The sequence below is a fragment of the Crassostrea angulata genome, chromosome 10 (assembly GCF_025612915.1).
Source record: "Crassostrea angulata isolate pt1a10 chromosome 10, ASM2561291v2, whole genome shotgun sequence".
NCBI classification, from domain to species: domain Eukaryota; kingdom Metazoa; phylum Mollusca; class Bivalvia; order Ostreida; family Ostreidae; genus Magallana; species Magallana angulata.
In genome coordinates, this window is record NC_069120.1 from 33,262,912 (window position 1) to 33,335,000 (window position 72,089).

At 35.6% G+C, this 72,089-nt stretch overlaps 6 protein-coding genes across 15 annotated transcripts in view; 3 read left to right on the forward strand and 3 right to left on the reverse strand.

Annotated features, from left to right (window-relative positions):
- LOC128167982 (protein PERCC1-like) overlaps positions 1 to 294 on the forward strand; it is an 11,252-nt gene extending 10,958 nt beyond the window's left edge. For all 3 annotated transcript variants that reach the window (XM_052834017.1, XM_052834016.1, XM_052834015.1), the window contains exon 2: positions 1 to 294. This exon is cut by the window's left edge and continues 857 nt beyond it. In XM_052834017.1, the coding sequence (XP_052689977.1) occupies positions 1 to 107 (107 nt within the window). In that variant the 3' untranslated portion in view covers positions 108 to 294.
- Positions 295 to 6,478: 6,184 nt separating this feature from the next.
- Positions 6,479 to 16,403, reverse strand: LOC128164516 (nuclear pore complex protein Nup85-like). Its single transcript, XM_052828419.1, has 22 exons — positions 16,285 to 16,403; positions 15,993 to 16,092; positions 15,157 to 15,258; positions 14,908 to 14,968; positions 14,732 to 14,802; positions 14,526 to 14,639; positions 13,982 to 14,103; positions 12,692 to 12,817; positions 12,310 to 12,435; positions 11,905 to 12,036; positions 11,687 to 11,790; positions 10,065 to 10,148; positions 9,040 to 9,108; positions 8,699 to 8,749; positions 8,493 to 8,593; positions 8,252 to 8,337; positions 8,133 to 8,164; positions 7,799 to 7,899; positions 7,467 to 7,566; positions 7,182 to 7,233; positions 6,894 to 6,986; positions 6,479 to 6,804 (listed from the first exon to the last, which is right to left on the reverse strand). Exons 1-22 carry the CDS (start codon positions 16,315 to 16,317, stop codon positions 6,700 to 6,702), a joined length of 1,965 nt encoding a protein of 654 aa, XP_052684379.1. The 5' UTR covers positions 16,318 to 16,403; the 3' UTR covers positions 6,479 to 6,699.
- LOC128164517 (ketimine reductase mu-crystallin-like) lies at positions 16,358 to 20,871 on the forward strand. The gene is made up of 8 exons (XM_052828421.1): positions 16,358 to 16,555; positions 17,547 to 17,691; positions 18,168 to 18,230; positions 18,762 to 18,863; positions 19,243 to 19,420; positions 20,003 to 20,124; positions 20,234 to 20,318; positions 20,407 to 20,871. Exons 1-8 carry the CDS (start codon positions 16,404 to 16,406, stop codon positions 20,466 to 20,468), a joined length of 909 nt encoding a protein of 302 aa, XP_052684381.1. The 5' UTR covers positions 16,358 to 16,403; the 3' UTR covers positions 20,469 to 20,871.
- Positions 20,872 to 21,005: 134 nt separating this feature from the next.
- On the reverse strand, positions 21,006 to 51,943 carry LOC128164515 (uncharacterized). Of its 8 annotated transcripts, none has more exons than XM_052828415.1 (15): positions 51,721 to 51,943; positions 48,203 to 48,292; positions 35,990 to 37,926; positions 32,728 to 32,811; positions 32,200 to 32,301; positions 31,155 to 31,980; positions 30,428 to 30,561; positions 29,555 to 29,703; positions 29,137 to 29,239; positions 28,138 to 28,208; positions 26,952 to 27,158; positions 26,076 to 26,196; positions 23,507 to 25,574; positions 23,182 to 23,264; positions 21,006 to 22,080 (listed from the first exon to the last, which is right to left on the reverse strand). In XM_052828415.1, exons 3-14 carry the CDS (start codon positions 37,893 to 37,895, stop codon positions 23,216 to 23,218), a joined length of 5,820 nt encoding a protein of 1,939 aa, XP_052684375.1. In that variant the 5' UTR covers positions 37,896 to 37,926; positions 48,203 to 48,292; positions 51,721 to 51,943; the 3' UTR covers positions 21,006 to 22,080; positions 23,182 to 23,215. The 8 variants fall into 8 exon arrangements, with proteins under 8 accessions (XP_052684375.1, XP_052684378.1, XP_052684371.1 ...); XM_052828418.1 differs by having other exon boundaries at positions 23,182 to 23,219; positions 28,132 to 28,208; positions 51,721 to 51,942; XM_052828411.1 differs by having other exon boundaries at positions 28,132 to 28,208; positions 51,721 to 51,942.
- Positions 51,944 to 59,625: 7,682 nt separating this feature from the next.
- Positions 59,626 to 62,748, reverse strand: LOC128164947 (tubulin alpha-1A chain-like). The gene is made up of 3 exons (XM_052829063.1): positions 62,590 to 62,748; positions 62,064 to 62,286; positions 59,626 to 60,949 (listed from the first exon to the last, which is right to left on the reverse strand). The coding sequence occupies exons 1-3, from the start codon at positions 62,590 to 62,592 to the stop codon at positions 59,820 to 59,822; spliced, it is 1,356 nt and encodes a 451-aa protein (XP_052685023.1). The 5' UTR covers positions 62,593 to 62,748; the 3' UTR covers positions 59,626 to 59,819.
- Positions 62,749 to 63,113: 365 nt separating this feature from the next.
- On the forward strand, positions 63,114 to 66,135 carry LOC128164948 (tubulin alpha-3 chain-like). The gene is made up of 3 exons (XM_052829064.1): positions 63,114 to 63,273; positions 63,631 to 63,853; positions 64,908 to 66,135. Exons 1-3 carry the CDS (start codon positions 63,271 to 63,273, stop codon positions 66,035 to 66,037), a joined length of 1,356 nt encoding a protein of 451 aa, XP_052685024.1. The 5' UTR covers positions 63,114 to 63,270; the 3' UTR covers positions 66,038 to 66,135.
- The last annotated feature ends 5,954 nt before the right edge of the window (positions 66,136 to 72,089 follow it).

A 72,089-nucleotide genomic window follows, 5' to 3' on the forward strand; every position in this document is an offset into this window, starting at 1 on the left:
ATAGCTGGACGCGGTGTGGGGAGGAGGAGGAATATAGCGGAGGAGACGTGTCCTCAAGTGAAATCAGCGTGGCTTCCACGGAGTCCACCACCATGGAACAGCTGTAGTCACGTGACGTGACGTCATCGGAAACAATGTGCAAATCTAGTCACTTTTTTCGATTTAAAAATATCATTTTCACCGAACTTGCCGGAAAACAGGGTAAAAGATGTGTGCAATTACATTCCACCATCTTATGTATGTCTCATCTGGACAATGTGTTCTTGACTGTCAAAATAAAGCATTGACTTAAAACGATTTCTCGTTACAATGATTTAGTTTGTAAGCAATGAGATGTGTTTTTAATTCTTCTTTTCATCACGTTTTCGAAACCTCTTCTTTCAGCCGAATAACACCGATGTTAAGATGAGATAGGGTACGCATTAAATTAATCAGTGTCGGGAATAGGATAAAATGGCCATTTGGAGTCAATTTAGCAAGAGCTGTGACTTACGTGGCAGTACGTGACAAATTCAGACCTCATATGGTTAACTGTCCAGTCATTGGCTTATAGAGGGAACACATTGTGTCCGACTTTATTTGAGGATGTATATTTTTGTTGAAACAGCGTCAATTTTACACAACAGCAGATGTTGGCAAAAAAAACCTTTCCTATTTTGAAAGTCTATGAATAGTAATAAGCGTCTTCTAGCGATATTTGAGAGCTTTTTTTCTGATGAGCAAACTATATTGTAGAATCCCACCTAAAGTCTTGTTAAAACGGCTGTAATCTTTTTTTTCTATTTCACATCTATTTATTTTAATTATATATTAAAAATATGTAACCATTCATTAGATAATAAGATTTTAAAGTCGTGCAACGGCGTCCTATATTTATAGATATATATTCATTAACCATATGCATGTAAATCATGATGTTAACGTTTTCTAATTATATAAAAGTTATAATGACATACAAAAACTCCCCACCTATCTACGAAAATTATAAACCCCAGACCATAAATGGGATGTCAGGTATAAAAGTAACGATTTAACATTATCTATATTTCGTTTCTTATGACAAAAATATTTGCAGCAAATATTTACCTCATATCCAAGAAAAATCGAACTTAGTATCATAATCCGCGTTTCAAATTCAGCATATCCTTACATATCACACGAGTCCATTGATTAAATCTGTTTTGAGATAAAAATGGACACATTTTATTCATCTGAAATTATCTTATTTTACATGAAAACAATTTTTTTTTTCCTGTAGAAAAAAACGAAACACAAATATATATTCAGCCTGTCAAATATCATAAAAAATCTACTTTGAGAGGAGAGGCATTTATTTAAAACAATTACTTTTCAACGAATGCGTTCTTTGTTGCTTTATTTATATTATGAATTCCCTTCAATAATTCTAACATATATTACAAATATGAAAAGATGTTGCGCGTAGAATTTTTTTTTTTAAATTTGCCTCTATTAATTATTAATTTATCAGTATAATAAGTGTTTCTACAATAAGAGAAATAGAATTTGAGTCGTTATATTCTGTAAATTACTCCTTGCTTCGAACATTTCCGTCTCCCCACATCCAGTGAAGAAAATCGGGGGGGGGGCTATAATTTTCAATAAAACCACCCATCCTTTTCAAGTGAATATTATAATTTTCAAATCGTGTATAAAAGTTGTTGATTGAAAAATAGAAAAAAACTGCATGTTTTTTTTTGAGCGTAAACATAATGTAAAATATAATGATTATATGATGATTCTGGGATAATATGATCATAGTAATATTGGTAAAAATTCAATAAACCCAAAAGGTCTAATCCCGAGTAGATGATTTTAATTTGTTTTTACTGGTCATTAGAGATGCGTGTGTTTGGTACCTCTGCTATATTTTCTTAGCACTGCAGTATATTAATTTAAAACGCAGTACTTGTATCCAGCACTCAACCAAACTGATTTCTAAATACTAAACCCTCGAAAATCTCCGTTGCATATAATTAAATCGGTTATTAAAAAAAACAACAACAGCGGAAACAAAAGTATGTCTAAATGTACGAATGCAACATCAATATGCACACTAGGAAACATGGCAAGAAATAAACCAAAAATGCGTTTTCTAATGTATTCGAATTACAGATAATTTTAAACTTGATTTTCTGATAAAAAAATTTACACTGTAAAGATCAAAATTACAATTATATCATTAATATTACTTTTCTATAATAAATGTAAGATCATAATATTCACGACGTTAACGAACATTATAGTGTGACGGTTGAAATGTAAGTTGGTGCATTTCGAAATTGCATCTGTACGTGCACAATAGCAACGATGTAAAAAAAAAACCACTCCCGGAATATCATTAAATCTATTAAAAAAAAAACAAAAAAAAACAAACAAACACACAAAAACCGCCATTAGGTACAAAATGGAATAGGTTAGCTTCGAAGTTTCCGTATTCTTTGGAATGTCTTTTATCAGAATAATCATTCCGATCTTGTCGACTTATTTTTTCACTTTGAACATAAGACTCGGACTACATCTAAGTCGAATTCTCACGGGACATAGCACATCAGTTGACAATTTATCAAGCTCCTCTTTGCGTTCTGACAACGGCGAGCTGGAGATTGTCATTAATCTCTGGGCTGAGTTGTTTTATGTAACTCTAAAATCAACACGACATATCTCTGTGTTTGTACATCTAATGGAACGACGCACAAACAATGGTATTTCGGAGGACGAGTTTATCTGCTGAGGATTTTCACGGCGCACTCGATTCTTCGAGAGCCGTTGACGCGGCGCTTTTAGAGATGTCGGCAATTTGGAAAGATACATCGAACGCACCTGTGACAATTTTTTTTATCAGTTTTACTCTATATATATTTAAAATATCATCATAAGATAGTTAAAAGTTTAAAGCAAAGAAAATGATATTCCAGAGAATTAATTACAGTTTTTTGATTGTTGAGATATTGAATCTTTGAGTTATTACGTGGTGCCACGTCAAAAGTTCAAAACAAATATCCAGAGGACAATTCACATCAGAGAACCGACTAATTACCGTGTAGCCTATTTGTTTGCCATGAAAGTTATTTATCCTAATGCAATTGCTCCTTGACAATGGCAAAATGTATAACAGATCGGGCCATTTCATCGGTGTCGGCAATACAGGGACTCTGTTCCACGAACATGGCAGACTGTACGCAGAAAAATCTACGATGCATGGGGTCTGTCAGATGTGTGCAGATGTAGCTCAGCAAGCCATCACTCCTCTCTACTTGAAAAGTTAATTTATCATATTACAGCATCTATATTTTGACAAGAACAGACTCTGACGGTCACTCGGTACTGAAAACTTGTCACCAAATGCCCCCTGCGTTGTAAGCAACCAAGATACTAGTATTTTGCTTTTTCAGACTGATTAAATTTTCATCTTTGCATTAAAAATTACGAAGTTGATTGAACTCATACTTGTAAATTGCTTTATATTTGTACAATACAAACATTGAAAGAATAATGAACAAGCTAACATTTCAATATTTCTTGTAAATGTTACATATATTTAAACAATAAAATGCTTTCTTTGGTGATTCATTCGGGATATGAAGGTAGCGACATTGCAGAAAAAATACATAACCCGCGTTAGCGGGTTATGTAAATTTTTTCTGCAATGATCGCTACCTTCATTACCCGAATGAATCATCAAAGAAAGCATTTTGTTGTTTATATTAACATCTTTATTTTAGCCAGTTGATAAATTAATTATGAAAAGTAAGTAAAATTCACTAAATTACTGTTTATGTACGTAGGTACGTTACTTAAAAGAAACAGCCAAATCGTCTCCTGTGAGACTTTGAGTCTGACGTCGTCATGATTATTTCATGCAGTCCGTGATTTTTCTTAGGTAGTTGTAGGTCTCGACCAATCGATAAACTGGGCGTGTCAAGTTTGGTCCTGTCACTTTCTTGTCAGTTTCAGCCGCTGTAGATTTCGACCAATCAATAAACGAGGCGTGTAGATTTCAATCTGGCTGTTTCTATAGAGCTATGAATTAACTATAAGTTTCCGTAAGAAATAGAGGGAATAATACTTGGTAAATGTAAATATATATATATATATAAATAGTTATAACGAAATTGAAAAGAAGGGACATAACCCCAGATAAAAATTATGAATTAAAATCTCCTGCAAGTATTCACATCTATACATTATGACTTTCTTGGATTTCATAAAATTATGTTCAGATCGGGGGTTGCACTGACAAACTGTTACAGTAGTAATCAATCTTGGCCAAAATTCTGGAATAAAAAGGGTTCAAGTTCCACCAAATATAACGGGAAAAAGTTCTTTCAAATAAATACGTCTATTCAGTGTCATTAAATCACAACAAAGTTTTTTGAATTTGTTCTCTAAGAAGAGATGTACTGACACCACCTCGTCCAAAAAAATATATATATCGTTTGGTGCCAGGTTATGATAAAATGCTTTCTTTATTGGCTCATATGAATGAGTAGAATAAGGCGGGCGTAAATTGAAAAAAAAAATATTGAGTGTAAAAACTATTTTCAGCAATAAAAATATACCGCAACATTAAATCATTGATATAAAGTGGGTAAAAAGTACTTGAAAACAATGTATTTACGATTTGAAAGTTTATATAGATGGAAGGACCAAATGAGCTGACTTCAGACCGATCTTCACGCTGTATTCGATGTTGCTGAAACTTAATTCATTCTTTGAAAGTATAAGGCTTAAGAAAATATCAACATTATTGTTTTGGAAAGAAAAAAAACAATGAACAAAAATCAGAACCTATATTTTTACAAAGTTTTAACAGAAGGGGATGATTTTTTGCCCGTTGGTGATGCGGTCTGTGTGTCGTGGGCGCGCAATTGCCATTGATCAAACTGGTTTGATCTGGTTTAGTATATAGACTAGCAACTGCTCAGGTGAGCTAAAATCTTATCATAATTCTTTTTCTGCAGGCAACTGGGTTTTCTCGGTTGTTAATGCTGATTTTGACATGTTTAAATTTTTTGTATATATATATATATCACGAATATTCTGTGACTTTTTATTTACGATGCAGGATACCTGTACGTTACCTGTATCCAACGATCTAGCCCATATATCTTAAAGGAATTTTCTATTTTCATTTTTGTGTTAAAATTTGCCCTCTTACAAATCGATACATTAACTTCATAGATCATAGTCCTTAATTATTATTGTTTGTCCTTTCTCCCTGTTACTTTTAAAGTATTTTCCAGAAGATATTTTTTCTATTGTATATTTTGTGTTTTTACTGAACCTTCACCCAATTGCAAATTCTATTTAGACCCTAGGGAGTACAAACTGACCCAATGTGAAATATATGATATATTTGATATTACCAACCATCACATCATCCAATTACATATCAGTATCACAAAGAACTTTATATATGATTTTAGTCAAATTTGGCCCCCATAATTTGCTAATTTTAAAGTGATTCAGGTACATTGATTTGTTGTGTAATTTTCTAAAAGAGTTGACATAAAATATGTTTTTCACCTATTTATTTGATTAAATACACACTCACTGGCAGTATATGACGTCAGAAGTGATGCTATTTTTATAATTCAATCAAAAACAGTCAAAAATGGACATTTTTCTGATCTTTTTTCGAATCGGAAATATAGAGCGACTCTTTGAACAAGAACGAACTTTTTGTCACTCATAAGTACTGGAGAGATACATCTTTGGTGAAAATATTTTGTTTGTTCAAGCAGTCGCTCAATGTTTCCGTAAAGAAAAACTGCTTCAAAACAAGCCGTTTTATGCTAAAAATGCGAAAATGGCGGGGAAAAAGTAAACTGGGCACTAAAATCAAAATGAAAATTGTGAAAAAACTTCAAATGTATATTTGTTCAAATAAAACAAAGAATTTAAGTAAAATGACAATGTTCATTTAAGGTGGGCATTTTAGGCTCAAACCATATATGGTCCTTTATAACACCATTCCCACCCCATGATGCATGTTTGAAAATTTTGTTTGATTCACATAATACTTTGTTTCCACATTACTTTGCACAAAACTTAAGTTTACCAATGGACACCAAACTAAACCTTATTGAGCATTCAGCTCGAATGAGCCGATAAAAATTTGGGATTATTCTGGTATATGGTTTACAGGCAATAGATTTTACATGATTATCACTGTGTTCATATACATATAATTATAAATACCACAAACGTACATATTGAAGAATCTTCACCCTATCATTGAAATAATTAAAAGTTGTAATAATTTATCTTACTTAAGTCATTTTCAGTTTATGGTCTTTGGGGCAATTATGGCGGCCACAAAGGATCCCAAACTTGTCTGATAGGTGACCTGCATAGGGTCACTGGAAAATTTCATCATTAAATTGATTTTCCCAAGCAATACTTGTCACAAAATACAAAAAAACAAAAACGGTGACTTATTTTATCGTTGTATTTGTTTATACATTTCATTTTTTCTTGAATGAAAACAACAACCAAATTGCACCCTCATTGTCAAAACACAAATGTTTATGTTGAACACATGTGGATGTTGTCTTGGTTCAATGAATAAGTCTTAACACATGTGAATCATAACTCCTGGCTGGCCGATTTTTATCAGCCTCCAATTCAAGCCTCTCCTGACACATACACCAAGGGAAGTATTACAGCCATACAAGTTTAAAGCAGATTTACTGTTCCCTCTTGTAAAATTGCTTTTGGCAAGTTTCTAGACAATGCCAATTTTAAAACATCCAGTTGGTCTTTTCTAGCCTCTGTGAACCCCTGAAAATTATAAAATATGAGATTTTTAATTATTTTTCTGAAATAGAAAGGTGTGGCAAGGTGCTGCAAGATAAAAGACCGTCACATACCAAGCCATCTCGTTTCTTCCCTAGCTTGTATTCAGTGGTGAGTTCCTCAAGGCACTTCATCAGTTCACGAGTCTGTTGACTGCTGAAGATCAGCTGTAAAAATTACATGAATATCCCATGACATCAAAGTCTCTCAAATCAAAATTAACAAACTATTAATATCTTTAATATTTGGACAGATTTTTTCTCTTAATTATTTTCTTTTCTGATTATCATCTTGATAAGTATTCAAAAAGATGTTACTAGAACTAATTCTAAGAATAATAGTGAACAGACTGCAGGATCTACCTCTGTTTTTTCAAGTAAAGGGAGGGCATCAATTAACAGCGTGATCCAAAACCTTCAAGTAAAGATAAAATAAATATATACACTTAATCTGATACATATAAAATATTGGTAAAAATATTCATGTTACTTAAAATTATCTGATTGTTGTATTACTTATACATTAATTTACTAGTATCATTGGAGAGGGTTAACCATAGGCCTTGCCTGTTACCGAAATCCATTTGAATTTTCAATAATTAAAATTTATTGATATTGTGACATGCTGCTAAAAGGGAGAGAACTGACTGTTTTGGAGCGAGGCGAGCCTGTAGTAGGGCCAGCAGTAGGTCCCCGGCCGCGTGGTACTCGCCCTCCGAGTACAGCTTGTGGAACTCGCGGTATTTCCCTGCATCAGATATACATGTCATGTTTAACAGTCAAGACCTTTTTTCTTTTTTAAATTCCTAAGATTACGTACATGTAGTATACTGAGAATGTTTTTAAAAACTTATCTTAAACATACATATAAATATAAGCTGTCATTTAAATTTCTTTCAGCATTACATGCTGCTTTTTCTCTATGTCCTCTTTAACATTCAACAACCAGTGGACTGCAGACAGAGACTCATTCTACTGACCTAGAAACGTTAGTCTGTTACTTAGCAACATGGACGGCCCCAAGTAATCAATCAGGTCCAGGTTTGTGAATTCTCCACTCTCACTGTACTCCAGAAGATACCTATAATGTGTTCATCACCAACTATTAAAATCTAACAAATACAGGAATGAACTACCGAGAGTTTGCTTGCCTAAGATGGTTTTTCATTTGGTCAAAATGATTTTGTGATGTTTTACAGCATTTCAGGTTCATTTTCAATTCTACAAATGATATTCCAAATGTTGAAAGTTTATGAGAGGTTATCCTTTTAACGAGATGCTGAATATGGATATAAATGATATTGGAATTCATACTTTTCAGCAAGAACTGTAGCGAATCCCACATCCTACAAAGACAAAATAACCATAATCAAAGACAGACCAACAGACAAACAATGTATCAACATTGGCAATGTCAAATGTTTATAACTGACCTTTGACCTCAAAAACCAGGTCAAGGCTGCTCCTAGTCTTTTGTTTCTGATACATCTCATTCCCATGACCTTACAAATACTTTTGGCTGAAAAATAGAAAGTAAATTCAATAAATACTGGTACTTACATCAGATACACTAGTCAGTATTAAAGCAAAGGTGGTATTATAAGGTAATACATATATGATAAAAAAAGATGGATTATGAGGTGTGTAATACATTTATTTAATACATATATTTACCTTGTTCTGTCATATTTCTGTCCTCACATATCTTTAATATTTTGTTTGCTTTTTTCTCAGAGTCCAAAGGAATGTGGTCCAAGTACAATTCAAGGTATTTCCTAATAAGGTGAAAAAAAAATACAGAGAGTTAGACGAACGCAGAATACCAGGAACTATAATGTCTATTCCATAATAACTACATCGGATCTTATATTCAAACAAACCTTCCAAATTCTGCACAATGGTCCAGATAGCTAACTCCTACAATCCATAAACTGAAAGAAAAACTCTTGTTTTTATTAAAAAATACATTTTCAATCAATCAAAAGTACTGTACATTTACTCAGTCAAACATATTTCATAAAAAATTTTTAACATCAATTTAAACCAGCAAGATATGAAAAGAAATGCACTGGATCTGATCAAAAGTTTATAATTATCAGTTATGAGTTGTAAACCTCATGTTGAATACCACAATAAACTTTACAATGATATTGTACAGAAGTACATAAAATGCTGTACAGCAGTACACAATGATATTGTATAGTGCTTTTTTTATCGTTACCTGTGGTGAGACATAAGAGAGCCAGCATACTCCAGAAGTAGGAACTCTCGCTGCAGATCAGAACCAAACCTGGAAAGACGGGATACAGGAATAATTCAAACAAGTAATTTCTAACATGTTAAATGGTTACTCGGTCAGAATGATGGTAACCAGTTATAAAATCAGGAAATGGTTGGTCATAAGTTGGTATCTTTTGCTATTGATATATAATCAAATTAAATTAGAGACAGTTAAGACCCAGCAGTTGTGACCCGGCTGGGAAATTAATCAGTGGGTGTTAAATATAATGAACATAAAACAAAATGTCATTGCTCTGTCTGTTCAGCCTTATTTAAAATCAGTGTTGAGTGCCGTTACAACTCTTGTATTTTACCTTCTTTCAACGTGTTGATTTTACATTTTTTAAATGCTTTTGTCTATATTAGACACATACATGTTACTACATTGATAGAGAATATTTTTATTTAAAACTGAAGATCTAGAACTTGTACATGTATTGGCAAACTTTAATCAAACTTTTTGATCACCTCTCACTTGAAAAAAATTAACTAAATATTTTTTGTTACAGATTCAAGCACAAAAAATGTTTGATAAATATGAATAAAAAAGCTTTTCCTTTAACTTAAAAAATGTAATAATTCTGTTCAAAAGGTTGTAGCATTGTTATAACAGTCAATCTCTAAGAAACTGTAATCAATTTGTACTATGCTGTAATAACTAATATACTTTAATCAATTTGTATCATGCTGTAATCACCACATAATATACTGTAATAAATCCTTACCATGCTGTAATCACCACATAATATACTGTAATAAATCCTTACCATGCTGTAATCACCACATAATATAATGTAATCAATTTTTACCTCGCTGTAATCACTACATAATATACTGTAATCAATTTATAACACAGTGTTATTATTCTTTAACAGACTATATGTGTCTTGCTGTAATATGTGGAGACTATGAGGTTTAGAGAACCTGTGACTTTGAGTTGTTGACTGTTTATTCAGTAGGACTTACTGTAGCCGGTGGGAGTCCAACTGTCCACAGTGGTGCAGTAAATCTGTCAGGTGAGCCACAAACCAACCATTGCTGAATACAGTCCTGTAACATACACACAAAACTAGGCAGGGATATCTGGCTTCGTCATTTGACACTTTGAAATAAATATGTTAAGTATTTGTTTGACAGGTACAACACCTGTATACCGTAATGTCTCGTGTATAATACGCACTCGTGTATAATACGCACCCCCAAAGTTGACCAAAAAATGGCGAAAAAACAGCAGGTCCTATGTATAACACGCACCCAAAAAATGGTAAAATCAACGGCCGCCATTTTCCCCCAAACTATCGATGTTTCATGTTAATTTTATAATCCATGCGCAATTTCTTTTAATTTTGAGATTGGAACATAGCACAGACGATGAAAATTGACGGCCGCCATTTTCCCAAATAACTATCCATGTTTAATGATGATTTTTTAATCCAAGCGTAATTACTGTAATTTCGTGATCGGAACATGGCCTAAGCGATATTAGAGTCAAAGTTCTTACACTTTTAATTAAAAAGGACGGTACGATTTACATGGGCGGTATCAAATATTATTTGACACTTCGTAAAGAGTTTCTTACAACCACGGAGAAGTAGAAGATCATCATACGTAGAGAAGAACGGCAACCGAGCTTAGTGCTTAAAAGTAATAATGTTTGCAGACATAAACCAGAAATTATTTAATTGATTAATTATAGTCAAACCCTATGATTGTTGTTTAAATAAACATTGTGAAGAAACGTTCGTATGTCGTATATCGTCATTATCAAGTCGTACAAATGATAGATGTAATTTTAGCAGTGTCTATGTAAAGCAATAACGTTTAACTGCATAAGGGACACAAAGTAATTAAGTTTAATAAAATCAGAATAATTGCTTATCTCCATGCACTTGAAAACACCCTGTGAAGTCCGACACCAGAGAGGTGCATGCTTCTGACACCGGATATTGTTAAACAAACATTGACCACGCGCCGAGTCAACAGGTGGCTGCTTACGCAATGGCGAATACACTGGCGATATTTAAACTTGTTTGATGCAAGAAATAGTGTTAAGAGAGGATAAATATTTCAATACATGGGGGAAAAAATTAAGAATAAGGTATTTCTGATGCAGTAAATTTAGTATACACTCATTCAATTTGCATAACACGTTATATCGGCAGTCACTACTCCCGTGGTATCAAGAATCACGGCTTGAAAAAATGGGGTACAATTTTGGTCCTATGTATAACACGCACCCCCCACTTTTGATCAAATTTTGGCTGAAAAAAAGTGCGTGTTATACACGCGACATTACGGTAATAACATTAGTTATCCAGGTTCAATCATGGGTGCATGGATTTTACTCCATAGACCCTTGATTGGACCTGGATAACGAATTAATTTCCTATGTAAATCAAATAAATCTGTTTCCCATGTCCAATCAAGGGTGTTTTACATTTTCAGGATATACAATTTATGCATTAAATGCACTGTGACGTCACGTTATTTACCTTCAGCTCAAGTCAGGTGTACAGAAATTTACACCCAGCATGTTAGCCAATCAAATCTTGTGTTACAAACTACACAGGAAATAATTGATGGGATACCTGCTGTCTTTGATGACTTGATACACGTCCGATTCTAAGGCTGACAGAAGAATGCTATCCAGCTCTCCGAGCCTAGTGGTACTCCTGTAGGCATCTTGACAACCCTAGAAATTGAATGGAAACTAATCAAATCAAAATATTTATTAATGAACAAAGCATAACTGTTTATTATTCAGCTATTGTGAAGAAAAGAAATTGAGGCGCTCCTCGTCGATCACCTGGATATAGTAATGGAGGTCGCAGGCTTTGACAGTAGGGTCCTGATAAAGGGCTTTAGAAATCAGCATGTGATACCAAGGGTCACAGCAATCCTTCACTTCACTGAACACTGCATCTTCACCACACAGAATCTAAAATAATTCAGTCAACATCTCATTAAATACATAATATAATTAAAATACTGCATAAAGTGAATCCTAATGTTTGTGCCTTAATAAACCAAATAGCAAATTGTATTTTTGTTCAAATGAAAAATTCAATTTTGATTGAAAATTGGATTTATTTTTTAATGCAAATGACCTTTTTATCTTAGTAAGGACACAATTAATATGAAAAAAAAAGTTCTAAAATTATGTCAATTTCCAAGATATTGAAGAAGAAGTAAGACAATCATTTCTATTTACCCTGACTACAGTTTCCAGATTTGGATTGATAGAGAATTTTTGTTCCTCATAGTTCCTTTGACATTCATCTCTCCAGTGTCGCCATTTCATGTCAAACTCTGCCACTGAACTTCCTTTGTAAACATTCTGTAACAGAAAGAATAGGTTGGATGTTATGAGAGAGAGAGAGAGAGAGAGAGAGAGAGAGAGAGAGAGAGAGAGAGAGAGAGAGCAAGCAAGCACAAAACAATATTAAAAGAAATAAAGGTCTACAGTGCAAAAATTAGCAGGATTTAAGAAACTGAACGCTTAAAATGTGTTCAAAATTTAAAATGAGAACCATTGGTTAAAATCATCAACTAAAATATGATTCAGATTATCAGATTATAGGGAAAACACTTACACTTAACTGTGGCATTCTCTTTAATAAGTTAATGAGAGTTTGAAAGTCGTCAGTCTGTCTGGCTGAATGTAAGGAAAGCAGACGACAGGCTTTCTCTATCTGTCCTTGAAGCACCAATCGAAATATCTGCAGTGACAAAAATATAGAAATCATAAAAACCACCAAATATACCAGGGTTGGCAAAAAAGCGGGAAATACTCATATTTCCCAGGACGGTGGGAAATACTGGTAATTCCCGGGAATTACTGGTATTTCCCGGGAAATACTGGGAAATAAAGTACAACCACATATTATAGTACTTCATACTTAGACATTAGTCTTAATCAAATCTGTAGGGATGTAGAAAATAGTACACCTTGTCAGCTTTTTGACATTTTATAAATGTTCTTTGATTTTAACAAGTTTTGACTGCCCAGTAATGCATTGGTTATCTTCTTATGAATACTCCAAACATGGTTCATTCATTGACAACATTGTTATTTTGTTTTTAAGACTAGTCAGGTATAGGTGAATCTATACAGTTATCATAAACATGATATCAAAAGTTCCATTTTCTGGTTATTTGGTGAATGTGAAAATGGTGCAAGAAAATTGTGAAAAATAAAGTGTGACTGTGTCACTACCTCAGTATGCAACACACCTAAGAAGAAGCCAATCAGCCCCACTCATAGTATATATCTCCCCTAAACAGGAGCACAAAACTGTCAAGTGTCATTTATTATAACAACATGTGTGATTATTTAATTGTTACTTGTAACACCTACAGTAATTATAACAGTTTATTTTGTGCTTTGAATTATAAATCTGTAAAACAGAAAACTTGAAGTTCAAAAAGCTGGACTAAAATTTGTACTTTAGCAGCTATAGAAGTCTTTGGGAATAGGTGATTGGTGAATTTAAGATTCATAAACTGGCAGTGAAATGGGAAAGTAGGATAAATTGGTTTTTGATGCTTATTGTTAATATCTTTTATCATAAACATACGTTTTGCATTGAAAAAATTAAAGATATAAATATTATAAATTTGTATTTCCCAGTATTTTCCACATTAGCGAAAAACAGTAGTATTGACCGGGACGGGAAATACCGGTATTTACCACCGGTAATTCCCAGCACTGGTATTTCCCGGCCAACCCTGAAATATACTACGAAAAAAAACTCCTATAAATAACCATTTTAACATATGTTAACTGACATATGTTAACTGTGTGGACAGTGAGGTTGAGATGCAAGGTCTCAGTCAACCTCTGGTCAACCTATCGTATCCCAGTCAACCTCTGGTCAACCTACCGTATCCCAATACGTGGTCTTGCTCTCAGGCTGTTCTTCCTTCATCAAGTCATCAAACAGTCTCCCCGCAGTGATGAAGTGGAGCTTCAGCCAGTCCAGTAGCTTGGGAACAACCAGACCACCTACATAATGAAATACATCCCTTATATACTTACTGTAATTCCTTATATTACGCGAGTACTTAATTCTGCGATCCCGCTGATTTGAGTCAAATCGGGAGAATATAAAATCACAAACACGGAACTTTTATCATCATTTCTTACAGTTTTCAACTCTCGGAAAATAATTTTGAGATTTTAAAATCTCGTAAGGTGCTTCTCCCGATTTTACGCAGATATAAATTCCTCGCGTTTAATGAGGAATCTACAGTACATACATCTATTGTCAAATACCACCTATATAATGACATACCACATACACAGTTAAATTCCATCTTTGTAATTCTTGTATCATAATTGTAAGTCAAATGGTTCAAAAGTATCAGTTCTGTCCAGATTTTGGCCTTCAAGAAAAGAACAAGTAGAGATGAAGGACAGCGACTTACCAACAGGACTCTCAATGAAGAGGATTTCACACAAACTCCAAATCAGCTCCGAGATATTGAGTAGCTTCAAGTGTTCCATATATTGTTGTCTCTGCTCCTCATCCCTGGTGCTTCCTAAGCAAAATTAACAACCAACAATAGATGAACAAATTGCAATCATCTACATTGTTATCAAATAACTTGTGCTTGATAGTAAGATAACATACCTATCATATCATCTAGATCCTTTAGGTAGGCTTTCTGTGTTGCTCTGTAATGCCTGCTTGAATTTAATATTCTGTGGGAGAAATTGATAATGGTTACAACACAACTAGGATGATTTCAGAGGAAAAAAATGAATTCTAAACTTGATTTCTCGACAGAACTGCCCTGTGGAACCTACTGTGTATGAAATGCTGCTCCAGTAAGCTGAGTAGCCTGGCGTTGTAGATTCACAAATATATCTAAATTACCAAAGACAATTTAAAGTGCATGTCATAACAAATGAAGATATCAAATGATCTCCCGTAATAATGGTTTCAGAGACAATATTTTGATGGATTTATCTTAATTACTGACATGTAATTTCAGGAGTCTAAAACTCTAATATACAAAATCACACTATCACACCATTGCATTTGCAAGTTCTTACTGTGTGAATCGTTGACCATTTTTCTGAGAACAGGGTGGTGCAGATCGATGTCCCACTGTACTTCACGAATCTGTTCATTTTTACCAGTGGCAGGTCTTCGTTCTAAATGTATGAAAAACATGCTTCAAAAGGGCTAATCCACACAGTACCAGGTAATCATCTCTAAAGTTTCTCCATACTTGTGTCTATTTTGTTATTGCTGATGTAGATTTCTAGAATTTCATTATCAAGATTTACCGGTAGTAAATGATTTCAGAGTCTTTTTGGTGCTAGATCCATTATGACATCATAGTAATTGATTAGATATTTCTTTTTTCAATACTTTATGAGTATAAGGGAAATATATAGAAAATAACTCGTTTAGTTGACAATCCATTTAAATCCTATAAAAAGTAACCCGATACCTATGTTCAATATCATTTTAAAGAAGAGGTCAAGAACATTCTATAAGCCGTTTTGTAGAGAAATTCCTGAAATTTTTCAATTGTCAAAAACTGGAGAACTCTGAGATTTGCAGCTCTTTTCTTTTATATTGAATTGAAAATGACAATTAAAAATGTGACTTGTTTATCTTTAGCCCTAGTACACCTTATAAATTCAAGCTGTAGTTATTTACTTGAAATTCTGAAATCTGTATGCTCCTCTCATTTACTTAATTTTGACCTTAAACCAATAATTCAATTAATTCATTGGATTGCTGAGAAAACCTTAATGTGATTTTAGGTTTTAAAGTAAATATTCATATCCTTTATAATGAAAAATCCTTTATAAATATAATGAAAATACATGTTTTAATTTCAATTTAGATTAAGATATGTTGCAATTCCAGAACTTACCATTGGAGAGAAGAGGGTTTTTGCCAGGAAACAAAAATAATTGGTTCCCGGTGCCCCAAACAGACTGCAGTCCAAACTGACACGATGTATCTGAAATACACTAAAGAGGAACAACTTTGATGAACGATATATTGAATCCTCTGAACACTTGAGAATCAAAAAAGGGCATTAAGGTCTCTATATCTAAGTACATAAGTGTTTCGTTTTGAAATCTAATAAAATCTTATTGCTTTTACATGTTTGTTTTCCTGATGTTAGTAATTCACGAGAGAAATTGAGCAAAAATACTTACACACGTTTGTATATCTCTTTCCCGCTCCGCCATGTTGTATTTTAAATTATTACCTCCTTTTTGTGAAGAGTCGACTTCTGAAGCACATGTTAATCACGTGACTCGGACTAGTTGACAATATGGACATCAAATTTATACCAGCTGAAGATGTCAAGCGGGTATTGCACTTCAGTGAACTTATACCACAAATGGAGTCTGCACTAAAAAAATTTTCAAGCAAAAATGTTGAACAACCTGTCAGATCCATTGTTAGTGTGAAGGAAGCGAATGGGTAAACAAATGTCAATGAAATGTACATGTTTATTGTACCCGACCTGTAATTAGAAGTGTTGAACGGAAAAATTCGTATGATTAGCTCACCGAGACGAAGTTGGGGTGGGGTGGGGGTGGGGGGAGGCTTATATGCTATACCCCCGGCGTCGGCGTCCGGCTAAAGTTTTTGTTGCATCCTTATCAAAGTTATTACTTGTCCTATCTTCACCAAACTTGCATGGATGATGCATATGGAACTACTTATAGACTTGAAAGACCTGGATGCTGAATCTAGACCATGAACTTCAGATGCTGGAGGAGGTTAAGGTTTTTGGACCAGGTTAAAGTTTTTGGACCAGGTGCCCTTTGATAGCCATTTCTTATAGTTATTACTGGTCCTAGCTTCATCAATTTTTGAACAAGTTGCATGGATGGTGCGTCTTATGATACCTGACAGGCTTGAATGCTGAATCTGAGACATAGGTTTCGGGTGCTGGATCAGATATAATTTTTGGAACGGGTCACATGTTTAATATAGATAATAGTGCTATTTCAAAATTGCATATATAGTTGATTTTACTATATTGAATCGCAGAGGTAGCTTCAGATGCAGAGCCTGATCTCCATTATTAAGGATGCTAAAAAACCTCCTACCTCACTCAAACTTGCTTGATAGATGTGTTTGTTGTTAAATGATATAACATGATTCTTTGATATAGAATTGTGTGACATGATACACTATTGTTTCAATGTACAATATTAAATCATATATTATTATAAAATATAATATGATATTGTATCAATTTTTTGTATATTATGATATCATATTGTATCATGATATTGTTAATGTTTATTAATATGTTATATTTTGATAAATATAAAACAAATGATTTTATATAAGTTTGTTGAGATGTAAATTCGTGGGCATGATTACCCATAAAAGCCACGAACATTAGTCCCCCAGGAACAATGACGATTCCACAGTAACCCCACTGTCTTTCTCTGTCCAGGTTTCTGGGAGTGATGCCGGCCTACAGTTCGACAGACCAGGCACTGGCTGTGAAGCTGGTCACATTCTACCCACAAAACACTGATGTTCCCACTCACAATGCCATCATTGCTGTGTTCAATTCCCACAATGGCATTCCAGAAGTAGTAAGTCAACATAATATGAATATTGTCCATATAGAGTCTAATGATTACTGTAAATTCCTAATTAAACGCGAGGAATTAATATCCGCGTAAAATCGCGAGAAGCCCGTCTCACAAATTTTAAAATCTTGCTTTTAATTTTCGAACATACATGTATGTAAACTACATGAAACTATGATAAAATTTCGACACAATTTTATGTTCTCACGATTTGATGGAAAACCGTTGAATCTCGGAATTAAGTACTTGCGTAAAATAAGGAATCCTATTAATTCCTAATATTTGTTCTGCTAATCAAAATTTTGTAATGGTATTTCGTACTCAAAGGTTGTTTTGGAATTAGATATTTTGTTTGAACACTCTTTAGAAATTGTATCCCATTTTTTACTAGCCAGGGGTTTCTTGTATCTACATGTATGTGTTCTCCACTGGTTGTGACTTGAACCTATAAAATAGTTTTTATATTTCTTGAATTGCAGATAATGGATGGGGAAGTGATCACAACAATGAGAACAGCAGCTGTATCAGCTGTAGCAACCAAGGTAATCTCTCTCACTCTCTCACACACACACACACACTCTCTCTCTCTCTCTCTCTTTTCAACTTTTTAATGTGTCCCCATGCCAGAAATGACGTAACATTTATAATCTTCATAGAGAAATACATGTACTGGTAGCTTAAAAGTTTATTCTGACTATTCTTCCTAAAGTACTTTAATTTCTTAGATGTTCCTGTATAGGACTTTATTGAATCTGAAGTATTGACATTATACTTTAAGCACACAAGTTAATCGACCTTCATTTATTCAAAGAAGCCAAAAAATACGTATTTAGAATTAAAGGCAAAACTTGTCAAAATATATGGTATCGGACAGGGGTAACGGTATTAGAAAAAGGAAAATAAATCATTTTCATTCATTATATTCAATGCAATAAATAAAACAAATTAATGTGGCAGCATTTGATGTAATTGTATGGTATCGGAGAAACTAAACCTTAATTTTTTTGGCCAAACTAATACAAATTTTACTGAAGAAGGTAGAAGGTGTGTGAATTCCCATTCTTTATTTGCAGTATCTTGCTGCTGGAGATGCCTCGACTCTTGCTGTTCTAGGATCTGGAGTCCAAGCCCGCTCACACATTCACGCTCTGTCCTCCATTAGGTCCTTTAAAAAAGTAAGGCTAGTTTAAGAAATAAAGTTTGGATAAATTTGAAGAAAATTATGTTATACTACTAAGAGCCAGTTAGTGCATGTTTTTTTTTTCATTATGAGACTCGGGTGACCCTATTGCTAACCCTTCCGTTCTATCATTGGGCATGAAATTTGTAAAAAGTTTATGCCTCTAATTGATTTCAATTTTTAAGCATAATTAAATTCATAAAAAATTAACACTTAATAATTTAAAACAGCGAGTTTCCCTATAAATTGTAGAAATTCACAGCTGCAGTAAAAATAAGCAGTTATGTGATATTTTCTTTTTGTTTTTCTCTTCTAAAATGATATGAAATTTAACTAATTGTCAATCATTGGTTGAATATAAAAAACTGTTACAGATAAACATTTGGAGTAGAACAAAGAAAAATGCCGAAAAATTAGCTGGGGAGGTGGGAGGAACAGCCTATGATAGTGTACAAGAAGCTGTAAAAGATGCTGATGTCATTGTCACAGTGACATCATCATCAACACCTGTACTGATGAAGGACTGGGTAAAACCAGGGACACATGTCAATGGTAGGGTTCTTTAATTCACTTATCTGGAACTAATTAATGAATACATCAGTAAATTATTTTTGTAAGTATATACTGACTGAAGCATAAATAGCGATTGGTGAGATTTCTTTCACAATAGTGAAGAAGTCAATTGGGAATATGGCATGAATTATTCATGAGAATAAAAATGAAAATGCCAGAGATCTATAATCATGTTGCTTTTATGTCAAGGTACATTTGGCAAACAGTCAGGGTCATTCCCCCCATCTGCTTTTTATGATTTGTCAAATATCTTGATAATGATTGAGATCCCCACCCTTACACCATATAAATTGTATGTTCTTGCTGCTTATCTAGTAATTTATTATGCAAGTTCTCTAGGTTGAACCCCTTCACCCTTTTTATACTTTTTATAAAATTGATAAGACATATTTATAACAGTTGAAATTACCACCCTAAACAATATACTTGTATATTCTTGCTGCTCATGTCAAGATGCGTTATGTCATGCAAGCTTTCGAAGGATTGCAGTTCATTCAGGTGACTGTTAAGACCCATGGGCCTCTTTTCCTTCTATTTCCACAATGATCTGTTAACTTTCAGCTGTTGGTGCATGTCGTCCAGATTGGCAAGAGATTGACCCAGATTTAATGAGGTCAAGTGTCCTGTATGTTGACAGTCGAGAGGCAGCCATGAAAGAGAGTGGGGATGTAATTTTATCCAAGGTATGTTTACTGAAGTGACTTTGAAATGTTTTATCAATACCCTCCTTTTGGCTCACCGTTGAGCACTTTGCATTGTAACATATCATAAGCTCTGTCATCTTGCTTTTAGGCTGACATTTTTGCTGAGCTTGGTGAGATGGTGCTTGGAGTGAAAGAAGCAGAAGTCCAGAAAACCACAGTGTTTAAATCATTGGGTGTGTGAACTCTCATTCTGTCTTATTATTATGAACTGTGTATCATTTTTCATCAACTTCTTAAAATGCTATGGTCTTAATTTTGAAGGGCTGGCCATTGAAGATGTCATGTCTGCCAAACTGGTTCAACAACTGATGAAGATGAACTGAGGATTCAAGTCACTTCAGATTGCATAATCAGATGAGATTCCTGTTGCATCAGTATTCAAGATTCATATAACAATATGTATCCATGAATTTAATAAATCAGACGTGCTGGTCATACTTTGAGGCTTCCAGTTGAACATGCTGAGCAGAGACGTTCACTCGTTAGTGCCTATTAATACAACTCATGATCACTTCCATGTGCTGATTAATCAACAACATTTTAATCATGTTATGTGCCATAAAATAACCGGTTTACTGCCTATATATAATGATTACTGAGATGATGTTCTGTGATGAATGTTTATAATCAATTGTTAAATTTTTTTTTAAATTGCAGCATTTGTTATTGATATACTTGATTTTAGAATATGTTTACAATGAGCAAATAAAATGGTTGTGAAATAAATGTCTGTAGCATTATTTATGATGTATCTTTTGGGGTTTGTGATTTAAAATTCTGATTCAACTTAAATATCAGAGGTACAAGCCATATTTAAGTAATGCATATCAAGTTGATGATAGAACAAGAGAACAAATTCATAACGTTCAAACTTGTTTTAATCTGACATCATTTATCAAACACACAAACTGCATGAAATCTGTACATAGCACCATTTTGTCAGTTGTAAATGCATCAGAGAAAAGTCATAAAACTTAGTAGAACTCATAAGTCTAAACAATGGAGATTCCACTTAAAAGTCAGGGTACAGCACATAATTTGAATTTGGCAAGTTTTGCATTTAATGCTACCTTCTTCAAGTATAATATTAAGTAAATAACCTTATATATGCATTTAATGCTACAAATATGTATTTAGAAAACCTTTTTTTTTGTGGTGACTACACAAAATATATTTCAAACTTGAAAATAAGAATACAATTTTTTACTTCTAAATTATACAATTTTTTTTCTCTTCTTGATTTCTAAAGAATATATTACCGGTATTCTACTTTTTATAATTTATTACCTAAGTTCATTCCACCATATACATGACTACGTCTTCATCGTGTTCCCTGTAAGTTGTCTATGACTAAATGGACAAATGTGACTATGAGTAAGGAGTGGTAGGACATTGAATATGGAAGATAGTCTGCTAACCAGGTGTCCAGATTTTATCTAATGAAATGACATGTGACTAGATCATCACAGATTTGGTCAGAGCATTCAATTGTCAATGACAATGAAAAATAAAAAAAGAAACAAAACGAAAAATAAATACTGGTTGTTTTCCTAGAATTACTTTACTTCCAGGCACAAATTGTTCATTTTGTTTGTTTGGGTTGCAAAGCTACTGCGAAATATTTCTGCTGAAATAAAGGTCGTTTATGGAGATTTGTTTTTAAAAGAATGATTTCATGTAGAGTGTTGATTCTCTCGTCTTTCCTTGGCTTGCGGCTCTCGCTTGGTCCAGCCATGGCTGCGGACCAGTTAGTCGCTTGTACAGGACGGTCTTCGATCATCTGCTTTTGGGCTTGCTTGTCTCATGATCTTCCTGGAATTGCCAGCTCTGAGTGTCATGGAAACTGGTGATCGTTTCCATGGTAACTGTGGCAGACTTCCTGTGTAACACGACTCCAGTGTTTCAGACCTTTCCACACTCGGTATGTGTCAGCATCTATAAAAAGGACATCAAATATTTACATATTTGTCACAATAATTTTAACATTATTGATAAAACGTGTTAACTTTTTATGAAAGAAAACATTTTGTATTGAATTGTTACATGCAACTTAATTATGTGAACACTGCAAAGTCAATCTATATAATAATTAAAGCATGTTGCCATTCAAAAGCTGTATAAGGACTTCAACATATGCGCTTAAGAAAAGCAAAAGTGTGACAGCAAATTCATTGTGAAAAATTCTTCATTTATTTATGAGATTACCTAAAATCATTGATTGAAATGATGGTCCATTAATGAGATGATAGATTATTACAGATTGATGATTTTTTTTACTTTATTTACAAGGGCTCTTTCAAACAAATGGTTTAATATGCAAGTACATGAATCTACATTGGGGCACCCAAACCACTCTCATCCATGCTTGTGAGTATCAATTAAAATACATATTTCTGCAAAGTGTTTTATGATCTCATAATTACTAAACGATATAAGTCATGAGGGAAAATGTTTATCCATTTGATTTGATTTTTTTTTTTGTGAAAAAATGTCACTCAACCTGGCATTATGAGTTGTAAAGTCAGCAAGCAGATGAATGCATGTTGTTCTAACTCCATGTTTACTGCATTAATCCTTGTTAAAAGCAAGATTATCTGACCTTAACCTCTACTTAATTATATATAAACAGGGTCAAGTTTTTAAAAATGGAAAGTTTCACATGTAACAGATTTAAAAATCGAAAACCTGTTTCCCTTTGAAGAAAAGGTCAATTAGAGGAAGGGGAGAGGGTGTTATAGTATAAAAATGATTTAAGCTCACTCAAAAACAAAATAGTCAAGGGTTGCAATTGAAAAAATACTTCATGGTGAAGTACATGTATTAGTATGTGGTTAATTTTATGATGATAACTTTATCTTTAAAAGATAAATGCCAGCCCAAAATAAAACTGTTAGAACAAAATCCAAACTCTACCAAGTTAACAAAAGAGTTGACGCCTCAGCAATGTAAATAGCCTGATAGTTCAGCCTCAGTCATTATTTACAACACTACATATACAGATATAGGTTTGCTACTGATGCCAGAACTTTGAATTACCAATCTCCGGATAAATTTTTTTTCAAAAGCTCCTTCATCTATCAAAAACATAATTATTGTCTGAAGCGGTTCTATTGCAGCATCTAAAATGATCAGATTTTCAAACTTTTTACAGATTTCAATTTTATTGAAATTATTTTATATAAAGCTTGCATTGTATTAACATCAACAAATCAATAACCAGTGCCTGTATAATTGTACCATGTATAAATTATTCTCAAAATAATAGCTCTTTGGTGCAAATCCTTCATGAAATTCTTGCTTGATAAGTTCAATACGTGAAGTAAAACAGAAGAAATCTATCAAGGACCAATACAATACTTACTTCGAAACTTTGAAAAACCTTCGTGGTCTTTGCAACCAGTTGGATTCGAAGAATTTAGATTTGGCTTTTTTCTTGTCTTCACTTGACGTGTCGGACCCGGTGGAATGCGGTCTGGGTCGGTCCTCCTCCACGTCGCTCTTTTTTCTGAGTTTGACCTCTGCCGTCTCCTTCTGCTGCTGCTCTGCTTTCATTGTCAGGCCGAGATCGAAGGACAACATTGTCTGTTGACACAGCAGCCCTATTGTTCCCATCTTCACTTTGCCACTGCCCTTTTCTGTGAGTCTTTGGGGAAATACTATTTCCATTTTGGAGGCACCAGCCGGGACTATGGTTTTGTGAGAGATGTGGCGCTTGCTGGTTGAGGGACAGGTAATGTTGCTGTCGGAGAAAGCATGGATCTCTTCAATTTGGCTGCTCCTGACTCCTGCTTCAGAACTCGACTCACATGTCGTAGTGGTGGCTGCTCGCTCTCGGTATCCGTTATTAGTATCTGAGGAGTCCTCTTCTGCTACACTCAACAAAGGCATTGAAGAATAGTTTATCACATGTTCACTTATAGCTGAATCTGCTTTCCTGCCATCATAGGGATCAAATTCTTCTGTAGTGTTTGGAGAAGTTAAGGTTGAAGTAGATGAGGATGAATCAAAGGAAATATGACCAAGATCATGACTACGTTTTCTCAAGCTTGTCACTAAAACAGATTTGTATGGCTTTTGTTCGGTATCAGAAAGAGTTCTTTCTGGAGTATTTCTTCCACTGTCGAAAGCTTGAGCTAATTTCTTAACACCTACACCATTGGTTAGATCTTTTAATGGAGCCACACCAGTTCTAGACTGGCCTGGACCAGTGGGAGCAGATAATTTTCGTACAATTTGCTGGACAAATTCAGACTTCGCGCGTGGAGAATCCGCCCTGTGGATGGTGATTGAGGTACCTGGCTTCACGGATATGTTGCTTGAGCTTCCACCTGATTCAGGTGTCCCTTCCCGCGATAAACGTTGCACTATGGTTTTCACATAGCCATGATGAGCAAAATTTTCTTTGTCAAAACTCATTTGTCTTTCATCAAAATACTTTTTTGTTTCTTCACTGAGTGCATATTTTTGTAGAATTCTTGTCATGTAGATAGACTGGCCTTGTCTATATCTTCTGCTTTCTTGTAGAAGCTCTTCAGCTGGTTTGATACGGTGAATGTTAGCTATATTTCTCATTTTAGGCCAATGAACACTTGACTCGTAAGTTCTTCTACCAATTAATGGACTTATTGTGACTGATGTTTGCTTGTATGGTTTAGCTGCTATGGCGGTATCAGAGCCTGTATCCATCACTCCCGTAAAAGTGTGTCTCTTGTTTTGGTTCAGCTGTTCCAGGGATTTGGCCTGCTCTTCAGTGATAACAGGCACACTTTGTTCTTCAGCTTTCAGTTTTGATGCTTCGCCAGATACGGATGTGAAACGCCCCGAGTCAGACTGGGAAGAGTCGGAGGTCACTTGAATGGAATCATTTAGAGGTTGACTGGCCACAGATGGCACCGAGGTGCTGAGGATGGCCTCGTCCACCTCATGACTCTCCACCTGCTGCAGGCTTTTATCTGTCGTCTTTTTCCACTCTGGTATCAATAGTTCTGGGAACTTCATTTCTGTGATATCAGAGGAAGAGCAAGATTCACTCAGTTCACTAACTTGACACATTGCCACTGTGGAGGGTTCCACGTGTTTCTCTCTCTGGCTCCTAGGCACACTAAGTTCATGCTGTGAGATGTCCCTGGGCAAGCTAACATTAGCTTTAGGTAGCTTGATGGTAAGTGATATTTCCACTCCTTTGTCTGTGTGAATAACCTGTCTCTGGTTTTGACTGGCTGGAACAACAACTGTAGATTCGTACTTCTCTGGAATTTCCTCCACTTGTTCCTTGTTGGGTATGGTTGCTTCCTCAGATGATAGAGATGTCATTGGTATGGTATGAATGACTGGTGATACATGAATTGAGGATGAGCTTTTTGTGTCTGAATGACGGGTGACCATGGGAGATGCATCATCAGTTCTCAAGCTATCGTCTTTACTTGTATCTGTTAAACAAAGGAAAATGTTTTGATTTATCTTTCAGTCTAATTTCAAATTCCATTTTTACATCATATAATTCAGAAATAAATACTGTATATTATAACATATTATATTTGGTTCTGTATTTAGCATTTTTGGCAAAAAGCAAATTCCACTTAATAAAGTACGGGTATATGGTTATAGAAATAGGTACGTACATTAAGAAATGTGCTACCTCAAAGCAACACTATTTTTTTTTAAATCAATTGCTGCCAAATACTTTACATGCTTAATATAATATATTTACAATAACACTTAAATTAGGGTTCATTGTATGAACCTCCAAAGGCTTCTTATCTAAAGGTTTAATTGCACACCAACCTTTGGCTCAATATATTGTAAATATTAAAAAATAAGTGAAATTTCTTCTTCGGTTGATCAGCATACACACAGAATTAGCATGTTTTCTGCCAATACTTTGGGTATATATCAATTCATTTTACATGTTTCAATTGTGGATATATCACCTGAGGTACTTGGTTCTGAAGCATCATGAAATTCCTCTGTTGCACTCACAGCTGACTTGTTGGCAATGTTTTTGGTGAATCTTTTGTATGGTGGAACAGACTCCGCTTCTTTGCCTTCCACCTGAAGCCAAATAAAAAAAGATTTAATATTTCTTTATCATTTGATAAAATCACATATAATTTTAAAAATGGTTGGAAAATGTAGCGAACACCATAATTAGATCTGCAGAAATGCATTACATGTACCAGGATAACCCCTTTTAAACATGTACAGACGTTATTGTTTTCCCCATGGTAGTCCTCACAATCCCTGAAAATTAATAGGTTTAGCTGTGGGTCAAAGGTTAAAGGTGGAGTAAGATTGACCTTCAGGAACCACCTTCACCCTCTACAAAGTCTTAGTTAGACGTGGAACTACAACAGACACAACAAACAGGGCACAACAGTCAACTTACACCAAGTTAAACCGAGTGGTTTTATCCTGGTTTGCAGCAAAACAAAAGAATAGGAAAATTATCACACATAACAAGATTGTGGCTACGATTTAGACCAGATATATTTGTTTTCAGTTTTTGCGTTCATATTAACTACTAACAATTCTTTTTCAAACTTCACTTTATGCAAGATTTTATGTTAAAATATGACAATCTATTTCAATAGATAAAGAAATTTTTATCGGCTAAATAATATTAATTATATTATATATAGGAAGACCTATATTTTTTTTATTAAATGTATCATATCTCTACAACTTTTACTCAATAAAAATCATAATGTACATACAAACAAAGAAATCATAATTGAATTAATAAATTACAATTATAAACAAGGTTTAAATAAAAATTTCCAAAAAATAGGGGGGGATGGGTCACTCACCACACGCCCCTCCATTCCGCCATACGTGTTCCAGCGTTTGAGACTGGGGTTCTTCTTGGCTACCTGTTTGTAGCGCAGCAACTCTGTCTCCCGGCGAGTGATGTCTGCCTGCAGCAACAGGTTGTTGGCTTCCTGTAGCAGCAGCTGCCTCTTCATGGACATGATCTCCTTGTTACGTTCTATCTGGCTCAGTCTTAGGTTGCTCAGCTGCAACACAGTGACAAAGTCAGGGATGAAAATTAGACAATAAAAGATTTACTGGTTAAATCTTAACAAATAAATTTGAATGTTTTGGAAAGTACATTAACCATTTGCATGAGATTGTATATAGGATCCATGTACATTATGTGCATTATAGAGTTTGAACAAATTAAGGCTTTGACCATTATACCATTTCAAGGTATTTGAAACTTAGAAAATCGTAAAGGCAACAATATACATGTATTTTGATTTATAGCTCATGGCCAAACATTAACAGGTTTCTTAAGTCATACATTAATTGTCACAAAAAACCACTCTGCACATTCCAAAGACAAGATTCATACTTGATAAGTATACATATTAAAAACAAAACCAGCAGAGGTTACAAAAAACAACTGATATTGCAGAATGAAGTTCCATCATACGAAATGTACATAATGTCTCATCAACCCAAACAGCCCCCCCCCCCTTTCAAAAAGGGGCCCAGAACACCAGAACATCCGTAGAATATGTAATAAATGTTAACATTGTTAACAAAATAAGATCCATACAGGTAGTGACAGAATGTTGAAATACAGTTCCAATTTTTTTTCTTTTGCAAAGTGGATGCCACATTCTGCACAATTTTCAAAAATGAAATGCATCAAAGTCTCTTTCCCCCAATTCAATCATTATCCTAGCTGAATCCCCAAGAACTCATTAATAAGAAAAAAACCCACATCTTTAGAAACAACAAAATGGAGTACCACAACTGATTGGTCAAATGATATCAAACAAGGCCAACTAGTCAAAAACCCAACCAAACAAACTGCAAATCTAGTTAGGCAGGCTCTAACAAGCCACTTATGGGCATCAGTGCCCCACAAAGTGGGTCTTTGCGTCAGCAGCCAAGTCCAGCATCACAAGGCTGGAGAAGCTTGGTCAGCTAAGCCGAGGGTGGGGGTAGGGGCCAGAGTAAGCCTCACAAATCATGCTCTACCTGCACCTGTAACTGCATCGCCTGACTGTACAGCTTCTCAAAGCTGTGCAGCGCTGAGGATTTCTGGTAGACTTCTTCTGTAAAACCAAAGATATAACACCTCAAAATGACTGCCATGTTTGTCCGAGTTTCTGATCATTGAAATTCTTGGTTAGTCTAGTTTTTAACAATTCAAAATCACCCCCGCGAATGTCATTGTCATTTAAATTTAGAAAACGTGGTTTTATTTGACCCTTTCAGTTTTGCAGTAAAAATTGTGCCTCCTGATTATAGTCTACTTCAGTGAATCTATAGGTACTTGTAGTCAAATATAAAATCCAGGCGTTTATTGATTTTAATCTTTACCTTCATTAATAAGAGGATAAAATGAGTTCTGGAAATTAATATGTCAATCGAAATTAATTTTTTTTTCTGCTATTGCAACAATGAACATGCTTAGTAACGGTCCCCCTTTTAGGATTAATGTTTGATCCGCACCTGACCTAGTAATAGCATCAATAGTGAAACAGACTATAATATTTTATGCAGAATGTTCCTTGTAAATAGCTTGATATACTAAGTTTTTATGCAAATCAGACACCAATTCTTTTTTTAAAACTTAAAAGCATGCTATTGCACGCCAAAAGCTGCAAACATGGCTATGATTTTATTAAGCAACCTAATGTTTATACATTCAACCACGTGTAGAGTGGTTGAACACGAACGATAACTCTGTTCTGAATATTATCGTTTAGTTTAAATAACCTCTCTAGGATAACATTAAACATATATCTTAACAGATTTTCATGTTTTAACATAAATCAAAGTATGATATGATATGAAAAATGACCAGAACTTACGTATTTTGAGAACTGAACAAATCTCGGTGAAGTTTTGTGAACTTTCATTCGAACACCTCTGGATTTATTACATACTTAGCAACAATAAAGAAAACATTCTGAACACATTCGCAGGAGGGAAAATGGTGAAGCTGAATATAATTGATTGACAGCGACTTTGTTTTACCTGACTGAGAAGCTTGGATCAACATCTGCCTCATCTTCTCTAACAGGTCCATCAACCTTGAGTTGACGTTTTCTTCTCCTTCTATGGACTGCCATTTGCATACCTATATGAACCAGAAGTGAGCAGCTATGGTCAGGAGTTATATCATTACAGTAGAACATGTGTTGTCTAAAACCTTAATAATCAGAAACTCTGCACACTTCATAGAGAAAAACAATCATTGCACAGTCTATGTTAACAGTTAATTACCATACTCAAAAATTCAAAGTCCAACTTCACGCACTAAATGAAGTTTTACACTGACATTCTGCTTGCATTTTGAAGCTTATTGCATTCTGTATGCGGGAACTTGTGTCAACAGTAGCTGCACTGCAATTTGGAGTCTTCATTTATAGATTCCTGTGAGAAGAAAGCTTACCGCAGCACTTTCCAGTGTTACAGCAAGGTTTTCTCCGAAGCTCTTCAGCTCCTGGATCTTGGATTCGAGCTCGGTCAGTTGGTTGGACATGTTGAGGGGGGACACGGGGGGAACAGCACTCCCACCTGCAAGGCATTCTTTATACTGTTCTGTTGGACGAAAACAGGTTAGTGGGTTAGTGCGGTTATATATGGGGGATAGATAGGTTCTACATTATATGACTATAACTATCCACGTTAAGTATATATATGAAAGAAAAGTTTGATTAGTACTAGGTACTGTTGATATATTGTAAATAGGAAGGATAATAGAGAATACATTGAGAATAAGGGTCAAGGATATATCAAATAATTCAACCCCTCCACCATAAAATTATAAAAGTTGATCAGTCGAGAGGCATCCATCACAAAGAATATTTTGGGAATAGATATAAGATGTAAGGGATGTAAATAGTTTTTACAAGACAATAGGCATACATAAACTACTATTGTGTGCTACAGTTGCTAATATTTGTGCTAGTGCTCCTCTGGTAAAATCCTGTTGTCTTTTGAACAACTTATAATGCAGGATAGTGCAGTATGTTGTGCAATAAATATCATATATTAAAAATTAGTTCTGTTAGGTTCATTGTATATACATGTATACTTGTGTAGTCATTTATAAATTTAAAAGTTTATCATTTAAAAAAATAATAGTTCAAATTTTATGCCAATGATTATTGAAATCTGTATAGAGATTATATATCATCATCAATTTTCACAGCATTTTTTTTTTCAAATGAGGCCATAAATATAATATTTGCACGCATTCACAATGTAGAGTGACGGCCCCTGCATTGATTTGCAGTGACCCATAGTACCTAGCCAATAGTACCTAGTTCCTTGGAATGTTGTATCCTGGCTTTGTTGAGTTTGTCGTTAAGGTCACGGACCTCCTCCTGTAGATTAGCATACTCCAGCTCTTTCTCCTGTAACTCCTCCAGCAGACGGGCATTGGCTTTCTCCAAACTAGCAGATCAAACAAAATTATGAAAAACAAACTGAAGGAATTTCTCATGATTGTTCAGTGCACATACAGAAAATTTTTGCTCTTTCAATTTCTTCACAAAGTTAATACAGTTGTAAAAGTTATATAAGAAGAATTTTTATTCCCGTGAAAACTGCAGCAGTGAAAGTTTTGATCATAATCTATTTGACATTCCAGTAGTCATTTATATCCAATTTTCTGGTTTGAACACAGACTTCAAACATTTTTCCTGCTCTTTAATTTCATTTGAACATTGTTATGAAATGTCTGCAGTGATTTTAATGCTGTGAGGTATGTGACCACATTACATGACAGAGTATAATGGCTGTGTGTATGGAGCATCATGTATTACTAGGTCAGTAATGACACAGGAAGAATAAATGGTATGCAATAAAAGCTTCGGAGAAATTTCATCTCTGTCACCTGTAAATACTTGTGTCACCTGTAACCAAGCCCTTGTTTATGATTTGTCCATCAAACTCTTGTTGATTTACTGTACCACTGTGGTACAACTGGCATTAGAAGGGCCTTAATTGTTTCTGACAAAAAAAGAAGAATAGAAGTATAGAAGTACCTGGATATATTAGACTCGGTCATACTCTCTGTGGTTATTGAAGTTTCATCTTCAAAGCTGTCCAGGGAAGACCTTGACCTAGCACCTGGTGACACTTCATCAGGAGAGTCGGAGCATGGCATCAGGGTCAGAGGTGGCGGCTTCTGGCCCCTGGAGAGCTTCCTTGTGGGAGCCTGTGGTTCCTCTTCCACTGTAAAAGTTTCCTTCTTTGTGGAGCTGTCAGGACTTGGACTTTGTCCTAGACTTTTTTGTTGGGTTTCCAGATAAGTTGCCATAGAAACAGATCCTGATCCTTTCCTCAACTCCCACTGATGCAACTTTTTAGCAAAATCAGATGTCACTTTATATTCGGCTAGAGGACTAAGCACTGGGTTTTTGAATTTGGTATCCATGTCGGACTGACTGAGACGACCCTTCATCTTCTCTATCCTGGCTTCACGCTCTAATGCCTTCAGTCTCTCTTTTTCCAGTCTCATTTTTTCCTTCTCTAACTTTTGTTGTTCTTTTTCTACTCTCTGAAGTTCTCGTTCTCTCTGTCTTTCTAGTTTCCCTTTCCCATCTTTCATTTTCCTACTTTTCTGTCGCTCCTCCTTTCGGACGATGGATTTTCCTCCGCTGTCTTTCCTGACCAGTCCTGGACTCCCTTCCCTTGGCTTGTATTTCTGTTTTTCCCACTCCTCCATCTTGCGTGAGAAACTATCAGTGAGTTTTTTCTGAATTTCCTCGATATTGATTGACTGACCTAGGGTGTCGGGTGGAGTAAACGCCTCTGGGGAACCCTCACGGGACTCCCTACTTGCGGACTTGTCGTGGTCATCACTTGTGTCTGACAAAATCAAAGGACATAAAAAATAAACCAAAGACATAAACTTTTGATAGTATCTAATCAGAAAAAACTATGGTAGAAATCTAAATCTAAAATACCATGATACAATTTTCTAAAAAGATGGAATAGCATATAGAAACACCAACTCTTCTGACTTCCATTAGTTTTGTTAATAGGTTAGATTTTATATTTCAAAATTAGAGACACCTTCAGACTTACATTTGATACTTCTTGTTCTTTCCCATTCATCCATTTTCTTCTGGAATTCTGGAGAAACTGCAGCAATTTGTTCAGGAATTATAGATTCACTCCCTTCAACATCTGCAAACAACAAAATCAGACAAATTCATCAATTCCCTCTTCAAAAACAAAAAAAAGGAACTTAACTTTGTCTATTTTTGAAAACCAAACTGTATGTCTGTGCATTTCAATTTGTTCATCCAGCTGAAATGGTTAGACAATGTAAATCCTGATAATCCTACAGACTAATAATGTTACTGAGGCATGCCTTACATCCTTGAGAAATTGGGAATAAAAATTTCAAGCATACCTCAGTTTTTGGCCACTTGATTAATAATATGCTACCTTGTTATAAAAGTAAAAGAATTCCAAAAGTAAAGGTCAGCTTAATGAGTTGTTTTTTGTTTTGTGTAATGGTGCATCTGTTTTTAAGGATATAAACAAGCTCAGAAACATTAGCTTTGCAACACTCAATCCTGAAGAAACTAATAAATCTGGCAATCCCACCTCTCTGTGATGCTGAAAACCTCTTTGTCGTCTGCAACTCATTCCATTCCTTCATTTTCTTTGAAAACTCATCCGACATGCCACCTGAAACATTGACAAATGCATCGCAATAACTCATCTTGATAAATATTTAGACAATCTCGAGGAAGTTTGGATAACATATGCCCCCACCTGGTGCTAGCTCTCCTCCATTACACCCCACCCCACCCTTCATTGTGCACTGAATAAACCTCATAATATGAGCAATCAATTTTTAAGGGAGGGCTGGCTTATTTACTGTTATATACATGTATAGTATGCACTGAATGTTACCTTAACATTGAAGCTCATGTGTTTGATGTCTGTGACTGAAATGTTTGACATTTTATTTAGTTATTTAGAAAATGTGATCATGAAATGGTTTTAGGTGTTGTTGTTTTTTCTATCATATATACCCCCTCCTAAAAAATATCAACAGGATCAGCATCCACATTAATAAGTATCTTCTATATGTGATTTTGTCATATTACATGTACACATGTATTTTTCAGATTCCAATACTGAATCAACTCTTTCATCACAAAATCTCATCACAAAATCTCATCTACAGTTGTAAAAAGCAAATTTGTGACATGATACCCTGGGGATGAACATTTATCTAACAAAAAGTGTTTACAAAACATTCCATTAACACATTTTAATTAAGTTGTTTGATCTAACAACAGGAGTGTATAGTCAGAGACAGAGCACAGTGAAGGTTGAAGCCCTGTCTAAGAATGCTCAATAGCCTTATAGACTGTGATGGGATTTGAAGACAATGAATTTCCTGGCAGACGACAAAAGCAATCTGCGTAATATTGCTTTGGCTTCCTTGATGCAATGTGCCACTATGTAGTGAATATTTACACATGCATGCACCAAGTTAAGAAAATAATGATTTGATCAACACTAATCCATATTTCTCCACCTCCATTTTTTATTTTACTATGGGGAAAAATTTTAACTAGAAATTCTTAGAGAACTGTAGATTTAACTGGAACCCAGCTTAAATCTTCCCATACAAAATAAAAAAAAATACCCTCACTGCTCACAAGTAGAGGTTATTATTGGCTAAAGAACACAAATATATTTCCTGTAAATTTGACACCCATGTTGCCTGTTTGGTATCTCGGCACTGTTGTCTTTGGATATGCTACAACATGCAGACTTGGTCTTTGCCAAATGCAACATTTGCTCTGTGTCCAGATGGCCAACCACTGATAACATGTTAGATTTAATTTTTGTTGTATTTTAAAAACTTTAAGGTAAAATTCATCCTTACTTTATACAGCTGTTCAATATTTTGCAGAAGTGTTTACAATTTTCCTAAAATAAATCTGTTTTTGGTATATTTTATAAATGCATTTTAAAATGAATTTTAAAAATGCACACAATTTAAGCACACCTTGCAGGCTAGTTTTGACAGATTTTATCTTCACACTTTTCAAAATAAAGAAAGAGTGCTGGTAACTCAAAATTATTCTGTTGAGGGTTATCTTTCATATCAGTTGGTCATATTACCTTTAACAGAATTTTTATCATCTGAAATTTTTAATTGAAAAAAAACTGAAATCAAAAAATTATAAATGAAAACAATTAAAAAGAATAACATTAGCATGATTTCTGTTTTTCTTATTCAGTAACTCAATTTTTTTCTCATAATCACTTTAAATATTGGCATTTTGTTTAGAGAAACAATCATATCAATATGCGATATTCAAGACAAGGTATTATTTTTTTTAAAGATTAACTTTTCAGTCTTTTTTTTCAAATCATTTAGAATCAGAATGAGTCTACGTGATAGGGACAGAGGTACAAACTTATACAGTTGAACTTTGATATCTCGAATACAATGGATATGTCAAAGTGATTTGTAAGTCCCAACCCCTTATTTTTTAAGTATTTTACCCTCGATATCTCGAAAACTCTGATATCTCGAAATTTTTAAACAGTCCCATCTAGTTAAAGAAAATGAAGTTTGACTTTACATATAAATATATATCTATTACCGTTACGAGGATTGTAACAAAGTTTCCGAAAAAATCCAAACATGGTGCATGCATTGATTTGAAACACACGCTCACATCAGAGGAGAAGAAATGATCTGCTGATAGCTGAAGAAATTTGCGACTTTTATCGACTATTGAGCCGTTTTTCTCTAAATTTGGCCATTATTCTACAACAAAACACAACTATGTGGGCAATAATTTATGACACAGAAACCCTCTGCAAGCCAAAGTCTAAATCTGATCAAGCCAGCTTGTTTTGTAGCTGTCTTGCTCAATAAAATCTTTCAAATATTGCTATGGATTTTTGTTTTTTCTCATTACATCTCCATCTAAACATTAATTGATGAGAATGTGGATCCATTTCTAAAAGTCCAATAAGCCAATCGGCAAACAGTCGCAGAAGAAAGGTTCTCTTTATATTTGTATAGTCAGGGTTATAATCTCGATGAAATAAAAATCTGTTTCTCTCTATTAATTACTGGTCCAGATTTGAAAATGATCCATCCAAATTTGGTTCATAACTGCTAAGTTTAATATTGACCTGATTTTATTCTTGGGGGCAAAAAAGTCATTCTCTTTGGCGAACTATAATTGTTGTAAAATCAATGAAGTTTTATGAAATTGACATCATTAATTGGTTTCTTGATGAAGAATTATGGGGCTGTTACAGTCAGGTGGTGTGAGTGCAAGAAATAAAATGAGTGCAGTGGAATCTTGATTAAATCCTGTGACCCCCCCCCCTTTTACATTCTGTACAATTTACTATGGGAAATTTTTTAAACAATGTGAATATATGTTCAAAATGATTTGGATTATTAACATCTTTGCTAGCCAAGGGTTTTTGGTCTACTCCGCTCCCAAAAAACTGAAAACCCTTGGTTAGCAAAGATGGTTCATTAAATATAGAAAGCAAATATATGCATATATTCATGCATATCAAATACCAGTATGTCAAAAAATACATTATATTTAAAACTTTTATTACACTTAAGGTACAGAAAACATCAGACAGGAGAAATAACGTAAACCAAAAAATAACTTGAAACCAAAAAATAACAGCTACCACCAAGGATGATTAGATTTGAATGATATTTCAACAGCATTTAACTGGTATCTCATAACATAATGTTGATGATCAATAATTTTAAGTTTTTAGTGTTGTGAAAAAGACATTTTAACTTCTAGAATGTACTGACATTTTGGTATATTTCAAAGACATTAAAACTTTCGCTTACCCATCAATGCAGAGACATCAAAAGTTCCATGACTTGTGAATGACTTGGAGGGTGGGGACTCCGCCATCTCCAGGGCCCGCTGTCTTGGCACTGAAGGTGAGGTTTTAGGGGTTGATCTACCAATGGGTCCTTCATCCTCCCCTTCCAAATCCATCTCCAAGCCTTCCTCCCCGAGATGTTTCTGTTTTTTACTCGATTGTTTCTTTACGCTATCTTTGCGTACATGGAAAATCTTTCCCACTTTTCCTAGTGGTGTTTTATGGGTTTTCTTGATAATTTTGGGAGAGTCCACAACATCTTTGATGTCAGAATTATCATGTGTCGATTGGATTTTATAACTTGAGGACCTCCTCAATAGAGTAAAGTCTTCCTCCTCCTCATCTGAGGAGTCCTCTTCTCGGTCACTGTGGTCCAACAAAGATGGGCTCGATTTCCTGCGTGTGATGGGGACTTGAAGATAATCCGAGTCATCTTTGCTGTCATTCGGTTTTAGAATTATGACTTCTTTTTCACTCTGATCGGATGTTAAAGTAGAAAATTCATCCTCGTGTTTTTTAATCCACTCTGGAGGCCCCATCCAAATATCTGATGTTAGGTCCAACTCTTGTCTTTGCCTTGGCTCCTCTTTAGTGAAAGGAGGGGGACTCATGGGCTCTCCTGAGGAAGTGGATCTTCGCTGTGCCTCTGTGCCATCAGCTTCCATACCACTGCCCACCCCACTGTCCACAGATCTTCCATCAATAGCAGAAGATGGCACGGTCAGCTCTTTGCTATGTGGTCTGCCTGGCTGGGATTTTCTACTGCCTTTTACACTGATACCATAGGGTTCTGGATCTTTCTGTCTTGTTATGACTTTGATGATTTTTGACCAGTTCGAAGTTTTGGATTTGCGTTTTGCTGTAGGAGACTTTGCAGCCTTTGAGCTGCTGCGGCTACTTCTCCTTCCTTTGTTGGTGGATAGACTCAGGATTTTTTCTGATATTTCATCCTCCCCTGATTGTTCCATGATATCAGATGGAATGTCGATGGAACCAGTGGAGAAACTTCTCTTGCTGAGAGGGACTGCTTTTGGTCTTTTAATACTGCTTTCTGAGTGCACTTCCATGCTTTCTAAAATTTGAGCATCTTCAGCACTTGGAAGTCGTTGTCTCGTTTTGCTTCTTCCAACACTTTTTGTTTTGGATTTAGCTTTTGGAAGTGAATTAGATCCTTGAGTTAAATATCCAATTTCAGATTCCACTGCACTTTTAATCTGTAAAAGGTGTTTAGTACTTTCAAGGTAATCACATTTTTTCTTCAGTTTCAGATTTTCATCTCTCAGTGTTGAGAGTTGTTCCATTAGTTTGACTAGGTTATCGAGATGATCCAGCCCCATGCTTTGTCTAACTGGGCTAGGACTTGCTGATCGTTTATGTTGCTGAGGAACAAGATTTCTGGACTGTTGATGAAGTTGTTGCTCTTGTATATTTTTTCCATGTTCTTCAAAGAATTCCAGAACTTGAGCATGTGGTAACAAATCCTCCTCTTGAAATAAAACACTAGAAGATTTCACTTCCACTTTTGCTTTTTTGCTGGAAGATGTCGTCAGAGTTGACGACATCTCCATGACAGATGTGGTCGTAATTTGGCTGCCATGGGGACCAGCCATGTTTGGCACAGCAGCCCTGCTTTGTGCTCCCATTGGACTGACTTCCATACCCACAATTCCTTCCGTTTCCTGTTGTCTGCCCTCGCATGAAGATGAGGTAGTGATGATACATGGCAGTGGTTGATCCGAGGGCAGATAGGTCATTTTGATCTCTTGTCGAGCTAGCTGGACAGGGGGAATGATTTGACGTTCTTCCCTCTGCACCTTAACGTACAATCTCTCATGATTCTTGTCATCTGGCGGTCCCCGTGCTGCCATTTAGGGACAGCCGAATGCGGCTACATTGGACCTGAAAGGTAAATTTGAAAGATATGTTTATTTCCTAAAAAACATTTTTTTTTTTATTTTAGTTAAAGTAAACAAACTAAAATCATATAAGGCAGAAGTAAATAATCATTTTGGATGAAAATCATGCAAAGAGAAATGATTTAAGTAAATTCGCTTAATGAAAAGTGATGTACATATCCTTCAGACCACCAGGGAAGGCCCTGCAAGCTGGTGTCTTGCTTAAAGGAGAAATCTACTTTTCTCATTTGCTTTGATGTCTATTGCCGTAATTTCCTCAATACAGTGCTACTCAATACATTTAATGCAATATAGGTTTAATTAAGACATACTCCCTTGAAACACACAGATTTACTGTGAGCAGAAACCTATAAAACTCACAGGATACTCATCACAAGACATGGAGAAAAAACAAACTGGCAGATTTTTGTCTAATTCTGTAATAGGGAGACCATCCTTGCCCATAAACCAAATAGAAACACACTAAAGAAAAGGCTACATCTAACTTCTCAACCAACAATGAAACATAAAGCAATCAGGTGTAAAGGAGCCAGGCCCTTCATGTGAATCACTGCTCATTCATGACTTCATGAAGCGAGAGAGAGAGAGAATAAGAGAGAGAGAGAGTAAGAGAGAGAGAAAGACACAGGAGAGAGAGGGGGAGAGAGAAAATTATCAGGTCAAATGGGTTTAACTGTACAATATGGCTTCATCTAAAGCCTTAGCATGGTTGAATTAAATCCAGATGATTTTCTATACGTGACAGTGATAGATTCTCATCCCAATACACAAACCTATTAAGTGAAGTCAGGGGATTATTAAGGTTGTTTATAATTAGATTAAGTTGATACAAGTCAGGGCTGATGAACTGCCTGGGTTCTATGAGGCATACAGCTCAGAGAGCTTGGATCATCTCAGATAACACAAAAACACACCTGCACTGTGTACAAACAAGGCTCTAAGTTCAGGTAATCTTTGCTCCCCCCCCCCCTCCTTTTAACTCTTGGCAAAAGGTTGAAATGATGGGTTCAGCACCTTGCACCACTACTGGGCTGCAATTACAAATAAAGGTATATCACCATATTTAATCAGAAGTCTCAGTTTCATTCCTTAGGGTGTCATTTTAATGCAGCAACAGAGCTGGGGAGAAAAGATAGTGGTCATAAAGAGGCCAGAATCATAGGAGTGGTGAATCCTTGGTGACCTCCCACTCATTACTTACAATAAATATCGTAATATGTAACCATAATGTCTGATCTAAAAATAAGTTGAGTTTATACATGTTCAGAATGATTTTATACTAAGCTAGTTAAAACAGCTTGACTCAGTTAAAGGGATATAATAAACAAAAAGATTAATTAACTACATGTATTTGATAATTTAAGCCAATTGTTCGTAACAAATACACAGTCTATGACAATCACCAATTTTTACTATACTTATCCACATTTAGTTATTTCCCACCTTGTCATTTTTTGAGATTTCTAAAAAATGTTCAACAATATTGTAGTTATCTGAAACAGTTCCACTGTTTACCGAATAGTTTCATAACAAGGATTGTTTTACAGACAAACAGCATAACATTGCAAGGTATGCACCATTACAATGATGTGTTGGAAACATTTGGTAGACAGATGCCCAAAGCTCTGGTAATGCCGATAATACAGGCCAAAAAAAAAAAAAAAAAAAAAAACTCATCCAAGTCAAAGCTAGTGCAAACTTACCCCAGCAATTCAAGGCCAAGTGCTGCAAAGTCCTTATCATTGATTAAAGGAAAGCAATTAAAAGAACTGCTATATTTCACAACTAATCAAAGCATTCCATTCTTTTACAAGATGGAGCATAGCACTCTTGTAACATTACGTACACCAACGTTGTGAGCAATACATGGTCTATGATGAGGATTTTGGAGGAAATTTTTTTTTTTCGGTGGCAGACTTTTTCATGGTTTTAAATGCCTTACATTTTTGATAGCTCTGCTTGTAAATATCATATTCTTTGGCAGCTGGATTGAATGAGATTTTTTTACCACTGGTATATCAGTAGATCAAACATAGAGTCTGGGGGAGGTCATGAGATGACCCAATTTCTCTTCCTATGCTGTTTTCCTACAAGTGATAGGAATACTTAGTCTGTCATAAGCAATTTTTCATGTCTTGCATCAAAAAAAAAAAATTCTTCAAAGATTTTGTTTTACTTGATTTCATTTCCATCATTCATCCGCTTTTGCCAATTTGTTAGAAAAACTAGGAAAAAAAAAACCAAGTAGAATCTGATAACCGCATTGGAAATCCAAAATGTAAATATGATAACTTGTGTTATGCATTCTTTGTACATGCATCATGGAAACGGGAGAATACATTTGTGAAAATTTATGACTTTTTAATTGCATATTAATGCCGTTTACAATACTTTGGGAGCATACAAACCAACATCTTGAGCTAAGAATACTTCACACAACTGCAAGAAGCCAAATATATCAAGTACTAAATCACAATATAAAGAAAAAGTTAAAAATAGGCAGAGCCAAAATACTAAAGGAACTGGGTTTCTGAATCATAAAGTTCAACCAAGTGAAGTGCATCACTGCTGAAGCTAAATTTACTGTTACACTGTGACATAGTTTCATGTTTTCTTTATATTAATACAAGTGATTCATTCAATATTTGTTGATGCCCTAAGGGGAAAATGTTTGGTCTATAATCTCCTATCATGTTTCCGTTGTCTTTTCCTCTGACCAACAAGTGATAAATCTTTCTGTGTTACTCAGGGGGTTAGTATCTAAGTACTGAAAAAAGAATATAAGTAATTTGAATGATCTGAAAGTACAGGTCATTCAATTGCATTCACTGCAACTAAAACTTGTCATAGTGAGAAAACTTGGAAGGAAAATGAATTGCTGAACAGACAATAATATTTATCATTATAATGTCATTGACCGACATTTACGCAAGGTTAACAACTCCAACTATTTAGTAATTCTTAAAAATCATGGACAGATATACAAATGTCTGGACCATTTACTTGGTCAGCCTAGAATGTGTGTCCATAGAGATGGGAATGGAAGAGAGGACGACAGCTTGATTCAGTGGGGATGTCACCACCAATGTCACAGGTTGGAATGTCAGATAGATGGACCACATACTGTACCAGAGTGACCCTAATAAATACTGCATAAAAACTGCTTTCACACATGGACCTCTGTCAAGCAACCTTGGCCATTGAGGTGCATCGCTATTGTATCTTCTGGCTGAGAACAGGGTCTGCCGTGTTATAACAGCCCTAGATTATTTTTATTTTAGCTCACCTCATGAACAATCAGATATGATTTCAATTAACACAGTAAAATTGGATACTGCTATTTTTATCCAGGGCTGTAAATTTTAATTCCGTTTTTGACAGTTGTTATCATCCATTGTGAGACACTCTGGTCTCTTCCAAGCTGACAAGAACACGGCCAGAGTGACAAGCTCGGGATTTTAATCACTTTTTTGTCTCGAAACTTTGTTAAGAAATGTATTTTTTTTGCTCTGCCCAATTTTGTGCCATTTATACACAAGGAGCTTGTGGCAGATATCAAAGTGGTGTGCGGCAATAAAATGGCAGGTACAAATGTTGGAACATATCCTCTCTTTCTGAATAACATGTTCAACAAGGCATCCCTCATTTCTAAGGTGTCTTCCAGAGTCTTTCATAAAATCCTAACAAATTTACGAGCTTTCTTTTTTTCAGAAAATGGAACTCCTTATAATCTTGTTTAGTTAGACCTGATTTTAATTGACATGAAGAAAAAAAAATCAAAAATTTACATTCCAACCAACTTTAGTAACCTTCAACGATGAATTAGGACAAATTCTGAAAATTTTTGAAAATAATAATTTATTATTCTCTACTTTTAATACATGTATCATGTTATAAAATGTTTTTCATTTTACTTCAACCCTTTCACATCATAAGTTTACCAGTAGATATTTTCCTTGATTCAAAACTCTGTCAATCATATTTATATGTAAACAGCCTGGTTCCTTCATATGACCTGAGAAATTGCAAAAATTCTAAAGCCATAATGGCGTCCATCAGGAATCAAAATTTAATCAATCAGAGCAAATATTTGGCACTCTCCTGATGGTATCTACACCATACTGGCTCCATTTCCATAAGGTACATGGTGTAAATAGATTCCTGAATCTGGTCTTCTATTTGTCTTTGTATATACCAATGCCACAACTATTACTCAAGCCTTATCTCCGCGTGTTGTCAATAACACTATTCGCCAAAGTCATGTTATTCTCGAAGAACTCAGCCACAAGTCTCTTCAACTGATCAATGTAAGCATGAGTACTGGTATGTGCATCTGTTGGCATATTTTGCAGTAACATAATAAACAAATTATATGCAAAATGAAGTTAAGAGTGATAGCATTTCAAAGCTAATATAAGTCAGTTTGAAAATTTTCATCTGAAACAAGACATTTTGTTACAATTTTTGACTCCTTTCTTCAGTAAAAAAATCATTTGTGATGATATTGTAGATTAGAAAAGGGAATATAAAGGGCATAAGGTACCATAATCATTAGGCTGTAATAAGATACCAAGAGTCAGGCAATATTAGCCATGAATAGTCTATTCTCATCAATTTCATCATATATTTCTCATCTATATGTTTCACATGTATTGGACTTAAAGCCTTTGTCATAACTCAGACTCTATCACTTCACGAAAGGGAGAGAGATATCATTTTTATAGAGGTCTAACAGTAGTGTGTATAGATTTTATCACCTGTCAAATATCCAATACTTATTAATCTGTCACATTTGGGCCTTTTTCTTTGCCTTGAGGCATTATCTTCTTAATCTTCAGCAGTAAACAATTTGTAACAATCTTATAAAAGTTTAACCACTACCATTTAGTCAAAAGGAAATTGCTTATTAATGTATTCAATGAATCTCAAAATATGCATCGTATTTAACAGTACGTTCCATTACGTAACTTTTTTTTTGCAATTAAACATAGGTGGTACATGAGCAATTTAAATTCATAGTCATGATTTACAATGTGAGGGCAGGAACACCGAGGGCAATTAGTAAATGAGTTCTCATGCTAGCAAACACAAGGCTATATGTGCGCAATGATATTGTAACCACAAGTGTTTTGTTTACTAGCATACATGTAGTACTCTCAGATCTCAATAACCGACAGCGAATGATTGACACAAGTTTGGTCTGAATGACAAGTCATAACAATACCATAAGCATATTTCTTCACATTTATAATCATAACAAAAGAGAAACACATTCCCCATCTATGTCTCATGCTATAGTAAATATATTTTACAATTTTTAGCTTTTCACTAAACAATCAAATTATTAGCTTTTTGATTTGAAAAAGTACATTTTTAATTAATACTTAATTAGTAATATCCAGTTAAACTAGCCAATATATATATAAATACACTGTATATATATTTCTTATTTTAGTTTTTTTTGTTTTTTTAATTTTGAATGATTTTTTTTTTTACCTACCCCTAGGATGAAGTATAGTAGTGCAGTAGTCCTATCGGACCATGATTGAATACACAGAGTAAATCACAAGATAAAAACAATTCTGGGCACGAGCACAAGTCAATAAGACTGATCTATGCTATAGCGAGCTCCTCTCTGACTATAGGATACAGGTAAGTCCCCTCTTGTCAAATGCAGATCTTTTAACGAAAAACAAATGGCTACATTGGGCAGAGTGGACATGTTTTATTGTGGAGCGGACTCCACTGCTCATCTCCCATCAAATGATGGCTTTATAGGGAGGGTAACAGCTTTTATGTCTTCAACAAATGAGACTCCACTGCACTGACACCATTTAGACAATGGGTCCTGTTTTACTCTACTGGAAGTCATACATGGCACTAGGTGCAAGTCTTCTGATGGACTGAAAAACCAGCACTATGGATTCATGCTTGGTTTTTTTTTTTACCATGACTGATACATAAAATAAAAACCCAAGGTGCTTCCCTTGTCATTGTAAACGACCCCCCAACACTGAGTTCATGTAATCAGTGACAGATGTTGGGTCAGGGTAAACTTAGTTCACTACTCTCTCTCTCTCTTTCTCTCTCTTCGTTACAGATGTCAAACTGGGTACTCTTGTGAGTTCAGATTGTGGAGGAAGGAAGCAAACAAAAGTACATGATAACACCAACACATACTTAATCAACTTCATCTCATTTCATTCCTTCTGCTCACCTCTGTATCCCTCCAATGGGCAGATTTCTGAACTATCTAAATAGTGCCCCCCTTAATCTCTGTGTTGAGGGTACCCAAGCTTTGATTTTGGAAACCCTTGGAGAGCAATGGAATGCCTGGTGAATCACTGGTATATATCTTATCGGAGAACTGTTCTGTTATTTGTGGAATCTCCAAGAACATCAACAAATTATATTTACACTTGGCTATCTTCTGAACAAATATTACTCTGTGAGCCTACTATATACACATGGCAAAACTTTTGCACTGTATGCTGGTACATACAGTCATCTCTCCTTTGTGCCTTTTTTTTTTCATAGAAAAAATTCCAAACTTAATTTACCCAGTGCTCATAGCAAAAGTAAACAACTTATATTAATTACCCAGGGTTATGGAAATAGTTGTTGACTGGTTAACCATTAGGTTTTGTTAATGAGTGAAAAAGAAGGAAGGGTAAAACAAAATTCACCCCTTAAAGGTCATATGAAACGATATCCTGACCATATTGAGTTATATACGGGAATGAGTTCATAAGTGCCTATTTATTAAGACTGACATTGTTTTTTTGGATATTTTATGCAAAATGTGAGCGCCACAGTCGATCAAAATTGCTTAATCGGGAAAAGGAACATTGACTTACGCGGCTTACCTCCCTTGCTTATGACGTCAGTAAGACCCAATCGCCTTATAAAGCTATGTTGTGAATACAAATATCCATGTCATTTTGCAGCATTTTAAAAGACAAAAAAATACTATTTCATATAAAAACTTGTATAATTATACAATAATCAACCACGTCAGTATTTTTTCTCTCAAGAAATGAAATCGTGTGCGTTTTTATTTACATGTAATAGCGTGTACATAATGATATTCAGTTTCGAGACTGCACGGAGAATAAATGATTTTCTTCATAGATCCACATGCTAGTATAATATAATTTTAATATAAGCATATTTATATGTTTTATTTTGATCTTTTTAATGAAATTGACAAATTCAAAAATAAGTCTGATCGTTTTTTCCCATTTGCACGTTCATGCAATTCATTAAGATTTTTTTTCTAAACAACTTGTAGGTAGGACTCATTGTGCCTCATTCGCTTCACGATTATATTGTTTGTTTCACTTTCAAATTCACAAATATGTTACCACTTAATTATTTTTAGTCTAAGAGAAATTTCTTCAAATGTTTTGCTTTTGAAACGTGTACTTGAATGTGCGGTGTTTTGATTTTAAATAAAACGTGTATGTGCGGTGTTTACTCACAGATCCCTTTTATCTCACTTTCTTCCGCAATGTTTTCTTTCGTTTTTTTTATCATTATTGATGCTTGTTCTTAATAAAATCTGTTGATTATCTTCACATTCGTTCACAACTATTTTTATCAAACAACCGATTTATTTTACCGATACATTTCTAAATCCTTAAATGCCATATCTCCGCGATCTAATTTAATAAAACGTTAATATACACGTGTACACAAAGTATTTTCTAAAGATATTGCTACATGTATATATCAATAAGTCAGAAATTTATATTATTTCCAAATAAAATTTAAGAATAATTTTGCGGCATTTTATAGCAGCTCTTAAATACAAACTATGTACACAATGCCTCAAACATTTTCATTGGCCTGCCTTATATACTTTTTTATGTGACAAATTAAATCAAATCAATTTAAATGCTTTAATTCCCTTTAAATGTAGCTCAATCATTATACGTACCGAAGAAGAAAATGATGTTTTTATTTCAAAAGGATAAGGATAATTCATTAATCAGCTGTAAATGTTGGAGCATTTCTTTCGTTAAATTTCCACTCTTTTACTCTTGTGAGAAGCTGATATTAGATTTATTCATTAACGACCAATTAAAACTAAGTCATATGTAGGCTACTACGAAATCTAATGATCTCATTTGAAAAGAAAGACACGTTCATATATGCAAAAATTACTAAAATTTAATCGATAAACTACTGTAAAATTACACTAGTTTTAATGCATTGTTTACATCGGTGGGTCTTTGTGACGTCATAAATCCACAAAATCAAGAACGATAAGCGGGCAAGAATTTTTTCAGGTTCTCAGTTTTCACGGTTATTTTTCAGAAATGCAAAGGCAAACAAATCTTACATCATGTATTTTAACATTTGTTTATACCAAGCTTTATATTCATGAAAGAAAATCATAGTGTTAAAAATCGTTTCATATGACCTTTAAAAATTATTCAGCAACCAAAAATATCTTTTTTTCTACCATGGGAACACAACTCTTGTTTCAACCCCCGAAATGCTTCATGTGGATTTCCTATCAACTCACAAAAAAAGATTAAACAATTCACATAATACTGGAGGTCTATCAATAAATGCAAAATCATGTGTTGTTGCAAAAACTTGTAACCATGACAATAGGATGTCTGCAAAGTAAAACACTTGTCATAATGAGAGAGAGCTGGGAGTTTGGAAACTTTCATTAGCAATAATCCTCATAATCTACCATGTGCTCTTATTTTCCTCCCATAAAATGGAGACATCATCATCATCACAACCAACAAACTGCTCTCTCTCTCTCTATCTCTCTCTCTCTCTCTCTCTCTCTCTCTCTCTCTCTCACAGTTACTTCCGACAAAATCTCCAGTGCAGTCAGAAGCCAAGAAACAGGAATGCTGCAGCAGTTTGGGAGGCACCCATATATCAACCACTGTACACTAATAGCAGAGTTTTTCACAAATAAAGAACAAAAAATAATTATTCAGAAAGAAGCTACCACCCAGTTCTTTCAGCTTTCAAAATATGCATGGGAGGTTTGTTTCCATTATTCTTAAAATGCCATCTTTTTAGGTTGCAGAAATTTATGTCCACATTTATGCAATCTAAGACCCGAATTTAGGTCTCTCCCCCATTTTGCTGCACAATTCAAGAATATGTCATTCAGATCTTGGCAACTCAAAGAAATCTGTTGATTAAAGACCTTGCACAAAAAATAAGATGAAGACATGCTTAATTACCACCGCAGCATCCAGCTTATGTGTGCATGTCACTGCCTGCAGATAATATGCAAAGAATGCAGGACATATTGGCCAGTAATTCAGTGTTGTATTAACCTTATTTTTACTAAAAATGTTTCTGGGCTATACCAGAATCTTTCCCTTATGCCCCAAATCATAACCCTAGAATGCATTTATATTTTTTAACTCAGTAGATATCCATATAAATGTCCATTAAAATTGGTCACGGTTTATGTTGAATTATATTTCAAAGGATTGCAAAAGTACAACTGGATATCACTGAGATGATAAATATTTTGAGTAAAGGATGTCAGGATGAAAGGACTTGTGAAAAGGAATGGTGTTTTTTGGGGTTTTTTTGGAAAGGACCATATAGTTCAAGGCTACTGCAGACATACTTGATTTACTCATAGACACTCTATGGTTGAAAAAATATGAACCAGGAACAAATAGAAGAGAAATATACTGACAACAGATCTGATTTGACTTTGACCATTGACTTACGCCTTGACTGAAGTATTACCCAGGTGGTGTCAAGGGGAGATAAAACATGATAACCCAAATGGTTTTATATTGTGGGATCTGCTGTGTCTCTGAATCTCTGACCTAGGAATTTAGTTCAAGGTTACTGCCCACCTTCTTATTAGAGCATTGTATGGGCAAGATAAAACAAAGGTAAGAGGAAACATGCTGGGGACACAGATTTTGCAATCAGATGTGTTGTTGTTTTTTTTTACCTTTGATCTTGAAAATCAATCAAGGTCACTGTACACACTTTCCAAAGGCACTCGGACTCAAAGGGTAAACTTTGAACAAGATAGGGTCAAAGGTCAGAGATATAAGTGATATAGCCCTAATTACAAACACTTGCTGATATATATCCTTTGATTCTTGGCAGAGAATTTTAGATGACCTAAAAATACCCTACATGTATTTTGACAAAATATTTGTATCACTACAAAGTACTATACACTATGATGCAAGGAGTCACCATTTTGTTAGTATTCTTGGTTACATGGCAAGCTGTGTCAAACTACTCACTTTAATTTTGCTTCCTTCTCGGTCACGGCTGTCGATTTGGATTCTAAATGGCAGCAAGGGGAGACAAATCACATGGTACTGATTTAGCCACTGTCAAGCAAAATAAAAAAAGGGATGATGAGTGTACAATACAAATGATCACAATCAAACATGTTCCTCAATTACTGCTGTGTGGAACACTTCTTCATATGTATTTGTGCAATTCTTGCAAGCTTTCAATTTTTTTTTGGGGGGGGGGGGAAGGGACATTTATATGAATTGAAAATTTGATCAAGGGGGTCAAATTTTCCATAATGTTCTGGGCTTTTTGCTTTGCTTGCTTTCTGTAAAAGTGTTAATGTGTATAGTCCTTGGAGGAGGGGGGGGGGAGATTAAGTGGAGGGGTTGACAAAGGGTAAGAGTTTCTTTAGGTTATGCTACAATACAAGTACAATTAATAACATGCTATAATGGCTTTCATTATTCTCTGGCTGCCCAGTTTTTGTAATCAAACTACAGCCAGCTGTGGATTGACAGTGACCATTACACACAGCCACTTCCAAAAAAATTGCAAAGAGACAGGACTATGATGAAGTAATTAGTGGTGGCTCTTTGATCTTGCCTTCACCTGACTGACACCAGCAACTGTCTAGTGCCAGACCCAATCGTCTCTCCCGACAAATCTGTTTCCTCCTCAGCAATGCAGTCCTTCTGCCAACTCATAATTCTAGCCGTACAATCTCAAGTACTTACAAGAATTTACAACTGCTGAACCCTTCTGGCAACAAATAAATAATATTACAGTTCTCAAACACTCAATTACACGGTTTGAAACATTTTACTTGTTCTACATTCTGTAAGGTCAAATGAGCATGATGAAGTCACTTGTTCCTGGGATTTTCTTTATTATTCACAATGGCGACCCTTAAATGTACATGGTTGTATTTTTTTACTTAAGAACTGCAAGATTATAGCCATTTTGCAGTAACTCTGGGGGATTCCTCTAGCCAGTTATTTTTAGCTTGCTAATGAGCATAATGACCTCTACCAGTTCTGTTTACACATTTCCCATACATAACAGACTGCAGACCAAAAATACACACAAGCTCCACAGCTCCCCTAGTAGCTGGCTCTGCTACGGTGAAGTATTCAAAGAATCCAGGGGGCTCTTCACATTATGTGGAGATTTCCAGATGGGCATAATTAACATTAGACTTCATATATCACAGTATCATATCGGAACCCCCCAGCTTGCCCTCAAACTTTTCACCTCCTGCCTAATTAGTCTAACAACCTGCCTACAACTGCAGCACCTTCAGATTCCAATGCTTTCAGACTCGTAACTGATCTCCTTGAAATGACTAAACCTCAAAGTACAATGTCAGTAATTGCAAGGATATCATTTCTATTCAGTTGTTTTTCTTTTGAGAGTCTTTAAGATGCACTGGAAAAGAAGCCAAGGTCAGTTCTGTGTGAAGTCTTACCATCAATTTTTTTTTTTTGTTGAAAAAATATAATTAATGGTTAAAAACTATACACTGATGTGAAGTTACATTACAAATCAGCATCTGCCATATAACCATGTCAAGTACTGGGATATAAGGACCTACTTTGAAATTCAGATTTTCTGGCATCTTAACTCAAGTTGAAGAGGGAGGAATCGAAAAACATTCGCTTTTGTTCAAAGACAAAAGAAAAGAGAAAAAAAGAGAGAAAACATTCGGCTAACTGACCTGTGTCGAAATCCTCGCACCATATTTCACAAACAAAATCCTTCAGCTCTAGGACTCTCCCTGTTAATTACAGCACGGAACCATTTTTTTTCTCTACTATGGAATGTTTTGTGTATAGTGTAGATGCCAGAAACATTCTCAAAATGACACTTGTCTTCTCCAATTACATCTCTTCTGGATACACACTACCTCATCAGAGGCAAGGGATGCTTTGAACATTAGCATAATGTACACACTGTTTGCATTTTTATGTTTTTCTCCATACTAACTGCCTGCATGCATTTGATTGAGAGGCAAAAAAAGCTCATAATCTTTTATCAATTTTTGTGAATTTTAATATCATGAAAAAAGCCAGAAAACTCAACAATGACTCACTTCCAGACTATGCAAAAATCAGGAATATTTTAAATTGAGCTTAAATCTAAATACAGGGAAGCCCCAAATTACCTGATTAGCCCCGATAAAGAAGCATTTGTACCTTCAGAAGATGGGGATCTGCCAGTGGCACAGCAGGGCTTCCCCAGACCTTATGCACTCTCATCCTTAGCAAGGGGCAGGTCCCCATATTGCACAGATGTACATCAAGTACTATACAGTGATAAAGGTGTCGATTTTTGCATGCAGCCTTAATTCTCAAAGTCAACAAAATTGTCCACTAAATCATTGACTTAACTAAATGACCATCCTATAGTGGGTTCTTTCTCTGCATGGTCAATTGTCAATGAAATCTAAAATGCAAGATTGGTAGGTTTCTACCTCAAATTAATCCTTCAAGCCAAGTTCTATATATTATATACAGGGACGAGATGCAAACAAACTGACTGGAGAATTAGAATTAAGTTTATCTAAAATTGTGTGAGAAAAAAACCCCACAACAGTTGAAAGAGTTCTAGCGCTGTAAGATCAATAAACTTATCTATGTATATATATACAAAAAAGAGTGCTGTAAAAAAAATTTCTAGATAACAAGTCTGTATGTCTATTACCCTTACTGCTTATTTGTCCAGATTCTATAAGATTTCAATCATTACAAATTTGTTTTCTTCTTAAAAGCTTCCAATACAGCTAAAAATCTGTCTAATGGAATGAAAACATGTGTAAGGCATGGCATTTTGGGTGTTTCCTGCTATTACTACACCAGAAATGAAAAAGTACTGCATCACTGATCATTAATGTCATAGCTGACTGCATACAACCAATCAAAAGTTGGAATGTACTTTTAAAAAACATGCCACATGTCAAAGACTGATGCTTCAAGATTAATGCCATTTCAAAAATGCAAACAGCAGGTTTATTAAAAGTGCAAATGCACCATCATTTCAACAAAGCATTAAACATATTAATTTACCAAAACAATCTTCACAAAGTTATAAAAAAGAGAAGAAAAAAAAACCAACAAAAAATAAAATCACCAAAAATCTGATCTGTGTGTTTCATCAGCATTAATGGCCACTGAAGGAACATTAGCATGTTGAGGAAGATTATACACATAAACAAACCCTTGGAGATATGAGCTGGCTACTGATTGACTATACAGACATCTCTCTCAATAACCTTGAGGCAAGAAAAACCTATTTATATATCAGGCAGTAAACTCCTTTACACCAAATATTGTTTAACATTTTCACAACATCTGAAATAACGCCTAAATCTGAGAGTTTATTAAAAGAAAATCTTAAGTTATATAAACAGCATCATCCTAAAGTTTCAAAGTTACCAAATAAACCCAAAAATAAAATGTTTAAAAGAAACCACAACAAAAATGCAAAATATATGTTAAAGCCATGTTTGAAAATCATCGCCTACCTGTAGAACAAAATCAGATTGTCTAGAGAACTCTTCAAAAAGCACAACAAATTACAAGATTGGGGTTGTCAGAATCCTGTAAATTGTCGTCAGAAATCGTGGGTAGGAAGACTTGCCGTGCCAAGATCTTCTTTTGCCTCCTCTCACTACACTATCTGCCAGGAGCCATGTTGGAGGTTTGCGTGAGTGTGTATGAGTGGAAGGAGCGAGCTGCTGAGGTAACACTATACCGTTCACCTCAGCACTCACAAACGCTTCATACCATGCAGCCACAGGCTCCACCAAGCCAATGCTTGGTTTGCCAGTTCTTGAACAAGCCTCTAACACAGGTTTATAATGATGGTTATAGTCAGATGGTATACATACTGTTTGTCCTTAAGAATTATTATTTTTTTCGGGGGGGGGGGGGGGGGGGGGGGGGGGGGGGGAGATTTCAAGTTTTGAGCTTCAGAGAATGTGGATGGATTGGGCAGAAAATATGCCAAAGGATTTTGAAGGTTCAATGTTTAATGACCCCCAATGACACATTGATATTTCCTTCGATGCTAAGAAACTAATAAAGATCTGCTTTTATTGCACCAAAGATCATATGATGTACAGGAAAAGGCCACATAAATATATTATTGAGGGATAAAAAAAAAAAGCTGGAGCCTTTTTGCGAATTAGGGGTCATGCAGTTAATTAAAATGATCAAATGGGTGTTTTCGGTTTTTGGAGCATATTATCTCATTTTTCCCAGAACTCTTAAAACAGTCATTGACAATTGTTGTTTTTTATACATAATTTTCAATTGAAACTCGACAGCAATCAAAAATCTTTAAAATGCAAATGTTTGATCCGTAGGTTATCACTGTTTTTCTTTCAAACAAATTTTGGTGTTTGTGTGAGTATAAAAAAATTAAAAACATTTCAAACTTTGTGTAGCAAAATCAAACGTTACATTTTCTACGAGGAATTTACAGATTTTTAGCCAAGAAGCCATTCTTTGTCTCACAAAATAACAAGTCTCGTGTCCCTTTGCCAATCACTTTTTCATTGCCAGTCCTTTAAATTTAAGGATTTATTAACTAGTCAAAATGCATACAGGCACTTATGTGCAATATACCAATTAAGTTAGTGTAATACATACATCAGATGATGCAGCAACCTTTTTTGATATACAGTTTCTGAGATTAGAGAAATACAGATATACCATTTGGGCACATTTTCAATTGATTTCAAATAAGTTGAAATATTGATAAGGCACATTAGTGGTGTCAGTGAAGGAAATCAGATCACAATAGAATACCACCACATAAAAAAAAAGCTCTCAAGATTTGCCCCATAAACTAAGAAATTCAGCGTGATGCCAGATCAAGGTGACAAATTGCACACTAAGTGAGGTCAAATTCTGGTTCAATTCTTCCTGAAACTCTTTTTAACTGCACTTGGACATGGCTAATTGAAGAAACCGCTCTGATGTGTAAGGATGCTTTGACATTAATCTCTTCTGTCTTTCCCGGTCCTTAAAACATATGCTTTAAATTGAGTTTTCATGTATTATTGATAACTGAATTGTATACAGTACCAACGGTTCTCTTGATTTTAGCAGAATGGAAGGTCAATGTCCTTTATGATTAAAATTAATTAGAGAAATCTAAGTTTCCCTGATAAAGCCCATCTGTCTGAAATGAAATGAAAAGAAGTGAAGGAATTTATTTTTATGAGGAACCACCCTTGTCACATTACGTTTCTTCATCTCAAGTACCTTATGTTTTTAATGTCCTGATATTCTAACCATGCAATGTCACATTCATGTGTGAAGTTAAAGTAGGTCATGCACAGATATCGTAAGGAGTTGGGGGGTGTCAGTGGGTTATGAAATTTAAACACACTAAATTTACATAGGAAAGTAATCAGAAGTTAGGCCGGGCAGACACCCCCCCCCCCCCCAAAAAAAAAAAGAAGAAAAAATATTAACCATAGGACACCCCACTGAAAATATTTTGGATATGTGCATATATAGGCAACACAATTAAGGTTTATGTTGGATCCATACCATTTCTACTTGTATAATTTTGTTTTTAATTCATAAACAAAAATACATGAAAAAGCATTTGTAGAATCGTTTTTAAACTTATAAGAATTGCATTTATTTTGTGAGCCAAACAAAATTTCACTTTTAGAAGACAAATCAATGATGAAACAACATTTGGACTCCAGTATTAGTAAGAAGAAATAAAATGTGTATATCAAGTTATTCCCCTTTCTACATAATACTCTGTAACCTCTGCATGCTTCTTTCCTCTCTTACTGATAATGAATAAAAAAGTAAATAACACTAATAAGGTCTTATATTAAAATATCAATATTAATTAAGACATTTCAATTCAATAAAACTTTTCTAAATATAATTCAATCAAATTAATTCGTTTATTTTCAATTCAAGATTTATTTTTAAAAGAAAATTAATATAGTGGCACTAATGCAGAAAAGGATCAAATGGAAAGAAAAACTAGGAGAAGAGTTTGTATTTATGATCAAAGGTGTTCAAAATAAAACCACAAAATACTTACTTTAGTTGCATAAAAAGATAATTGTCCTTTCCCAGAAAGTAGCAAAAACTATTTTATCCTTGAAAATACAAAACAACGAAAAAAAAATATTAAGATTTCACACCTCTCCAACAGAATCAAAGCTTGCCAATTCTTGGTCTCTGCGGGAGCTGTGGCATTTTTGTGCGGAGTGCGCGTCCCACTATAGTGACTGTCAGATGGAATCCTAAGGCAGCCACTCAAGATTGTTTATCAAGTAGCAGAATATCATCCTCGCAGACTTGCCGATGTGCAAACCTCTAGTGCCGTAATAAAGACAGTCTGAAACAACAGCCCCCCACCAACTAATGACGACCGACCCGCCACGGTTTCTCCGGTGCACCGCACAATTCGTGTGTCAAAACAAGACAGTTTCAAATATATCAAAAAGGCAAGAGTACGCTCCTAGAAGGAGCAGAAGAAAATATACCTGTCTTTAGCTTGCTTAACATACCATAAACATTTGATGAATACAGATTGAATGGTAATTGTCCTCTAGGTATCTCCTCTGTGCATGTTGGATTGATATGGTTCCATGTCAATCTATCATGCATAATTAAGTAGTAATTAGCATAGATATTTTTTTCTTTATAAACAATTCAGTTTAATTTAGTTAAATTTCATTATTTACATGTAAAATGAAGACAGTTATAAAGCAAGAATTTCTATCATCTATGTTATTAGAAATTATAGGAGAGAGAGAGCAAGACCAAGAGAGAGAGAGAGACAGAGAGAGAGTGAGGGCAAGAGAAAGAGAGAGAGAGAGAGACTGTCTAGACAGAGAAAGAAAGAATCCATAGAAATCACCAGTGATTATATAAGTATCTCTGCAATAATTAATGAATTCCATATGTAGAGAAAGTATACGCAGCCAAACTAACAATATAGACATCCACATTTTCCGTGCATACAATCCCATTCATTAGAATTTTTTTAATCTACACTCATCATTAATACGATGTTGAATTTGTTTAACTGGCATTGTCCACCTACGGAATGTTCTATCATGGCTGTATATTGGGCCAACAGTCCATTGCTTTCATTATTTATTAGGGTCATTGGAATTCATTAATGAATTTGCAAGTCTTAGTAAGGTATAAACCCATAGTTAGTGTACTTTGACATGAATATAAACAACTGATGAAATGTCACTTACTTTAATTGTTGCTGATCTTTTCCTGCACACAGAACATAATTTTTTTTTCTTCAGAATCTAACCAAAGAGATTCATCAATGCAGCGACCATAAAATTAGGAAGCATAAATTTGTTTTTAAATTTTTAAAACTTCAAAGCCAAAGTTCAAATTTGTAATTCTTCACAATACAGCAAAATTGCTGATTCCTAACCAAAATTTAATTCATCAACACCCGTCCAACAAGAAGCATGCAGATATACATGTATTGATATAGCACACTATATAAGGTCTTCCAAGCCAAAATTCATATCAATCCCCTTTACTAATTTAAATCTAGCAACACTGTTCAACATTATATATATCTAAATTTAGATACTGCATCCATGTACAACATATATACATATAGATTTAGTAGCAATTTGAAGAAAATTAAACTTACTTCTTTTTTTACTTCATTGACATTGGTAAAAGGAAAAGTTTCAAAGGGCATTTGCTTCCAGTATTTATAAGCTGAGAGGGGATAAGTTACTGGAAGTAGCAACCAAGCCACCATTAATTCATGAATGATAAACTGTACTTCAATTGTTGGTGGCATAATATTATTTAAGAGGACACCACATAGGTCTGAATTTGAAGATCAAATTCTAAATAAAGCTAAGAAAAAAGGTTTAAATCTGAAACCAGTGTTATTGATGACTATACTTTATCCATTTTTTGGCTAGGGGATTCTTGATTGGATGTTCAACAACAACATACCAGAATCACAGTGATTTGAACCTCCTTTGTATGGGATTTAACCTTCTGAGAGGCCCTTCGGGCTTCACACGATTTTATCATGTGACCAGTCAAGTTCAAATCTTGGTGAACTTTTTAAAATTAATGTTCATTATATTTTTAAGTATTTTTAGTTTTTAAAAGGTGTGAATACTAAAAAAAATTTATTTTATTATTTCTCCAACAATTAATTAAATCAATTAATCATCACATTAAATTCTAGATAATAAAACGTTTTTCCATAAAATAAGTTCAAATAAGCATTTCTCCATCAAGAACAACAATAAAACATAAGCACCCTGCATATATTCTCAGACAGGACTGGAATTCTGATGGTAAAAAAATACACATCTTCAACGGAGGCCCCGAGTTTCTGCAGGAGAACAACTTATAAATCTAACACGTGTTTAACATGATGAACAGTAGCAAGTAAATCTTTATGACAGAGATGTCTTGCGTCTGCAGCCAGAGGAAGAAAGGCTTTGTTATATATATACAGACATCTTCTTTGATGCTTTATTGCAATGTATTTTTAAAATTCTGCTATTTACCAATTTACTTTTACAATTTCCTGTGTCTTTATTGGTTTGACTCTTTTTCCTGCAAGTAAATATGAAAGCCAGGTCTGATTTTGATGCCCTGGTAATTCACTTTCATTAAGGGAGGGGGGAGGGGGAGAAGGGCATCTGAGTTAGTTGATTGATAGATTAGTTAACTAATAAATAAATGTTTTTATCCTTGCAAGTCGTAGAACTAAATCATTGAAAATCTAAATACCAGACTCAAATTACATATACAAAGTAAGAGGGGAACCCTTTTATTTCCTGTAATGATATGTATAATTAATTTTTTTTTTATTAGCAGTGTCCTCTTTTCTGATCAAAACTAATTAGGCATGAAAGTTGATGTAAGTGTAAAAACGATCCCTTTACCCCCCCCCCCCCCACCGACAATTGGAATATGAAGTCTGCCGAGAACGTATGTATGCCTACTCTGTATCTGAATATTGACAATAACAGTAAATGTCTTAGTAGTTAAAAATCTTAGTTCTTTAATTTAAAAAAAAAGATTAGTAATAACGCAATGAATCTGGCCCCAATGTAGCAGATTGGAACTACATTGAATGATATCAGATCTGAACATTTTTAGATTCCATCCATTTTTAAAATTGAACATGAGAAAAAAAATCCTGCTATAACCTACCTTTTTCGATTGTTGGCGTTTAAATATTAATAAAGAGTGTGTGTATTTCACCTGGTATCGGATAAATTAGGGGGAGGGCCCCTCGATGTGTTGCAGATTACGATAACAACTCACCCAGAAACATCTCTCTCGCACAGAAAAAAAATTCTCCCGTCCAATTATCCCCCAGAGAAGCATACCTGTTGATTATATTCCGTAAATTAAAACACGCGTTGTATCAAGTTCAGGTGTTCCTTAAATTGTGTGCTTCGTTGCAGATCTCGACAGAACAAAAATACTACGCACTATAACAGCATCCAGCAGGAAACACAGAGTACCATGACTGACTGCAAGTTTAAAGCTGTTTTCACAACCCCCTAATTCATCTTGGTCATCCGATGTCTGGCTGCTGCCGGGTGAAAATGAATTAAGAGAGGGGATTCTATTTTAGTATTTGACCGTATTGTTTATTTCTAAATCCCTATACATCTTTCACTTTGGTTCTTGTCAGTTTCACTGATAATGTTTAACAAACCATGGCATTAAATATCCATGGCTTCTCCTGCTTTGTTAAAGCAATGAGGTGACTTGCATACTTACGGTATACAGTCTAATTCTAGTTTGGCTTATAGAACAAAAATACGGACTTAATTAAGGGACAATGATATGTTTTAAACAGCTAAAAACCATGAAAACCCCTATGTTTTAAGGAAAATGAACTGAGATGTCTGAGGGAGAGGGTTCGAGAACCGTGGTTAACTGAAAGTTGAAGGTGGATGACTGTAAGTTGATCTTAGAAAGTCTTGAAGTTTTCGGTCGTGTTTACGGTGAATTGGAAGTTGAAATATTGGTAAAATTAAAAAAAAAACTTGCAGCCTCGACTTTAATAGGATCATTAGAGCTGATAACAGACGATCAGATAGTCTAAAATTTGACTTTATATGTCCTCCTGTCAGTAAAAAGATTACCAACTTGTAGTGACTAACTATTTGACCTTTGCATATCCCGGTATCTTAATTAATATCAAGTATATCTAGAATGACCATAAACGCTTCGTTTTGTATGGCAAGAGGCATAACTCTTATTCAAATCACCATCATTGTAAAATGGTGGGGGGGGGGGGGGGGGGGGGGGCTAAATGTTTATGCTTTAAAAAATATTTTCATTTTTATTTTCTTCACTAAACGGTAGTTCGTGGTTAAAATTATCATACGTCAAAGGTTAAGGAAAATCTTATGGTGAATTCGCTGACCACCTAGCCAACTTGAAAACCTAACTAAATTAAAATTCGAATTGGGGGAGGGGATCCCTTTGCGTAAAAATTGATCTATATAATGATAAGTTAATCTAAGAAAAAGTTACTTTACTAAAAAAAAAATGTGCCCCCCAGTGCTCTTTACAGGCACGTAGCATCGGGGGGGGGAGCCCCCCCCCCCCCCCCACTTTTTCTCGCAGCAACTAATTTTTTAAAATTCACATAAAAGAAATTGAATTATCATGGAGTTGTCCCCCCCCCCCCCCCCCCACTATTTTTGGAGGATGTAAAAAATGGATATGAAATAAGGAAATTAGGATTGAAATTGAAGTTATATACTACGCCAGAATTCTTTAGGAAGGGGGGGGGGGGGGTCCGCTCATATTGACTTCAAGGGGGTGTATGGAACCGTGTTGGGAACGAATCCCCCCGTGCGTTGTATAAGGACTTTCAATATTTGGTTTTCAGTTTTTAATAAAATAAACTAATGAAAATTTCAGTCAACGGTGTGACACATCATATGATAAATTATCAAGACATGCTATCCCCAAATAATCCATATGAAACATAGGAGAGATAAGAGTACACTACAACTCCTTAGTATCCGTGTCAAAAATAAACAATTGCATTTTATAGCAGCAGTATATTTTTCTAATGAGGAAAGCAGGCTCACAGCTGGTGGCCACGTGGCGTATAACAATGTCATCCACCAGTAGTTTCGGGGTCAATCTTTCAGTGTACAGAAAACAAGAAGCGTACATCTATTTATATACTTCCATACGAGATGTGACTAACAGGTTTAGATTTTATAGATAGGCAATGGCTCAACAATGGTTTTAAATCTATAGTTGAGCAAGAATCCCATTTGCTTATATAACTCCCTTTTGGATATTACATGTAACACCCCCCCCCCCCCCCCCCCCAAAAAAAGAAGAAAAGACAACCCCCTAAAAAATATAAATTACAAAATACAAGTAAACAAAACTGAATTTCAGTAATTTATTATAATCAGCAGAATTTCATTTGTTTTGAAGATTTAATGCTTTTATTAATTTTAATTCACTTTTTGAGAGATTTAGATCGTCATGGTCCAATTTCTAATGATGAGCAAAAGCTAATATAGCTGAAAATAAACGACTCCCTAACAAAGGAATTTTAATCTCATCAGAAACAAGCAGTTTAATACTCTTCTCCTTCCTCATCCTCTGCCCCCTCCACGGAGTCGACGCCCACTTCCTCGTAGTCCTTCTCCAGGGCAGCCAGATCTTCACGGGCCTCGGAGAATTCACCTTCCTCCATACCCTCTCCCACGTACCAATGAACGAAGGCTCGCTTGGCATACATTAGGTCAAACTTGTGATCCAGACGAGCCCAGGCCTCGGCGATGGCGGTGGTGTTGCTCAACATGCACACGGCACGCTGGACCTTGGCCAGGTCACCACCAGGAACCACGGTGGGTGGCTGGTAGTTGATGCCAACCTTGAATCCAGTGGGACACCAGTCCACAAACTGGATAGTACGCTTGGTCTTGATTGTGGCAATGGCAGCATTGACGTCCTTGGGGACAACGTCTCCTCTGTATAACATGCAGCAAGCCATGTACTTGCCATGACGAGGGTCGCATTTGACGAGTTGGTTGGCTGGTTCAAAGCAGGCATTGGTGATCTCAGCTACAGACAGTTGTTCATGGTAGGCTTTTTCTGCAGAGATGACAGGGGCATAGGTAGCAAGAGGGAAGTGGATACGAGGGTAGGGCACCAAGTTGGTCTGGAACTCGGTCAAGTCCACATTGAGGGCACCGTCAAATCGGAGGGAGGCGGTGATGGAGCTCACAATCTGACCAATCAGACGGTTCAGGTTGGTGTAGGTTGGGCGCTCAATGTCCAGGTTACGGCGACAAATGTCGTAGATGGCTTCATTGTCCACCATGAAGGCGCAGTCCGAGTGCTCCAGGGTAGTGTGGGTGGTCAGAATGGAGTTGTAGGGCTCTACTACAGCGGTGGAAACTTGAGGAGCGGGGTAGATGGAGAACTCTAGTTTGGATTTCTTTCCATAGTCCACGCTGAGACGTTCCATGAGCAGAGATGTGAATCCGGATCCAGTTCCTCCACCAAAACTGTGGAAGATGAGGAATCCCTGAAGTCCTGTGCACTGGTCAGCCAGCTTACGGATTCTGTCCAGGACCAAGTCCACGATCTCCTTCCCGATGGTGTAGTGTCCACGGGCATAGTTGTTGGCTGCATCTTCCTTGCCTGTCACAAGTTGTTCTGGATGGAAAAGTTGGCGGTAGGTGCCGGTACGTACTTCATCTGTTAATGAAAAAGGAAATTGCTGATGAAGTCATCAACTTCAGCAGATATAAAACAATATGCACAAAGAGCAACTTCCTGATATTAGGCAAAATCAGGAAAGCAAGAACAAAGAGGAAGGAAATTATATCACCCAAAGAGATCATATCATTTATAATTTCTGGTAAAAAAAAATGAAAAAAAAAAAAAAAACAGCCAGAAGAGAACCATAATTGTTGTGTAATCTGTGGTACCAGTGTGTTATAGTGACACATCACACCCTTTGGTGGATGATATGAATTAATTACTTAAAACTTAAATTGAAAGACCACTGTGTAAAATTAAAATCCTAACACTCAGTTCTGATAGATGATATTTTGATTACCGGTAATATTTCAAAGACCGAGAAATGATTGGTTTCATGAGCTGATTTAATAGCTTCCTTCTCTTAAAACTTTCATCCCCATCTAACGCAATGGCTGTCTGCCTCCAATAATTATCGTATGATGCAGAATAAAATCAATCAATATTTTATACAAGCTGCATCATGGTGCAGATGACTCACCGTCTACAATCGTAATCCCTTGCAATTATGTTAATGATAAAAAAGGCTTGTTTCTTTGCATTACAAAATTTTTCATTTGTACAACTCTTTAGAAGAAAATAATCGGGCCAATATCTAATAAAATGTTTTAAAATGCAGCCTCCCAACAGAGCGCCGCATTTGACACATGTGGAACTTATCAAGAACCAACGTCTAACTACTCTTCATCTGACGCTGCAACAGCATTCTCAAATGAAAGTAAAAAAGAAGAAAAAAGCTCTGCTGCTCAACAGCTGCATGCAATGCTGGCTGTCTGCTACCATTGATTTTGTGGGAGCTCCAGGTCATGAGTCACGATTTCTCATACGACCTGACCATATGTTTTCACCCTCACTATGCATAGTTTTGAACAATTTTGGGTTTTTAACCCCCTATCAAAAACCCCAAAAGTGAAAATTTGATTTTGTATGTTTTTAATAAACTGATAATTAAAAGTTAAAAAAATCAAAATCATCCAAGGAAAAAAATAGACACAATATATATTATTATATTTATATATTATAAAGGTAAAAATCCATTTGCATGACTCACCTACAACTGTTGGCTCTAGGTCAACAAATACAGCCCTGGGGACGTGTTTGCCTGCCCCAGTCTCACTGAAGAAGGTGTTGAAAGAGTCGTCTCCTCCTCCAATGGTCTTGTCACTGGGCATTTGACCGTCCGGCTGGATTCCATGTTCCAGACAGTACAACTCCCAGCAGGCATTGCCCATCTGGACTCCGGCCTGGCCGACGTGGACACTGATACATTCCCTCTAAAGTGTGAAAAAAGTCAACATTTTTACACGTGGGCGTTGTCCCGCGTACGTTCGCGCCATATTAATGATGGCTTTTATTTCAACGACGTTGATTTTATGGCAATAGTATAGTAAGACAAAAACCATTTTTCCACAGAAAATTAAGTGTATGAAGGCGAAGAATTCAAAATAAGACGGATATTTTAAGTGGTTTTTCACCGCCGGCCGGCGAAAATTAAACATATGATACATGCAACAATGCTGAAATTTTCCTTAATTTTCTTTATCAAATTTATACAAATGATTGAGAAAACAACTTACCATGTTGGAAAGCTAAGTTTAAGGATGAGAAGAGCAAGTCTCAAATTAAGGAAAAGTCCTCGTGAGTGACTAAACAAAGAGTCTGGAGGAAAGCGAGGTACTGGTTCATTCATCTTGCTTATATACTCATGAGGCCCCAACACTGCATATATCAACGTCACTTGCGATTTTACCGAAGTCGGATTACCTCTCCCTTTTTCATTGAATCACGACAAGAAAACTATCAAAACTAGAAATGTTTCGAAAAAGCATACGTCACAATGGAAGGCGGGGCTTTAAACATTAATTAGGCCTATTATAAAAAATGCAAATTATGACATACCAGTATGACCACGAATCATCGTATATGATTTTTAAAATTTTAACTCGATATATGATACGTCTATTCATTGGTCATGAATATTTCATCATTGTGTTCATTGCTAATGTTCTTTTCAAGTTTTGAAACGAGAGAGAGAGAGGGAGAGATAGAGAGAGCAGACAAAATATTACATCAATTTCATCCAATGAAATCATTCCCTTTAGGATCGTCCACGTTTGAACGGAACGAGGGCATATATAAGGCAAGCGAAAAGCCGCGGAATTTCCATCTTTCTCACTTGATCCGTTGCAGATCCTAGTGTGAGACGAAAATCTGTTTATTTTTCTCGGTCACCACTGTAACTCAACGACAACACCAAAATGGTAAGTAGATATATAAAAATAATATTTTTATGGAAGTTGTAATTTAAGTAAATTTTGTGTAAACTATTTCGAGATAATTGACGAAGGTAGGCGTTTTTGGCGGCATGTGATGTGCGCTGCATTACGAATTCCTCGACACGTGTAAAGGAAAATAACGAAACGTAGTTAAAATATTTAAAAATCAGCTGTTGGCATCATTGGATTAGTTTATCGACTTTTAATATTGAAATATTTAACATAACAGATGATTTTATTATCCACGCCTATATGTTATATATCGTTAGTCACTATAATATAAGGAAGTAAATATTGGAAAATAAGTTGTACAACGTAAAAAAAAATATTTTTCGTTTATAGAGGGAATGTATCAGTATTCACGTCGGCCAGGCCGGAGTCCAGATGGGCAATGCCTGCTGGGAGTTGTACTGTCTGGAACATGGAATCCAGCCGGACGGTCAGATGCCCAGTGACAAAACCATTGGAGGAGGGGACGACTCTTTCAACACCTTCTTCAGTGAGACTGGGGCAGGCAAACACGTCCCCAGGGCTGTATTTGTTGACCTAGAGCCAACAGTTGTAGGTGAGTCATTGCAGTATATTGTTTACCAATAGTATTATATAAATAGTGCCTGTTTGGGAGGGTAACAGTTGAAATTGACACCCCGAGAAAACCATTGTCAACCGACGCGAAGCGGAGGTTGACAATGGTTTTCGAGGGGGTGTCAATTTCAACTGTTATCCTCCCAAACAGGCACTATTTATTTTGTTATACTGAATGTCTTTTTTAAAAATTTTAAGAAAATTTTACTGCTTTTATATAGGAATAACGTGAATTCTACAGCGAACCGTACGCGTATAATTTTCGCGCATGTAACATTTTTTAATGTTACACGTTGCCAAGTGCGTTGCTAACGCTGAGGGTAATAGTAAATATAATTAACTGCGTCTTAACCAATCAGATTTCAGTATTTAACATGAAAGTATAACAATATTGTTTGTATATATCATAAGTATCTTATAGATACCTACATTTATTAAAATAGATAGCCCCAAATTCAATGAATCGGGATGCATAACAGATGTGTAGTGGTATTTTTAATTTCTTAGACATAATTTCCATGTTTAGGTATCAGTATGTTAGGGCAGAATCATTGTTGAACCCACAGGTTTTATCCCTGTGACATTGTTTGAAAGCATTGAAATAGAGAGAAAATCTGTTGGTTCCTACTATGGAGCAGAATGTGTCCTAAAATGATATCTTTTCCTTTTCATAAAGATTTACTTCCCTTTGCTTTCAATCTGTAAAATTATTCATTAAAAAATCTATCGAAAAAATTATATACAATCATTTTTCTATTTCTAATGATTATTAAAATACAAATTTCCACCAAAGTATTTATTGATATTCTTGGCATTTAGTTTTTCACTTGTCCCTATAGACCTAAATGCAGTCATTTTTAAATTTCTCATGGTATATCCTTTTCTGCTCTTTTAAAACACTTTAAATTAATATCTGGGTATTTATTATTATGATAGATATTCGTGGTTAGAAAAATTGGTTACAGTAAATGAAGAAAAGTTCAGGGCGTTTTTATCACACAAAAATAGTAACCAATTGTTATGTTTCTATCTAGATGAGGTGCGTACCGGCACCTACCGCCAACTCTTCCATCCAGAACAGTTGATCACGGGGAAGGAAGATGCAGCCAACAACTATGCCCGTGGACACTACACCATCGGGAAGGAGATTGTGGACTTGGTCTTGGACAGAATCCGTAAGCTGGCTGACCAGTGCACAGGACTTCAGGGATTCCTTATCTTCCACAGTTTTGGCGGAGGAACTGGATCCGGATTCACATCTCTGCTCATGGAACGTCTCAGCGTGGACTATGGAAAGAAATCCAAACTAGAGTTCTCCATCTACCCTGCTCCTCAAGTTTCCACCGCTGTAGTAGAGCCCTACAACTCCATTCTGACCACCCACACTACCCTGGAGCACTCAGACTGCGCCTTCATGGTGGACAATGAAGCCATCTACGACATCTGTCGCCGTAACCTGGACATTGAGCGCCCAACCTACACCAACCTGAACCGTCTGATTGGTCAGATTGTGAGCTCCATCACTGCCTCCCTCCGATTTGACGGTGCCCTCAACGTGGACTTGACCGAGTTCCAGACCAACTTGGTGCCCTACCCTCGTATCCACTTCCCTCTTGCCACCTATGCCCCTGTCATCTCTGCAGAAAAAGCCTACCATGAACAACTGTCTGTGGGTGAGATCACAAATTCCTGCTTTGAACCAGCCAATCAAATGGTGAAGTGTGACCCCCGTCATGGCAAGTACATGGCTTGCTGCATGTTATACAGAGGAGACGTTGTTCCCAAGGACGTCAATGCTGCCATTGCCACCATTAAGACCAAGCGTACCATCCAGTTTGTGGACTGGTGTCCCACTGGATTCAAGGTTGGCATCAACTACCAACCACCCACTGTGGTTCCTGGTGGAGATCTGGCCAAGGTTCAGCGTGCCGTGTGCATGTTGAGCAACACCACAGCCATCGCCGAGGCCTGGGCTCGTCTGGATCACAAGTTTGATCTGATGTACGCCAAGCGAGCCTTCGTCCACTGGTACGTGGGAGAGGGTATGGAGGAAGGTGAATTCTCCGAGGCCCGTGAAGATCTGGCTGCCCTGGAGAAGGACTATGAGGAAGTGGGCGTCGACTCCGTGGAGGCAGGAGAAGATGAAGAGGGAGAAGAATACTAAATGTGTTCCAACCTTTTTGATATTATTATACGAACCATAATTCAGGGATTCTCTATTTTTCCATCATATTGAAATTAAATTAAACCCTGTTACAAGAATTATGCATTGTTTTTCTTTCATTACAGCGAATTACAGAATACCAGTAGAGTTTTAACTAGCTTGTTGGATTGCTTAATAGGGTACTGTGGAATCATTAGATTTCGTAGTGGCTCAATTTTTGTGAAATTTCTGGGTACCTCTCTTCCACAAAATAAAATCCTTCAAGAATTGATTAATTTGGGGTAAAAAGGTCATATTTCCTTCTGTAGATATATGAGATTATACATGTACGAACTTAAGTTCCCACAAACCTGTAAAATTAAAGCCATCCATGAAAATTGAACCCACGAAATTGAATAATTTCGCAGTATTCAATTTGGTCAGCAGATTTTTTTCAAGAATATAAGATATTTCTGAAGAAAGTATAACCTTATAAAGGAGGTGAATTTTTCCTGCAAAAAATCATTGACATATTGGTTACCTTATTCCTGGTGCAACATAATCAGCACTAGCAGTATTTTTGTGCTGTGACTGCTTAATTAATAGTTAAAACATGTTGCAGTAAGGTAGGATAACGGAATAGAGAAAACATTCCCAACAAATAAAATGCAAATGTTTACAAGAAATAACTCGCTTCATTGCTGTCATACCTGAGTACATGTACATGTAATCACATGACTTGATTCAAACCTAGTGTGATACTTTGTTGACCAAAGTGAGTACCATATTGAGCAAGCTTTTAAAAACTCTACCGGTATTCTATAATTCGCTGTAAATGAAGTTCATTACTACATATATATTACCCAAGTTTTTTTTTAAATGTATAAAGTATTAAGTACTACATATAGTAGCAAGTCTTATTAGGGATAACGAGCATAAATAATCTTGAGGGTTAACATTTATTTGAGATAGTCATAATTAAGAAAATAACCTTCCAGGATTTGAAAATAATTTTCCATGTGTTTGAAAAAAAGGCCAAAAATTTGATGTGTTTGGTATACATCGAGGCAAAGCTCTAAGTATCTGGACACAATTTATACGTCGGTCCCCAGTTACCGCATGATCACGACCTTGCTGACTACTAATCCAGTATAATGTTTTTACTGTTTGAAATAAGCACCGTCAGGTCGACTGATTCCCACTTAACTTTCAAATATTTAGAAACGATGCTTTGGCATTGACTTCTGTTGGCGACCCGAGACCTTGACCTTTGCTAATTATCACAGACAGTTGCTCAGAGATTTGGGATGTTTTAAGTTGCCGATGGAAATGAAAAATATCAAAATATTAATTGTTTCCTTTGGATTGTCAGATATTTAAAACAAGGTTGAGGACAAAGAAAATAGCGCACTTGATGTCGCATAAAATATAGCGCTTTTGCAAGCATCAGGCACTTTCATTATTATACAATTTTTAGATAGAATATATTCAAAGAAACGCAAAATACACAATAACCACCTTAAAAAGGGGTGTTATCGTAATTATCTTGCACGACATCATTAAAATCTTCAGGTTTTGTTGGGATATACTAGTATAGGAAAATGGCGTGCAATAAAAAGTTGGATATTTGGCGATCTGGATCACTTTAAATAAAAAGAAAACGACAAAAATTAAGTTCTACAGGTATCAAAGTACTAGTACACGTTTACATATTGCATTAATTTGGGTTTACGTGGTCTTCGTACCTAAAATTAGACAAATATTTCTATTAGTGAGTTTTCTCATACAATAATTTTTATAGCCACACATATTAAAAAGACAATTTATGAAAATGTTTTACACGGGGCTTAGTGGTAACGCGCAGGTCTTTTGAGCTCACCTTAGCTGAAAGCACAAGTGAGCTTTTCTGATCACAATTTTTCCGTTGTCTGTCGTTGTCGTCGTTGTTGTAAACTTTTCACATTTTTATCTTCTTGTCCAGAACCACTGGACCAATTTCAACCAAACTTGACATAAAGCATCACTGGGTGAGAAGATTCCAGTTTGTTCAAATGAAGGGCCACACCCTTTTTAAATGGAAGATAATTTAAAATGATTAAATATTTGTTGCTATCTTTTAAAAATCTACCTCTCAAAAATTCTTAGGACAGAAAAGCTTAAACTTGTGTGGAAGCATCCTAATGTTGTGTAGATTAAAAGTTTGTTAAATCTTAGTTCCCGATGGTAGGGTGGGGACACAATGAGGGATTGATTTTTACATACGAATATATAGAGCGAAAACCTTTTAAAATCTTCGTCTCAAAAACCATTCGGCCAGAAAAGCTTCAACTTGTGTGGAAGCATCGATCCTCGGATAGTGTAGATTCAAGTTTGTTCAAATAATCGCCCCAATGGGTATGATGGGGCCACATTTTTTTTTTATGGCGTCGAGCGAAGCTCGAAAGCCATCTAGGGATCGTACGTCCGGAAGTTACATTTTTAGGAGCCAAACAACTCATATGAGTGCAAAGTTTTCGTATGTGTTTGAAGAAAAATAGATGACATACTTCAATTTCGAGCAGAACTGTACGTCAACAAAACAAGTTTGCAGATTCGAAATGGTTGCCGTCTTTAAAAATGTTCACATTTTATTGAAAACAATATGTCTCAGTTTCAGCGGATGAATACACTAGCACCGAGACACATGCGACAGCTGGGCTTACATACTCAATTTGGTTATGAAATGTACTAGCCTGCAAAATAGATTATTTGGTATCCATATCGAAAATTGACAATGCACAAATGTTTGATCTTGTAGAAACAAAACTTCCTAATCGAGCGATAAGTACATCTACAACCAAAAGTTAAGTGAACTACTTTCACTTTGTAAACAACGTGAATGGGTGCTTTCTTTTATCTGCCCCCGATATTTTCGGCCCGTGTCATTTGGACCCTTGTGAATTTTAGATGAAATTGATAATAAGAGACAGAGTGGTTATCAGCAGTATACAATATATAGAATTAAACACAATAATAATTTTAATATTTATTTCCATATAAATAGAGAAAAAAATAGAAAAAATTTATAACTCCTAAGATATTTCTATAAACTTAAATTTTCAATTGAAATTCAAAACTTTTTAAGAGGTGAGCAAATTTGTAATGAATTGTAATTTTATTAGTTATGTGATAAATAACATTTTCTATTTTTTTTTAAAGTTGACTAATGTATTTTTTATTTTTTTATTTTCGATAATTTATGAAAAAAATACCAGCTTTTGAACTTGGTCATTTTTTGGCAAAATATTGCATATAGGGTACCCTCATTGTACAGATAAGTCCTCCTACAGTTTTCAAAATAGGAAGTTGTTCTTTTGCAGATCAATTATACATATATCAGAGGTATGCATATTGCTAGGATTTTGATTTTCGATTATTTATGAAAATAATACCAGCTTTTGAACTTAGTCATTTTTTGGCAAAATAGTGCATATAGGGTACCCTCATTGTATGGATAAGTCCTCCTACAGTTTTTAAACTAGGAAGTTGTTCTTTTGCAGATCAATTAAACATATATCAGAGGTATGCATATTGCTAGGATTTTGATTTTCGATAATTTATGAAAAAAATACCAGCTTTTGAGCTTAGTCATTTTTGGCAAAATATTGCATATAGCGTACCCTCATTGTACGGATAACTCCTCTTACAGTTTTAAAGATAAGAAGTTGTTCTTTTGCAGATCAATTATACATGTATCAGAGGTGTGCATATTTCTAGGATTTTTATATCTGATTATTTGTGAAAAAAATACCAGCTTTTGAACTATGTCTTTTTTAGCAAAATATTGCATATGGGGTACTTTATTTCACTGGATATGGGTTGACATGGATTATGGATACAGTTCGCATATAAAAAGAAAACCCGGTTAGCTGTCACATTGACAGCTTTTCACTTGTTTAAAAAATTATTTAGGATTTTACTCTTCAAATTAACTTTAACTCGACGCCATTGTGGCCCTTCAGGCCTTTGATTTTTTTTTGGGGGGGGGGGGGGGTCCCCAGGGCTGTATTTATTGACCTAGAGCCCACAGTTGTAGGTGAGTCATGTATATACTGTATTGCATGCCAGTAATACATGTACTGTATTATCGTTTATATAACATAAGTATCTTATAGATACCATAAAACTCACTGTTACATTTATTTACAATAGATTACGTATCCGATTAATAATAGTCCTTGATTGTGTATGGGCTTAATAAAACTATGGGCTTAATATTCAGTATACTTATACACTATTTATATAGTAATGGTTTACTTCCATAATTATCTAGATGCCCAAAAGCAAAGTTAACCTTCAATAATAACCTGAATAAAATAAAATGTGTACTAGTATTCAACCGTTTTTAGCTCACCTGAGCTGAAAGCTCAAGTGAGCTATTCTGATCACATTTTGTCTGTCTGTCCGTCTGTCTGTCTGTAAACTTTTCACATTTTCAACATCTTCTCAAGAACCGCTGGGCCAATTTCAACCAAACTTGGCACAAAGCATCCTTAGCCTAAGGGGATTCAAGCTTGTGAAAATTAAGGATCACGCCTTTTTGCATAGGGAGATAATTAGGAATTTATGAAAATTTTCGAGAAATTTTCAAAAATCTTATTTTCACGAACCATAAAACCAGGAAAGCTGAAACTTGTGTGAAAGCATCCTCAGGTACTGTGGATTTAAAGTTGTGAAAATCATGACCCCTGGGGGTAGGGTGGGGCCACAATGGGGGGTCAAAGTTTAACATAGGAACATGTAGAGTAAATCTTTAAAAATCTTCTTCTCAGAAACAGCCAGGAAAGCTGAAACTTGTGTGGAAGCATCCTCAGGTACTGTAGATTCAAAGTTGTGAAAATCATGATCCCCAGGGGTAGGGTGGGGCCACAATGGGGGGTAAAAGTTTTACATAGGAATATATAGAGTAAATCTTTAAAAATCTTCTTCTCTGAAACTAATCAGCCAGGAAAGCTGAAACTTGTGTGGAAGCATCCTCAGTTAGTGTAGATTCAAAGTTGTGATAATCGTAGCCCCCGGATGTAGGGTGGGGCCACAATAGAGTAAATCTTTTAAAATCTTATTCTCAGAAACAGCCAGGAAAGCTAAAACTTGTGTGGAAGCATCCTCAGGTACTGTAGATTCAAAGTTGTGAAAATCATGACCCCCGGGGGTAGGGTGGGGCCACAATGGGGGGGGGGGGTGTCGAAGTTTTACATAGGAACATATAGAGTAAATCTTTTAAAATCTTCCTCTCAGAAACTAATCGGCCAGGAAAGCTGAAACTTGTGTGAAATCATCCTCAGGTACTGTGGATTCAAAGTTGTGAAAATCATGACCACCGGGGGTAGGGTGGGGCCACATGGGGGGTGTTAAAGTTTTACATAGGAACATATAGAGTAAATCTTTTAAAAACTTCTTCTCAGAAACAGCCAGGAAAGCTGAAACTCGTGTGGAAGCATCCTCAGGTAGTGTGGATTTAAAGTTGTGAAAATCATGACCCCTGGGGGTAGGGTGGGGCCACAATGGGGGGTCAAAGTTTAACATAGGAACATGTAGAGTAAATCTTTAAAAATCTTCTTCTCAGAAACAGCCAGGAAAGCTGAAACTTGTGTGGAAGCATCCTCAGGTACTGTAGATTCAAAGTTGTGAAAATCATGATCCCCAGGGGTAGGGTGGGGCCACAATGGGGGGTAGAAGTTTTACATAGGAATATGTAGAGTAAATCTTTAAAAATCTTCTTCTCTGAAACTAATCAGCCAGGAAAGCTGAAACTTGTGTGGAAGCATCCTCAGTTAGTGTAGATTCAAAGTTGTGATAATCGTAGCCCCCGGATGTAGGGTGGGGCCACAATAGAGTAAATCTTTTAAAATCTTATTCTCAGAAACAGCCAGGAAAGCTAAAACTTGTGTGGAAGCATCCTCAGGTACTGTAGATTCAAAGTTGTGAAAATCATGACCCCCGGGGGTAGGGTGGGGCCACAATGGGGGGGGGGGGGGTGTCGAAGTTTTACATAGGAACATATAGAGTAAATCTTTTAAAATCTTCCTCTCAG

Bases quoted from the DNA above. Each gene is read 5' to 3' on its own strand.
- LOC128164516 (XM_052828419.1), bottom strand. From the start codon at position 16,317: ATGGCGGAGCGGGAAAGAGATATACAAACGTGT. The intron at 15,259-15,992 runs GTAAGTTCTGGA...TCATACATTTAG, and splicing joins AAACCCTCTTCTCTCCAATG to AACGAAGACCTGCCACTGGT. The intron at 8,594-8,698 runs GTTTGTTTGAAT...TCACCTTATTAG, and splicing joins CATTGTGCAGAATTTGGAAG to GAAATACCTTGAATTGTACT.
- LOC128164517 (XM_052828421.1), top strand. From the start codon at position 16,404: ATGGACATCAAATTTATACCAGCTGAAGATGTCAAGCGGGTATTGCAC. The intron at 18,864-19,242 runs GTAAGGCTAGTT...AAACTGTTACAG, and splicing joins CCATTAGGTCCTTTAAAAAA to ATAAACATTTGGAGTAGAAC. The intron at 20,125-20,233 runs GTATGTTTACTG...TCTTGCTTTTAG, and splicing joins GGGATGTAATTTTATCCAAG to GCTGACATTTTTGCTGAGCT.
- LOC128164515 (XM_052828411.1), bottom strand. From the start codon at position 37,895: ATGGCAGCACGGGGACCGCCAGATGACAAGAATCATGAGAGATTGTAC. The intron at 26,197-26,951 runs GTGAGTGACCCA...ATTTGGCTTCAG, and splicing joins GCGGAATGGAGGGGCGTGTG to GTGGAAGGCAAAGAAGCGGA. The intron at 23,265-23,506 runs GTAAGTATTGTA...TGATCATTTTAG, and splicing joins AGGTTTTTCAAAGTTTCGAA to ATGCTGCAATAGAACCGCTT.
- LOC128164947 (XM_052829063.1), bottom strand. The intron at 60,950-62,063 runs GTGAGTCATGCA...TTTCATTAACAG, and splicing joins CCTAGAGCCAACAGTTGTAG to ATGAAGTACGTACCGGCACC.
- LOC128164948 (XM_052829064.1), top strand. The intron at 63,854-64,907 runs GTGAGTCATTGC...GTTTCTATCTAG, and splicing joins CCTAGAGCCAACAGTTGTAG to ATGAGGTGCGTACCGGCACC.